Below are 71,571 nucleotides of genomic sequence, written 5' to 3' on the forward strand. Positions count from 1 at the left end.
ATTATTTCAAAGACATGAAAAAATATATTTTACGAAAACATATTTTTTTATACGAAAACGTATTTTTTAAAGACATAAAAAAATATATTTTACGTAAAATAAATACATATAAATTGTTTGTAATAAACTATTTTTTTATAATACGAACTAAAATAGATTTTGTTTTATTTAAAAAAAATTATTTTTTGTAATTTATTTTTTCTTTATGTATTAACGTTTTCATTATTATATAAAATAGTTTTAGAAAGATAAAACAAAATGAGCAGTTAGCTTAATTGGTAAAAGCTCTAGTAATATAAGGGGGTGGAGGTCTCGAGTTCGAGCCTTCCCCCATTCTTTTTCAGCCAATTATTTCATTTTTTCAAACAAACTTCAAAAATGGTCTCTGTGGTTTATCAAATGTAACGAATTCAAGCCCTTTATACTTGAAAAGATGAAAATGCCCTTACAGAAATGGTCCCTAACGGCTGAATACTAACGGTGTTAGTAAAAAGGGTCATCTTTGCAAGTTTTGCAAACCACAAGGACCATTTGCATCAAAAAAAAATTAACAGGGGCTGAATTTGTGACTTTTGACAAACCACAGGGACCATTTTTGTAATTTTGTCTAACTTATATTATGTTCAATTAGCATTTAATGAAAAGTTTACTATAAAAATGTCAATCTTTTGTGTCTTTTGTGTTATATAAAATCTTACATGTAATAAGGATTTGAAGATATTGTGATTCAAAACTTTTCATGTAGTTGAAGCATTCACGATCCAAATATGATGATTTGAAGAATGGGTTATGTCGATCCAAATATGATGATTTAAAGAAATGGGTTATGTCGCATCGATGGTAATTGTAATATGATTTTTTCTTTCCACAAAAACAAATAAAGCTTTTCTATTCTTTCTTTATATTCAGTTTCCCATTTAATCTTTATATGTGATTTTTGTGTATTACTCAATCTTGAATGTGACTCTCCAAACATCAATGTTTTGCTTGGAATATCTTTCTGATTCTTTTTTTTCAAGAAAAATATTTTTATTGCAGGTTAGTGAAGAATTGTCATCAAGTTTCTATGGTTGAATGATGTTAAATGAAGAAAGACGATTCATAAAATGGATATAGTTTTTTTTGTTTGAACAAAGTTGACGATTATTAGTTTTTTCTTTTGATTTAAATGTATGTTTATGTAACATCTTTATTTATATATTTAACCACTCAATGCTCTTATTTATTTGATTGTAGTTTTTCTATTTTGATTATGTTTATTTTCTATTATTTTTTTATTGGGTTATCCTACACAACATATTTAAAAGACAATATTTAAAAGATAACATAATTTTGAATATTTGATATGTAATTATGATAGACTTATCATGATATGTTCTTCATATGAAAGTAATTTATTCATATTAGTACGACAAGAATTACATTTGACATTTACGAAAATATATATATATTATATGTGATTTGCTTAACATGTATATACACCTATGTATGTTATAAATTTATAATTAAATATCTTTATGTTTAATAGTTGAAGGGATTAAAATGATGCATCAAAACCAATTATTTAGACGAATATAATAATAATAATAATAATAATAATAATAATAATAATAATAATAATAATAATAAATATACATTTCCAAGTACCGCATTCATTTGAAAACTCACATTACAACTCAATAGTTTTATAATTTATGTATATTTATTAGTTACAACTCAAGAGTTTTTAACTTATGATTATTAATTAGTAATTACTAATAACGTTTTATTTTCCTTTCTTTTATAAGGTTGTAAAGTTTTGCTCATTAAAAACATTAATATATTTGAAGAGATTTGTGATTTAAATATGAAGAGTTAATATAAATGTTATAATAGATGTTTTAGTGTTTTTATGTTATTAAAAGTTATAGTGTTTATTTTTCATATTTTTTATTATTCGTTGTATATATATCTTTTTTAATACAAATGTTATAATAGATGTTTTTCTATTTTTATGTTACTAAAAGTTGCAGTTCATATTTTTGTTCATACGTTTTGTTACCCGTTATATTATCATTCATTTGATATATAATTTACACAATTTTAAACGGTTTATAAAATTATCAAATAATTGTATATATCACAATGACTTAAAAATTAAACTATAATGTTTAATAAAACTAATATGTTAACTATATGTTTGCTTTACTACTAACATTTTGTTTCAAAGTAGAAATATTAAATAATAATTTGGTAAAAGTTATTATTTTAACTATATAATTCTATTCTCGCGCAACGCGCGGGGATTCGCCTAGTTATTATATATTTTTAGCACACAAAATAGTGTTTTTTTTTTCATGTCGTTTGGCTTTTCCTTACGAATAAACATCTTTATTGCCAAAACATGAAGAAAGTAATAAAAATTTAACAATTAGCATATTTGCCTCTTTGAACAAAATACAGACCATCATACTTGCCTTTTTTTTGGTTCGAAATGGATAGTTTAGCAAAGGCTAGCATTTTTCTATTTTATTTTTTACATTTTCATGAGTAGGATGATTTGGTTTCAACAAAAAGTTAAATACACTGGTTTGAAAAAGTCGTCAACTAAAAAATTTCTTGCAGCATCTATACGTAAAGGAAAAGTCGTCCACTAAAAAATTTCCACAACAACATGTCCACTCGATCTAATTTCCTTACTTTCTCACTTCGGGGTCATTGCTAAGGGGATGTTTGCGATTGGTTATGTAAAACTAACTTACTGTTTTTTTAAGTAAAAATAATAGTTTATTGGGTGTCAAATGTAGTTTAAAAAGCTGGTTTTATTTATCTAATATTAATACCAAAATGTAATAAATTGATAAGTTAATTTTAATATTTAGCAAATGATGTTTATATATGTAATTATAAAATAACTTATTAAAAATTCCATAAAGAAGTCAATAAGGCTACATATTTTCGGTGAACACCGTCCGAGTTGGAAGGGTTAACTCGACAATCAGGTGTAGAGGAGAGAGAGAAAATGTGATTGTTTTTTTTTTCTTTTCTTTTTTACCACTTCTAAAAAAATACCCAATTTTTCAAAAAAAAATATCTCATTTTTCAATATAATTATTTTTCAAAATTTCGAATTTTAAACCATTCATTAACTACTATAAATACCAACAACCTTCTTTATTTTCCCCTACCTTCAAACCTTGTTCATTAATCTCTTACAACATTCTTTATTTTCCACCATCTTCAAACCTTCTTCATCTCTTCAAATGGCTCAATTTTAGACCACGGATGAAGAAATCATTTTGACTCGTGCATGGGTCGATGTAAGTAAAGGTCAAAATAACAACTACCTCAAAAGCATGTTTACTTTCTGGAGAAGAATCACTCAACGATGCAATCGCAGAGTAGGTGAAGGGCACCATTGAAGTAAAGATTAACTCTTCGCTGGATAGAGAAAAACAAACGCAGTGGCATTACAGTTTCACACTGTGTTTCTTAGGATTAGACATGCTAAGTAAATGGTGAAAAAGATGGATTAGTGTTAGTCAATGCTCTTCAAACTTTTCGTGCATAAACTAACAATCATTTCCGGTTTGTAGAGTTTTGGCAAGTTGTGTGGAGGTCCGACAAATGGTGTCTATATATCCAATAAAGTTGCCTTGTGTGTCATTTTAATTTCAAGCTTGTTTTAATGTTTCTCATGTTTTAATTTCAAGTTTATTGTGTTTTATTCAATTTCAAGTGTACTTGTCTTTTTAGTTTTAATGGAAATTTTAGTTTTATATAAACTAATATATTAGTTTTTATATAAATTAATTTTAGTTTTAAATAAAAGAAAAAAAAATGTTGTGGCAAAAATGGCAAACCACCCCCACTAATTGACATCGCTCCCTCTAGCCTAAGTAAGGAGAAAGTAACTTATCAAAAGCTCATTATTTGAGTCAATAAGTACTTATGAAATTTTTTATTCAAACACTTAAAATTCTTTATTACCAGTTTTAAACAACAATATGTCAATAAACACTTCAAATAAGCAATCTTATACACCCCCGAACTCGGGATGTAAATTTGAGTAGTTGACCAGCGGATTCGGATATTTGTAGGAACCTGACCTTGATTCGGTCGGTTTAATTGGTTATCAGTTTATTCGGTTAGATTTAAACAGTTTTTGACTTCCAAAATATTAGCCACAACCACACCAAATAAGATTTACTTTAATCGGTTTTTGGTTTAATTGGTTCGGTTTATGATCAAATTCGAATAACAAACATATGAGCAACTAATCTGGTAAGAAATGTTTATACATTTTGCAACGAGAAGATTAGAGAAATCCATTAGCCCAAAACAACAAAAGAATGGCTAAAATAAGATACTATATTTACATGCTTCTTTGGCAACGATGTTTGGATTTATCGGGTTTCAACTTTTAAGAACCCTAACTTATTTGATTATAGGTCCTGTAACTTATTTTGGTTCTTATTATGATCTCATAACTGATTTTGACAACGATTTATAGATTCATACATGTCTTAAGAACTAATTTTAATTTTGTTGCATGTATCAGAACTTATTTTGATTTCATTTTTTTTTATTAGGTTTGATTGTGAATAGTTTGATCTTGATTTTGGTTTAGTTTCAATTTTGTTTTGACGATTTAGAACTAGACGTGACTGGTGGTGATTGTTGGAGGTAACAAGTAATGGTTGCCAAAGGTAACCGCACTTGGTGGTTAGATGTGAGAGGAAGGTCTAATAACATGGAGAGGAGGATGTGGTATGGTAAGAAAGTGGGTCTTAATAAAAGAAATAAACAATTAACAAATAAAAATAGTAAGAATATAAAATAATAATAATAATAAATATAATAATAGTATTTTTTACATCTGTTAAAGACAAAAATCGTAACAAAATCAAATTACTGAGATTATCCGAGTTAAAAAGAAAATTAAGGACTATACACACAAATTATCGCAAACCACAAAGGCCATTCATATAATTTATTTTTATTGTAACAATGTTTCAACTTGTTACTAGTTACTGTTATGATCTAATTTGTTTTAAATACAAATACCTTTATTATATATTTTATAATAATTAGCTAATAAAAATATAGAAAAAATAAATATTTTAGTACTTTGTTTTCTACCTATCTTCATGATCATATAAAATTAAAATATGTAGATACCACTAATTCTCTCTATTAATCGTCTTTCTTGATTTTGACAAAAAATTAATAGGATATTTGATTTCTCAAAAATATAATAAGAAGTTCTAAACTACAAAAATTTTAAAGTCAAGGTGAAACTTGAAGCATTCAAATTGAAGAATAGAATAACGTATAGGACTATAATACATTTTCGTCAATAGTAAGGTAACATCTCAATTTTTAGACCAAAATTTTCATTTTTAGATTACCAAAAACCACAGTTCACAACCAAGTTATCAATTACATGATTATCCCAAAACAACGAGTATCATAATTATCAGAGCTCATAAACATGTCCCAATAGTAAATTGTCAAGTGCGTGTATACAATCAGACATTCGCTTTCCCGCGGTCCTGCGAAGTACCTGCCACATATAAATCAACAACTGTATGTACAAAGCTTAATGAGTTCCCCAAGATATCACATATAACACAACATAAATAAACAACTATGGGTTATCCGTAACCTTGGGGACTATCAGCAGTCCCCGTGAGCTAACAGCACGCCCAGTAGGTGGTCAGCAACCATGGTTGGCTATCAGCAGCCTCAGTCACATATAACTACCATAACATAACATAACAACTAGACCCCGCTAATCATCATAAGTACAACTATCCTACCATACACGTAAGAGTAAGTGAGGAGACTCACCTGATACTGATGACACGAAAAACCTAGCACCCGAACTGCCGGATCTAGACTCCGCCTAGTCAACAAAATAATTAACCCTAATTAACAATTAAGGTTCAAAACTCACTCGCGAGTCCAAATCCCACAGCTAAACCTTCTAAGGGAAAAATGACCATTTTGCCCTTCCCATGGTCCAAAAACCCTAAAACTTGACCAAGGGTCAAAGTCAACAAAAGTCAACACTTAACGCGTACGTTGAGCGTACCACTCCATACGTTGGGCGTACAATGCATCAGGGAGGAATCAGGCTATGCTGCGCGTAACCAGGAGTACGCCCGACATACTCCATCAGTCTCTAAATCCACTAAGTTGGTGTCTTAATCCTTTAAGCCAACCAACCCAACTACAGATCTGACTAATTTAAGGCCTCTTAATCCATAAATTCGTGGGCTTTAAGCCATTGCATGGCTAGGAAAGGTCAAAGCGTCACTTCATCCATTCTAATATACTTTACTCATGCATGAGCCAAAGGGGAAGATCAAGCAAGCATTTTTGTCAATCTAGATGTCTTAATATGCATGAAAGGACAACTTAAGCACTCTGGAGAGTCCCAAACTCAAAAGGTCAAAACTTGGGGACTTTTAGCTCATAAATCTTAAACCAAAGAGATCTAGAAGAATACTAGCCAAAGTATAAGCTTTATACCTGAAAATGATGCACAAAGGTGGGAAGTTTCTGGATCTTCAAGCTTGCTAGCACCTTCTTCTTCTTCTTCTTCTTCTATAACCTCCTTCTTCAACTACAAGAGCCAAGCACACTCAAAACTTTCAATAACACACACAAGCCACACACACGAGATTAGGGTTCATGGGAGGGTTGGAGGCTGATAAGGGTGGCTAAAAATGAAGCCATAATGTTCCTTAAATAGGGGAAACCCTTAAAATTAGGGTTTTACATCTGAGCTAATATGCCCAGTGTACCACATATACTCCCAACATACTAGTTGGCTCTCCGCGACCATGCAGGCTGCATGAGTACGCTAAGTGTACTCATATGTACGCCCCGCGCACAACTTCTTTTGCAAACTTTTTCTATTAGGGACCAAATGAGACACTTTTGATAAAGATTCAAAGAATGCTAAAATGTACCTTATTTCGGGATGTTACAAACCTCCCCCACTAAAATCAGACTTCGCCCTCAAATTCATCCTCCGGAAACAGCTCAGGGTATTGCTCACGCATCTCGGACTCAGGTTCCCACGTCCACTTCGAACCTCTACGGTGTTGCCACTGAACTTTGACCAAGTTCACAACCTTGTTCCTCAAGGTTTTCACTCTCTGCTCTAAAATGGCTATAGGCTTATCCACATAATTCAGGAGATCACCGACCTGAATGTCCTCCAAGGGAACCACAGCCGCCTCATCGGCTATACACTTCCTTAGTTGGGAAACATGGAAGGTATCATGGATCTGACTCAGCTCCTCCGGTAGCTCCAACCGGTAGGCCACCTTGACCACACGAGCCAAAACTCGAAAAGGGCCAATGAACCTGGGGCCCATCTTGCCCCGCTTCCTGAATCGGATAACACCCTTCCAGGTTGATACCTTCACGAGCACTAGATCCCCTACCTGAAATTCTAACTTAGAGTGTCGCCGATCCGCATAACTCTTCTGACGACTTTGCGTTGTCAATAGTCTCTGTCGAACCTGCTGTATAAGCTTAATCGTCTTGAGCATGACCTTCGTGCTCCCCATGACCCTCTACCCCACCTCGCCCCAACAAATAGGAGTCCCACATCTTCGACCATAAAGGAGCTCGAACGGGGGCATACCGATACTGACATGATGGTTGTTGTTATACGAGAACTCAGCCAACGGAAGATAGGAGTCCCAGCTCCTACCAAAATTTATAACACAAGCATGCAATATATCCTCGAGCGTCTAAATCGTTTGCGCGCTCTGCTCGTCCGTCTACGTATGGTATGTGGTACTGAAGTGTAGTCGGGTACCCAACTCCTCATGAAATCTCTTATAGAACCTGGAAGTAAATCGCACATCCTGGTCAGACACAATAGACGTTGGCACCCCATGCTGAACTAACACCTCTCGAACGTAAATCCCAGCCAACTTCTCAGTAGAAGAGTTCTCACTAATGGCTAAGAAGTGTGCACTCTTCTTCAAACAATCCACTATCACCCAGATAGTGTCAACATTCCTCGCAGTCCTCGGTAGCTTTGTAATGAAATCCATAGTAATATGTTCCCACTTCCATAAGGGAACCTACAGAGGCTGCAACTTGCCATGAGGGCGTTGGTGCTCAACCTTGACCTTCTGGCAGGTCAAACATCGTTCCACAAACCATGCTACATCTCTCTTCATACATGGCCACCACTAATTATGCTTCAAGTCGAGATACATGTTGGTAGCCCCCGGGTGGATGGAAAATCTCCATTTATGGTCCTCCTCCATCAAAATCCGTCGGGCCCCACCCGCATATGGTACCCATACCCGCCCATGAAGAGTCAGAAGCCATCGAATGTCCATATCAAATGTCGAAATTTGACCGATCACCCGCTCACTTTTCCGATTGTCCTCTTTTATGGCCTTCGACTACGTTTCCTTGATGATCTCCAAGGCTGGAGTCATCACTATCATCCTCATGCACACATCCCTAATCGGGGCACCTGCCGCCCTCCGGCTCAAGGCATCGGCTACCACATTGGCCTTGCCCGAATGATACAAGATCTCGCAGTCATAGTCTTTCACTACGTCCAACCACCTCCTTTACCTCATATTCAAGTTAGACTGATCCATAATGTATCTCAGACTCTTATGGTCCGTGTAGATGGTACACTGAACACCATAGAGATAGTGGCGCCAAATCTTGAGGGCGAAAACCGCCGCCCCCAACTCCAAATCATGAGTGGGATATCTCGCCTCGTAAGGCTTCAGCTGCCTCGAAGCGTAGGCTATCACGTGCCCTTTCTCATAAACACAACACCCAATCCTTCAATGGATGCATCACAATAGACTATGAAATCCTCGACTCCCTCAGAGAGGGCAAGTGCTGGCGCCTCACACAATCTCTAGCGAAGAGTCTCAAACGATGTATGTTCCTTAGGCCCCCAACTGAAAGCAACATCCTTCCTTGTCAACTTGGTGAGAGGAACAACAATGTTGGAGAAGTCTTTGATGAATCTCCGATAATAACCTGCCAATCCGAGGAAGCATCAAATCTCATATGGAGATATTGGCACCTCCCACTACATCACTGCCTCTATCTTGGCTAGTTCGACCAAGATACCGTTCTGATACACAAGGTGTCCCAAAAACTAAATCCCGCGCAACCAGAAATCACACTTGGAGAACTTGGCATAAAGCCTCTCCATGCTCAAAACCCCAAGAATCTCTCGAAGATGCTCCTCATGTCGTTCCATAGTCTTCGAATACCAGAATATCATCGATAAAAACGATCACTGATCGATCAAACATGGGCCTACACACCCGGTTCATGAGGTCCATGAACATTGGCCTACCGCCTCAACCCAACCGCTCTTCCCGAGCCTCCGTGCCTATGGCTTACAGCCGACCCGCACCGGGTATCTTGGCCTACAGCACAAAGCAATACCGCCTCAACCCCACCACCATATGTCGACATATAAACAATCAAGGATCAAGCAATCACATAATACAAGCAAACATCAATCACACAACTCACTACCGCCTACTAGTCCTTTGACAACACACTATCTTGCTACCAGCTAACCTCCATGAAATGCGTAACCATAAGTAACAAGAGGTGAGATAGCCACCCGAATAGATGATCCTACTCTAAAGCCACAACCAAACAAGGAACATGCAAAAAATATTATCTTCTTTTTGACATGTTTAGCCATGTCTCATGTTCATACGAATATCTAGAACAAAGGAATAACTTATTACTTATCTAAGGGTTGAATCCTGATTAATTCAGAGTTCGACAGTTGCATTGGATGACTAACTTTGAATCCCAATTAATTTAGAGTTCAACATTTGCATTGGATGACTAACTGTTTGTTGATTATTTGAGAAGTATTGGACCTTGTATAATTGATGACTTGTCCAAGTGACAGATTGATTGAAATAGTGTCCAATGTCATTAACAATTGATAATATTTCAAAATAATAACATGGTCCTTTGGGTTGCCCACATGGCACAAATGAGACATTAAAATAGAATTAAGGTGAAAATAAGTTTATTAATTTATTATGTTTAATAAATTAATCATAAACTATTTTGGAATTTGCAACTATTTAATTTAAGGGGTTGAATATTAATTAGTTAAAAGATTGACTAATTGGAATATTCTAGAACCCTTAATAGGTAAGAAGATTTCGAAATATCCATCCCACATTGGATGGGAGGTGATTTTTGAATTATATCTCCATCCCACATGGGATGGGAGATGAAACTTGGCGAAGGCTTTAAGGTTATAAATAGGGTGCTAAGGGTTTCACTATTTTTTGCACATTAGCTTGAAAAATTGCCTACTTCTTCCCTCCCTTTCTATGAGACGAATTTCTTAACCCTTTTTTAGGGTTTCTAGAAATTTGATTCTCTCCTAATTTTCTTTTGGTTCTCTCTTTGGAGTCTTGAGTGTGATTCCATTAGAGGGATTCTCGATTGGCTCATCTCATCCAAGCAACATGGTTGGATCAAGAATGATTGAAGAGGGTTCAAAACGGTCAAGATTGAGCTACACAATAGGTTAGTAATTATATATTTCTTTATTTGATTTATAATTTTAAAGTATGTTGCTATAATTAGTAAAACCTAGATCCTAAGGTGCGGTGCATGTACACATAGAGATTAATTAGTTTATTTAGTTCCGCTAATCTAGTGTGTATTTATGTATTAAAAAATAATAAATCAACAGATGTTGTCGGATCTTGAGATCCAGTCAGGCCTTGACTAGTCATCAACTATGAAACAACCTCTAAGTCATTTTTCTCAGCTTAACATTGAATAGCCAATTATAAGGTGTGTACAAAAAAAAAAAAAAAAGTTAAACGATCAAACGTTGACAAAAAAATCAATTAGTAAATATGTATAAAATTGAAAATATATTACCTTGTTAAGTAATTTTTTTCGTAATTGTTTAATTCACCTATTTGCTTTTCTTTCTTTTGGCAATTATGACCTTTCGATTTACGATTTCATGTTTTTTTTTTTTTTGCAAATCTCAAACAATATTTTGATAAAAAAATTTTAACATTCCACCAGATAGATAATCGATTATAGTGAAATAAAAAGTCAAATTGTTTGAAGCACCTAGAATTGTTGATCTGATGAAACAATATTTTTTTTTAGAAGCAAGAGTTGATATATCTTTACCACATTTAGCAAGTTAAAAGTTGGCAAAGTCGTTGAAGTGTTCATCACCAATTTGTATTAAAAGATATTTATTGGTTTCTTTTTGCATTTTCTTTGTCTATCATCTAATGCTAGATATATAGCTACTATTGATACCAAATTGTTTTTTGTTTATGGCATTGGGTCTTTAGTCTACTAACTTCTTAAGCGTCTCGCCTAGTGATTAGTATTCAACCAAAATGATTCGTATATAACGGTTTTTTCTTCGTACATAATAATTTATGTTTTATAGAATTGTAAAATCCAACCATTTAAACACAAATTGATGTGTATTTAAAAAAAAAAAAAAAAAAAAAAAAAAAAAAAACCTTAGTTGCGTACGGATGATCTCCACAAAATAAAATACATAGAATAAAACTGTAAGTTGATATAACTCTAGGGACCAAATTTATAATTACTCTCTTGGCATTTTAATCAGCACACACACAACAGACAATCACCGTCGTCCACAATCGGAGGAAAATGGCGCGCGACAAAGACCAGCCACCAGCGGTACGCGTCTATACGGTTTGCGACGAATCCAAGTTCGTATTCAAATTCAATTAGTCGATTCTTCTAAATATAAGTTTAATTTGTTATATTTGATTATGTGAGCCCTAAAACAACTCAATTTGCGGATTTGTGATTTTGATATAGGTATTTAATCGTGAGGAATGTTCCTGCATTAGGTTGTGGTGATGAATTACGGAAATTGTTCGAAGGATATGGTGAAATTGACGAGTAAGATATCTTTTTCCCTCTTTCGGAAGTGTCTTCAACCATGATGTTAATTGTTGTTTTTTTATTTCTTTTAGGGATTCAATTCGACTTCTTATTTCTCTTTTCTAGATTCATACCATTGGACGACGAAGATTGCGAGCCATTTACTGATGTTTACTGGATTAAGTTTCATCAGGTCAACAATGCTAGGTGCTTCAAACAATTTGACTTCTTATTTCACTGTAATCGATTATCTATCTGGTGGAATGTTAGAATTGTTGATCAAAATATTGTTGTAGATTTGCAAAAAGGAAGCTGGATGAATCAGTTTTTATTGGAAATCGGATTCAAGTCTCATATGCACCTCAATATGAGAACCTTAGTGACACAAAAGAGAAGTTGGAAGGTAGAAGAAAAGAAGTTCTAGCTAGACTTAATCGTAAGTGTTGTATAATATCATTTTGTATTTACAAAGATTTTGTTTTCTAGATGATTTAATTACCTGTATAGTTTGTTATTGCTGTTTTTTCAGCTGGAAGATCCAAGGGTTCTAGTGTTATGAATATGAGTGCAGCTTCTTCTAGTCAACCTAAATTGAGTACAACTCAATCTCATATTAATTTCATATCACAGCCATTAAATATCCAACACAGGTTTGAATCTAGATCTTATTGTTTTTATCCTATCTCTATTGGCAAATCTGGATTATATGTTCTTGTTGCAGGGACCCACTGGAGCCACAGGCTCAACATACTGTTCACAGTCAAACTCTTCCCTCAACAGTTTCGTCTAATCAGGTTTAAAACATTTTATATTATCTCATTTTTAGTATCTCTAATTTTTCTGAATTTTAGAAAAATAAGAATGAAAATTTTCTGAATCACCTTAACATTAGTCAAAAATTGGGATTTTACAAATTATTTTTTTATATTTTTGACAAAATGGTAGGTTACTTTATTTTTATCAGTTTATAAAACAAAACAAATACTTACAAAAAAAGAAGGGTATTTTTTGTCGTTTATCATATATACATTCCATATCCCTGATAAAATGGTGACTCAAATATTATTTGTGAAATATGATATCAGGATTATTTTCCATTAGAATCGATGAATCAGACAGTTCGATTGGTCAGGGAAAAACTTAACAAGGTGAGTCGTGAATTACTAATTTTGTCTCCATTTATCAGATGAAGTTTTTTTTTTTTTATATTTTTATCTCTTTTAGATTGAATCGGATACGGAGACTTTAAAAGCCGGGTCTTCTAAGAAACCACGAATTGACAATAGAAGAAGAATCTGATAGCCATTAGCTCTTTTCATCAAATTCTTATGAGGAGGGCATTCACGTCTTTTTGCACATACATGAGATTGAGAGCGACCTTTTTGGATGGGACAAAAATCAAAAATTGCAAATTATGTCGGTTGACATCAATATGAGTTGTAGTCCAATACATGTCAAACACAGTACAACACTACGACCTGTTGTGTCATATCTTCTCATGCATAACAGATGAGGCTTAATTGTTGTGTCCTATTGTGAACATGGTTCAAGGGTGGGACTTAAGAAAAAAAAATTGAAATTTGTGTACTTATATGAAATTGGGGTTTGGTTACTAATGAATTGTGATTATAACCTAATGGCAAGGTCAAATAGTTGTAAGATTTTGGTTAAATGGGATGTCATGCATCAAGGAAAAGTTGTATTTGATTTGTTATAAAATCAATTCAGCCATTTCACAACACTATATTGAGCTATATGAATAGATTTGGTTGTATGCATATCATACATCTGTTTTTACAACCAACCAAGTGCAACTAAATTTGGTTGGAAAAATTCTTTTTAGTGCAATTCCTTTATCTGGTGCAGGGAGTTTGGATGCACGTTTCAAGCAATGGTTTTCTTGCTAATTACTATGCTTGCTAACTAGTTGTGTTACTTATCGTCTAATTATTCTTTTACACTTCTATTACGCAGCGTGCCTTGGCATCTCATGGAAGTGATAGGCATGACTCAACATTTGGTATTCAATCGTTGCCTGCTACACATACATTTTAACTTCATTTTCTTGAAATGGGTTTAAACTAAAAGGTTTTAATTTCCACATTATACACAAATTATATGTTAAACTACAGTAATGACAAATTATGTGTCAAAAAACATATAAAATACAATATAATACAAAATAGAATGGTTTAATTGAATATTTTTTTGTTTCCTCTGTTTACTTGGAAAAAAATGGCCAACACTTTTTCTTAATAAAATTCTATGAACAAAAATGCTGACACATTTAATGGAAAAATAAGTAAACAATTTTTTTTTTCATAAAAGAAAGCGAACAGTGGGATTTTATAAAAATAATCGCATTTGTCTTGACAAAATATCTCTCTCTCTCTCAATATTAAAATAAAGGATCTTTCTCTCACTTTTCAGTATTAAACTTAAGGGTAAAAAGGTCCAAACATTTATTTTTAAGTGGAAATCTCTCTCTCTCTCTCTCTCTCTCTCTCCAATATTAAAATAGAAAGGAATGAAGCCCCTCGCGAACGCTAGGCGAGCCCAGGAACGCTTAGCGTTCGAGGTCAACCAGCTCGTCTTTTGGTCAAGCTGTGCACACTGGGCATACACAGCACTGTTAACCAAGTTTGACTTTTTGACTTTTTGGATTTTGACCGGGATTTGCCAAGTTTGACCTAAGGGTATTTTGAGTTGTATTTGAGGTTGGTCGCTATTTGATGAATAGGTGACGGGTAGAGCTTAGATTCGGAGTAGAGACCTATTCAGTTATTTGTTCAGACTCAGAGATGAATTTTCCTCACTGTACTTGTGGGTCGAAATACAGGATGTCGATATGTTATAGCGATCTGTTAGATCAGTATACTGGTAAATAGGATGTAGTATGCGGTAGTTATTTGTAAATCTGTTTGTTTGTCTGATGACTGGTTATATTTTTATCTGTTCCCGGATATATGTTATATGTTATGTATAGGTCCACATAGTATGGTTGGGTTGAGGTAGTACTGCTTTGTGCGGTAGCCAACGAACCCGGGAGCAAGCTAGACATGAGTTGTGGGCCTGAAGGGCAAGCCAGACTAATGTTGTGGGCTCGGGAGCAAGCCTGATATGAGCTGTGGGCCTGAAAGGCAAGCCGGACTCATACTGTGGGCTCAGGAGTAATCCAATCAGTTAGTTGTGGACTCAGTGCATGTTGTTATATGTTTGTGTGTTGGTACTTTGGGGGAACTCACTAATCTTTGACTTACAGTTTCAGTTTATTGTTTCAGGTACTTCAGATGATCGTGGCAAGGCAAAGGCGTGATCATACACATCCTTTGGTTTTATTTTGTTTGGATTTTGAGATATACTCTGATTACTAAATTAAACTTTTGAAACAGTGGTTTTGTAAACATGTATGGTTATGGGTTGTTTTTGAAAAGTTAAATTTATTGTGATTTTTGGGATGTTACACCTTTTCACGATTTCAGAAAAATCGAAACTATGTTCTTTCCCTTCTTGTTTTGATTTCGTTTGTCTGATATAGAATTGGGAAGTTAATCAAGTTAATTGATTTAATTTTGGAATTTGACATGATTGTGATTCCTTGTATGTTCTAGTGTTTTTGAATTTTTTTTTATGAAGCTGTGAAATCGCTGCAATGAGAAACTAAACAAAGAAAGCATGTCTTGTTTCTCGCTAAATCGATAGAACAGAAAACATGTTGTGGTTTCAATGGTATTTTGCTGTGTTTGCTGTTTTGCTATCAATATATGCCATTTTGTTGGTTTGCTATCAATGGAATATGTATACCGGTTTTCTGTTTTACAGGAAAATGTCCCAACTTAGTTTAACAACACGCAATCGTAGACAAAGGCAAACTTCATTGATTTTAACATGATGGAACGTTGTTTTGCATGTTGTTGTAGTCCTTTTGTTAATGATATTCAAAAAGAAAGTAAAATTAAGCAAAATAGAAAAAAAAAAAAAAAAAAAAAAAAGGCAATTTTGTCATTATATATGGATTTCAATTCTAATTCCTGCGAACCAAATAGAATCTGAAATTAATTCCAATTCCATTTCCTGCCAAACAAACAGGATATGGAATTGGATTCAAATTCCTAACATATTCATTTCCCAATTCCAAATGCAATTCCTTCAGCAACATTCTGCGAACCAAACAGACCCTTAATATACAAAAAGCATAAAGTTTTGTTATACGATATACCACGGCCAAAATTAACTATTTATACATATTTTTGTTTATATGTTTTGGCTTCATCCCTAACTCTAATGTTTGTGTTATGCCATTACACTTAACCCTTAAACACTTGGATTGAAAGAGATCATGTCAATATCAAATATATGAGCTGCTAAAAAGTATGTTGCCGTTTGTTGCCTCTGGTGACATATAGGCGCCACATAGGATTTTACAACTCTTATCATTTTTTGTCTATGAGTAGGATGTGATGTCATCCATACCATCCAACTTTTTTTTTAATTTAAAAAAATGTAATTGAGAGAGAGAGAGAGAGACTATCGGCACATTCTTGCCGTTGGCACAATGCCGCCGACAACATATGGTATCAAGGGGTGTTGTTTGTTGCCGACAATCTTTGCCAAGGATGCCGATGGCATTTGGTACTCCTGTTGAGTCCAAAAAATGTTTGTGTTGACTTTAAAAGTATTGACTTTTTAAAAGGAGTAAAAAATTCGTTTTTAAAAACATTTTTCATCCTTATTCAATATCACATAATCGTTTTTCAAATCTCACGTCCAAATGGCCATGAACAAAGAACTTACATTATGTTCTTGGAAGTGCGACGAGATGAAGGCCTCCATCAATGTGCAATGTAAACATCGTTTTATAAGTCACCCTTTTTGTTTCATCAAACAATTTGAACTGAAAGAACCGAATAAGAGCAATCGACATTATTTTCATTTGACGATAAGAGAAATCCCTCCCTAAACAAATTCTAGGACCAGCCTGCAAACACGAGCAATTATTTAGATATTCCCAGTGACAACTTATTTTACTCATTTTCTAGTATAGAACCTACAAAAACATCTACACTTACATGAAATGCAACGAATTTGAAAGGAGATTGTGGTTGGAAAATGCCATTATCATTAAGCCATCTTTCGGGCTTGAAATCTTCAGCATCATCTCCCCAAATGTAAGGCATTCTTCCCATTGCATACGATATATAGTACACACCATCGCCTTTTTTCAACTCATAACCATCAGGAAGAATGTCATCTGATTCTGCAACTCTTCCATCCTTGCAAACAACCAAACATGATCAAGAAACTTTCCACTTTCATAATATCAAGTTAATTACTGAATTGCGGGTTTTTTTTTTCAGTTTATATGATGCCGATACATTGGCGGAGCTTGAACTTTTGATTTGAGGGGACGAAAGTATAATATGTATAAAAATTATAGAACAGGGGACCACAACACTAATTTTATATTTTTAAGTTTAATATGTATAAAATTTGTACTTATGTTCAAATTTAGAAAGACTCTTCATGTTTGCCCTAAATAAGCATGTGATAATTTTCTATCAGGAGTATGATTTATTTTTTATTAGCTTGATATCCCTTCACAAAAGATCATTCATGACTTCCATTTTTAAGATTAACAGGCAAAAAGTATTTCAAAATTTTAAGTAAGATGTAATTACCACGGGCACTCCAGGGTATAGCCTCAAGGTTTCGGACAAAGCCGCATGGAGATAATGCATTTTCTCAAGTATTTCATCGTTAATCCGCTCCACAAAATCTTCAACATTATCCCCATTTTCTAATTGATACCCGATATGTTCTTCTATTTCTGATACAACTTTATCCTGTATTGCTGGATTCTTGCAAAGCATGTAGAAAAACCAAGAAAGTGTATTCGCACTAGAATCTTTTCCAGCTAGGATGAAATTTAGGATTATATCCATGAGATATCGATCATCCATGTCTGAATCCTTCTCACTTTCGATCAAAAATCTTGAAAGTATGTCCTCCTTGTGATTCTTGGAAATCAACATGTTACATAAAAAAAAAATCAGCTTAATTATATATCTAGTTCAAATCCCATAAGGTGTTCAAAAAAGAACAATCCTTATTCCTTACTAACTCATCAAATACAAGAGCAACAACAATTTACATGGTGTTTCTGTGTTTGTAGTTGTTCTCGTCTTCTGCTGATCAACTTGAGAACGAAATCATTGATCAATTTGATGTTCTTCTTAAGAGAAGCTTCACACCCGATATTAAGAAAACGCTTAAGTTTCCATAAGGGATCTACGTAACGCCAGTAAGTCAAAGCATTTGAATCATCAAACGCATCGATAAATGAGTTCCCTTCTTCATTAGATCCTTCTAGGCAATCCAGATCCACTCCGAACCCAACTTTGAAAATGGAATCCAAGCCACTTCTCATCAGCAAATTCTAAAAAAAAAGTTCAATAATTCAAGAAACCAACTTCATTTTCTAAAGTTATATTCAAGAATCGGATTTTCTAGTTGACTTACGTGTATATCAAAGACTTCGTTGACCATGGCAAACTGAGAAACGATCCTGACTAGTTTTGATGCGTTGGTTCTGAAAACGGCACAACTGAAGTCTCTTAAAATCCTAGTCGAGAACTCGAAACTTGCAAGCTTCCTCTGCTGCTTCCACCTAACGCCATCAACAGCGAAGATCCCATGGCCAAACAAGTCTGTAATTATGTCCTTATTATACTGGCCTTTTGTGTAGTTGTCGAAATTGGTTTTAAGTATGTATTCGATGTTTCTAACGTCGGTTGTGTATAACTCGCTTTGATCAGGGGCAAGAAGCCGGAAAGTTTGGTGTTTCCGGGCAATATCAGCTAGGTAGTCATGGAGGGTATTGAAGTAGAAGAGTTGACCAAATACAGTTCCGACAACAGGAGAGTATTTTGGGTTTCTGATTGACTTTCCGATGAAGATTTTGAGGATGAGAAGTGAAAAGGCTATGGTGATTAGTATGAGACTAGTAGCTAAAAAGTTGAAGATGATATAGAAAAAATCCATAACTAAAGCATGGTTGCTATATGTTGAATACTCATGAAGCTTTCGGATGGAGGGAGGGGAGGGCTTCTAGAAATTAAAATGAGAGAGAGAGAGAGAGAGAGAGAGAGAGAGAGAGAGAGAGAGAGAGAGAGAGAGAGAGAGAGAGAGAGCTTATATTTTATGGAAAGACTATTAATTGAATACGTTACTAATACAATTTTAAATAAAGGATGATGATATTATCAAAGAGATAGGTGAATGCACTTTAAAATGTCATTTGTTTTTTCGATGCAAACTAATCATCTTTCTTATAAAAGTACTCGAAAGAAATTATAAAATTTACAAGAACAAATGATTAATGATTATGGACAAAGTGTGGAAGTCCAAATGCAAAAGAACAAAAATTGACCTCATATATTTTGCATATAAAATTGCTTCTTATTGAAAAAGTAGTGTTTTTGCATGTCGCTGAATAGACAAATATAAATGAAACAAATGACCATCATACTGGGCGTTTTTTGGTTCAAAAATTGACCATCATACTGGGCGTTTTTTGGTTCAAAAATGGATCGTTTTTGTAAAAGCTGGTTTTTTTACGGGTAGGATGATTTGTTTACAACAAACAAATAAATAAATACAATGGTTTGAAAAGTCGTCCACCAATTTTTTTTTAATAACAGTATTGTGAGGAAATTACATTACTAAAAAAATGGAGGAGATAATGATGTTCTTACGGCATCTATAAAGAAAAGAATTGTGTTTAAAGATATATATTATTATGTAAACTAGGGTGAACGTGGGTCCGGACCAATGACGGATCCGGAACAAATGTGAGGGGTAGCATACCTGTCTTAATACAAGTCTTGTTTATCAATATAGATGACAAAAACACCACTTCAACTGACATAGGAGGATTGGGTGTAGGGTCCCTCCGTTCGCTCAATGTTGCATTTATTGTTAAGTGGTGGTGGAGATTGAGAGTAGTTCACTCATCTCTTTGGGGTCGAGTCATCAGTGGTATTCACTGCTGCTGACCAAATTAAGAGGTCAACCATTAATGGTGTCTGGAAAAATATCGTTGGGACAGTATCCATTCTTCAGAAGTCAGGAATTAATTTCAACGACATTCTAAAAAAAACAGTGGGATCGGGTCAAAGCACTCTTTTATGGCAAGATGTTTAGTGGGGTAACGTTACGCTCAAATCAAAATACCCTGAGTTATATAACCTCGAATCAAATAAGCATTGTTCTGTTATGGATCGAGTTAAAACCAATGGCATTGAGTGGGATTGGAAAGCAGACCCAATGGCGCCACATTTGAATCGGAATCTGACACATCTGATCTCTGACATCAGTTCATTCAGTGGCGATGTAACCTTGGGGTAGATGGTATATATATTGTCGAGGCCCTCCGCAAGAAACTAGATGAATCCATCCCTCTTGTACCAGGTATTAAAACCGAATGGATGAAGGAGGTGCCTCTGAAAGTAAATTGTTTTATTTGGAGGGCAAAATGGGGAAAAATACATTCTGCTGCAGCTCTTTTGGCTAGAGGTGTCAATGTTACCAATCCAAATTGTGAGTATTGTTTGAACTCTGTTGACTGTGCAGATCATATATTCATCCAGTGTGATTTTGCAATGGGAGTTAGAGAATGGGTGATGAGGTGGTGTGGCATAACCCTCGGGGAAATGAGTACTATGACAGATTTACTAAAGTTTGCAGCAAGTTGGGGTCACTTTCATAAGAAAAGGAGGGTCTTCTTGATTATCTGTTATGGAATGTTATGGGGTTTATGGGAGGCTCAGAATGATCGTAAATTTAAACAGGTGAAACCAACTCCAACAAAAATAGCTGGTGACATACAATCATTGGTGTTCCTTTGGCTGAAACATAGGGGTTCTATGGGTGTCATTAGGTGGTGTGATTGGGGAACGTCCCTTTTTGCTTGTCTGTAACTTATACACTTCCATTTTTCCTTTTATCGGTTTGTACTTTTTCTGTTGTTGGTTCATCTAGCTTCTTGCTAGGTGTTGCCTATTTATAAAACAGTTTAGCCGTTTCCAAAAAAAAACACCACTTAGTGGGGTAGGTATATGTTGGAGTTAGATTAAACTAAGACGATGTGTAATGGGTTCCAAAAAGTCGTGGAGGGTCGATGTGGCGCCTCCACAATGGCATTATAATGCAGAGAACACTACACTGGGATCTCATTAAGGCAAGTCTCGTTACCATGACAACATAGCACAACGACAATTTCACCCAATCAAATCCTTTTGGCGGTTCAACGATCAAATTTTAAAAAAAAAAAGTAATTAATATTTTTTACCTATAAATACATACCATCTTACCCAATTTTATTCACACCATTATTTTCTTTCTCTATATTTTATACAACTTAAATACTCTTCAAAAAAAATTATGGATCCGTTCAACTCGTCCGACGATGATGATATGTTCATCACCATGATGTACGTGTATTACAAAAATGAGCTACTAGAAATAGATGTAGTCCTTATACTAACAAGACATGTGATGTTAAACATAAATTGCGATGAAGGACATGAACGCTTGATTACTTTGCGGATAATTGTGTCTACCTATCAAAGGATTTCAAAAAAAGGTTTCATTTGAGTAGGAATGTGTTTGTACAGATAGCCAACGCCTTGGAAAGCAGGTATCGTTTCTTTCATTTTTATACATATTAAATATATCTTTATATAAAATAAATACACATTTTTACCTATTAAATATATGTTTAGGTATCGTTTTTTTCCAATTGAAATATGATGCTAGATGTAGGCCGGGATTCACAGGGTTGGAAAAATGTGTTGCAACAATTCGATTGATGGCTTACAGGGAGTCACCTGATTCCATTGACGATTATATGAGAATGTCTAAAAGAACTACAAGAGAAAGTTTGTACAGATTGTCAAAAGGTGTTGTTGAAACATCCGGTGACGTTTATTTGCGGAAACCTTTGTTGAATGATATGCAACAACTATATGCGACACATGAAGAAAGACATGGTTTTTCGGTATACTTGGAAGCATTGATTGCACACACTAGAAATGAAGAAATTGTCCAACGGCTTGGAGAGGGTCATATGCAAGTGGTCAACATGGAGTGCCTTCGTTGGTATTAGAGGTTGTTTCTTCCCAATATTTATGGATTTGACATACGTATTTCGAGGTTGTGGGTTCGAACAACAACATCAACGTTTTTTATCAGGCACAAATATTCAACGATCTTTTGTCAAGAAAAGCACCGGGTGCTCCTTTCACAGTGAATGAAAACAAATATAAGTTTGGGTATTACCTTACGAACAGGGTGGCCCAATGGGTAGGGCAAATTGGGGGATGGCTCAGTGCCCAATAACTATTTGGGCCCCAACTGTTATTTTCGATTTATATATTTAATATATATAGAGTTGTTGCAAAAATCAACAATATTCATTATTCACCTTTAGTGAAATTGGCAAAGCGCTTGTAAGTCTTTGCATATAACCCGCGTTCAATTCCCCTTATCCACATGTTTTTCTCCTACGTTAGCTTTGTTTTCACAGACAAATAAACTTAGTTCAAAAAACCTAATAAATGTTTGTTTGGTGTGGCAGACTATCATCTTATGTAATTTGGTATAAAACATTTTACACCAGACCCCATATATGTTTGGGACGGCCCTACTTACGGATAGAATATATCTTGTGTATTCCACATTCGTGAAACATTATGACACCCAGTGGAACCAATAAAAAATTATTCGGGAGAAGACAAAAATCAGCATGTAAGGATGTGGAACATGCTTTTGAAGTTCTGAAGTCAAAGTGACACTTAGGGGTCGTTTGATAGTTGCTGATTAGGTTAGAGCTGACTGGGTTAGAAATGCTGACTGAGTCCACATCTGACTGAATTTATGTTGTTTGATTATTTATCTGACTGATTGTGCTGAATGATAAAATGACCATATTATCCTTATGTTGTCCTTTTGTGTTGGATAAAATAATTATAAAAATAAAAATTAGAACATAAAATCCAAAATAAACATACATAATTTAAAATCCAAATACAAAGTGTAATACAAAACCCAAATACACGTTGTCATACATAATAAAAAAGTATATCATTTAACGTGAACCATTTGAAAGTAACTGATTAGCAATCTGGTCAGGCAAAGTAGTCCTATACTCAACGGCTTCTGAACCCCATTCTATGCCTTGTATGTTTTGGCCCTCACTTCCCCCACCTCCCACATTAGGAGTAACCATAGTGTTTTGTTCAAAGTTCGTAAATAGGTCATCTTGAATATCGTATTTCTTTATAAAATTATGGACCGCGACACAGGCAATGACTATGTCTCTTTGCAATGGAAAAGGATAAGGAGCCATACGTTTTAAAATTGGAAATCTCGCCTTCAATACACCATAAGCACGTTCAATAATATTTCTAAGTTGTGCATGAGCATGATTGAACCTTTCTTCCTTAGTTAAATCTCTGTTTCTTCGAAAATCGGCTAACCAATACCTAGTATTGCGGTAAGGAGCCATAAATCCACGGGTGTTGGTGTATGCGGCATCACAAATGTAATATTTATCTGTAGATGGGTGACAAATTAATCATATAAATAATATAGATAATAAAACTTATAGAAAAATGACAAACCTCGTGGAGGGAATGGAAATCCAGAAGTCGGTATAAATGCAACTTCTTTCAAAACTTTAGAATCGTGTGCTACACCCTCCCATCCATCCCATACAAAGGTGAATATCATATCAAAATCACAAATTCCTATTACATTTTGATAACATTCACCTTTTCCTCTTCCCCTATAGCGAGTTTGTTCATCAACGAGCACAACTGCATGTACAAGTGTTCCATCTAGTGCACCTAATGCTCCAGGAAATATGTTTTTTAGCCGTCTATGTCGTTCCGAGGTATTTCTTGTTGTATTAGAAGATGTTGGTACAATAATTTCTCGTGCAAAACACATCATTGCTTTTAGCACTTCATGAAAACATTGATGAATCGTTTGTATGGAGTGGTGAAACCTTTCTTTAACAGCTCGAAAACGTTCATTATGTCCTATAACATGTAAAAATATAGTCATCTTCTCTTCAACGCTTATTGTCCTACTACGTTGCAACCAATTTCTTTGAGTAAAATGATTGCATAATAATACAAATGCATCTTGTGAAAGACGCATCATATCAAAACATTGTATAGGACATCCGTGTATTAAATCTTGTGTATATGCATGCCCGGTTTCTTCCGATTCATTAGCTTTTATTCTTCCAATTCTTTTTTTCTTTTTCGAACCAATATCAACCAATAGCATGAGAGTATAAGGAAACCGAAAAACTCACCTTCCTTATCCATATGTAACATGTTACATATTAAATACAAATCACATAAATTTTATAACATAAACCATAACATTAATCAATAACATTAAAATGGATGACATATAACTCCATAACATAAAAATCCATGACATAAAAATCCATAACATAAAAGTCAATACCAAATAACAATCCTAAACATAACACATAAACAACCTAAACTTAAAAATCCTAAACAAAACACATAACAACCCTACACATAAAAATTCATAACATGTACCATAATATAAATCCATAAAACATAAAGACAAAAACATCCTAAAGTCATACTAAAGTCAACCAAGTAACCCAAAATTCTTTCCCGCACTTTTCACCCACAACTCACAAGTCTAAGACTCGAGGCGTAACCAAATTTTCCTGTTACCAGCATTTTCAGCAAACAACATAAGAGCAGTGATGTATTTCGGATCAGAATCTCCCCACTCCAAGCCTTTCAATTTTTGAATACATTCATCCATCTCCTTGTCAAGATTATTAGTTTGCGCGAATGCCTGAGCCGCCTTCATAATTTCCTTGCCAACCTCTCTTATGTCATCATCCAGTGTGTTCGTGGGTGCATTTCGTTTTCCTCTTTTGTTTTTGGACCGACCAGACGAATCTCCACTTGCATGTGATGCACTTGTAGGTGGGGGTGCTGTTGAAGCTGAGGCTGGGATATCCATTTGAGGTGGTGTATCTACCATCTCGATATCCTCATAATCTTGTGTAGTAAAGACTTCTGCAGGATGAAGGAGTGTCGAAGATGGTCCCCAACTAGCAGCATCGGTCGAGGTCGCACCTGGGTGCATAGATTAGGGTAAAGGAGGGGTACATTTCTTAATTTCTCAACCATCTTGTTCAACTGTTTGAAAAATTGATTTTATTATTATACTTTAAAAAAAATAATGTGTTTTAAATTAAAAGATTACATTCGCCTCCGCTTTCCACTCTTCATCCGTCATTTGAAACGTGTTTGTGACAGGATTATAGAGATTCCCAGTTTTGTTTTTTAATTTCAACCAAACTGCATACTTGCTTTTCAAGTAGTCATAACGATATTTTATTTGTTTTTTCTCAACAACAAAGTCGTGTTCTTTTTTTAGTTTTTCAGCTATTGTATTCCATGAGGTACCTTTGAGACCACTACCCTCCTGACCGTTACTTGTCAGTTCTTGGATACATGCATCAAGAAAAGTTTTGTTCACAAAATCCGAAGACCAACTAGCTCTACTTCTCTTTTCTGCCATGTCTACGGAATAAATAAATGTTTAACATGTTATGCAAATATATACACATATTTGCACACATAAACACAAATATATATACATATACACACAAATTTGCCCACACAACTATATATATACATATACACATGTACACAAATAGGTCATATTTATAAATATAAAAAATTATTAACAGATAAAATAAAATTGTTATTAAGATGAAAAGATACAAAATGATAAAAAATAATAATAATAATAATTCATCAAAAATAATAAATTGTTAATTTATAGTAAAAAAAATACCACACTCTAGTGTCTTGAATGTTTCAAGAAATATTTAAAATAAAAATAAAAATCATATATTTATAAAAGTAACATCACCAACATAAACCTGTCGCCTTAGATTCACACTACTATTCTATAAATTGCATGTTTCCAACATTCACTTTCTGTATATTATTTTCAAAACTTTTACTTTTTCATTTACCTTTTTCATATATAACCTTCACAGCTCTAAAGAGATACAATACCACAAAGATATATGGTTACACAACCACTTGAGTTATATATAATTTTCAAAGTCACTCTACTAATTAATGTATGGGTGTTAATGTTTAGAATTCATGACAATTTATGTTTTTCAACATAATTTCATATGCACCAATTTTGTTTTTGGAAGATATATAGTAATTAATCAAAAAAAATTCACTTCTTGTTTTCAAGAATTAGGAAATAACATGCATGCTCCCATGGAAATTTTAAGAATCAACCACATGAAAAACAAGGACAAAAAATAGATTCTAGACATGAAAACCAAGAACATGAAAAACATGGAAATTTAAGAATCAATAAATTGTGGATAGTTTTGCCCCTGATTATGAATGCAGAAAAAATAAGTACAAAATAAGATATACAAACCCGTTGATCAAGAACATGAAAAACATTGAAATTTTAAGAATCAATAAATTCTGGACAGTTTTGCCCCTGCTTATGAATGCAAAAAAAAATAAGGATGAAAAAGAAAAAGAAACATGTTGTTGATTGATGTTGTTGCTGCTGATCGATGTTGTTGTTGTTGATCGATGTAGTTGCTGCTGTTGATCGCTGCTTTGCTACTGTTATTCGTTGCTTTGCTTGACAGCTATGGATCGCAGGGAGGTTAACGTGGGAGGGATATAGGGTATCGACGCAGCTTTGTTTTTTTACTCGGTCCATCAAGTTTAAAGCAAGGACCGAGTCCTCTATTTTCATTGGACCAAGTCCTAATGTTTGGATCGAGTCCCTTAATATATAATCAATATCAAACGTGCTAATTGGTATTTTATGGACCAGTCCCGCTTTGGACCTAGTTAGATAGCATATCAAACGACCCCTTAGTAGAACATGCGGCACAACCATTTGAGTTAAAAACTCTACAATGTATTATGTATGCATGTATCAAAATGCATAACATGGTAGTAGAAGATAAATGACGAAATATTGCACATTATATCCCAACAAAGCCCAAACACATTCAATTTGAATCAGGAACAACACAATATTTGCAGGGTCGTTGATATTTAAGAAGCACAAAAACACATACAACTTTGAGAAGACTTTACAGATTATATATACGATGGCACCGATGATGATGAATAGTGTATTTAGAAAAAAAAAATCGTCTTGTAATGTCTTTTTTTCAATTATATTTGTTTTTATAATTATAGAAACTTGAATAAAAAGGAAATAAAAATGATGACTTGGAAATTATTTGATGTTATAACATGATGATAATTTCCTACAATGATGTTATAACATCATAGATGATGTGGCATTTGAGGTGGTACTTTTTTGGTGTTATAACATCATGCACATACTCACTAGTCTAATGGACCGTTCAGATTAACCATAATATATGGTTGGACCAACCCCATTGCCTTCAGCAAGTATGAATATGTTTATCTAACTAAATATAAGTCTGAAAATTTCAAGGTGTTCAAAGTTTTGATAAAACAAAGTAATGAATCAAGACAAAGGGATAAGATTCACAAATCCAATAAGGATAGTGAGCATTTTAATCAAATGTCTAACGATCATCTAAGGAATTGTGAAATCATTTCACAACAATTTCCACTCAAAGATACAACCACAAATAGTTTAGTTGGAGGAGAAACCAATCATTATTTGATATGTTTCATGATGAGTCATACTATGCTTTTGTACAGCTCATTGATTATGACATAAAGACTGTTACAAGAGTCCTTAATCTTGTACCAATTAAGGTGGTTTCCAAGACAGCCTCTTAAATGTGGAGTGGGGTTCCACCCTCACTACACATAAAAAAGTTTGGGATTGTAAGGCTTTTGTTCGTTGTGAAGCGCTCGAAAAAATTAAACTTGGGTCATAGAAGTGTTACTTCGTTGAATATACTAACAAGCCTTTTATAAACCAACAATTTATCGTAATTAAGAATCCAAAAGTCAATTACAAAGGGTACATTTGCAGTTGGATGAGCTTCTACTCGCAGACGGGTAAATATAAAGTTAAACATCACCATTAAATTACGGTGGCACTTTTACCATCTCCCTCGATCCAAAGATGCGGTGAGGTGCACAAAAACAATGAAGATATGCTAGACATCCTTTATAATAAAACAATAAATAATTGTGGCTTGATATATAGCTAAAATTAAAGATCTATAATGAAAGATATAAGCTATAGAGCAATTTGTTTTTTGTTTTTTTTTCGTAAATATTGCATCATTTTGTCTTAAAATGACACGGTTGCATTTTTGTATGAATAGCAACTTTTTTTCATAAGCTGGAAAAATGTGAAATGATATTGCATACATCTATCATATGACAATTTAAGGGTAAGCATAAATGCACTGAAAACCAAATTAATTGAACCATTATAACCGGACCAATACTAAAACAAAACAGGTGATGTTTTTAATTTTTGTTAACCGATTATATATGGTTCGGTTTTGGTTATCATGTGAAATTGACCCACCAATAACCTAACCGAACAATTGACATAACTTGAAATATAAAAATTAAAATTATATCATTTATGGAAATCAAAGGGTCACGCACATGAATTACATAAAAAATAGAGGTATATATTTGTCTAAAGTTTACATTGTTTCACGATGCAAAATACGTCTATGGCTATTCGTTAACTCAAAACCTAAAGCATTATGCAGATTAGTTACATAAAACAACAGAGTTATAAACTATATTGTAACAAAACCAAAAACTTGTAAAACTATCAACTTATAATTCTTTGTTTCTCACAATTTTTTTCCTACATGTATCACTCTGTGCAACCACAATATAAGAATATATGTATCTTTTTATAAATCTAATCATCATGGTCCATTTCAACATCTTCTTCCAATGTAATTTCTGTTTTTAATTTTTAATAGCTGCTAAGTACTTAAAACAAAAAGTACATTGTTATTAAAAAAAACATAAACTTTATGGTTGCAAGAAGCTTTAAGTTCTGGTTCTGCTACGACTGATTGATTGCAAGAATCTTGATTTTTATAGCAATGTACTTTGTATTTTTAACTTTTTATAACAATGCACTTTCTACTTTTTTGATAGAATTTAGCCAAATTTTTGATAGAAAATACATTGCTATTAAAAAATATAAACTTTCTACTTTTTATAACAATGTACTTTGTATTTTTGATTTTTTATAGCAATGTACTTTTCCCATGCTTTACCCAAACAGACCACTTGCAAAAATAAAAACCAAGACAATTTCAATTAAAAAACAGAAGGTGGGCTGATTTCCAAGACTACTTCAATTAACCTAAAAAAATATAAAAATAAATGAAACAAATAAATGTAAGTAAGATGCTATAATGAAAATATATATGAAAGTATCTTGCTATTTATTGCAAATCGCCTATGGATTGTTAACTTTATGATGTAAGCTTATACCATCACTTTCTGCCACAGGGGAAAATTGTTAAACACACAGTCACATACACACAAATATATGGTCACATACACCAACAGTCACTTAGATGCACATAGTAACACACACATACACACAACACAAGAAATTAAGATGCTATGAAAAAGGAATCAGTGTACCTTAATGAACGCACATAAACATAAACAAACATGAACAAAGTAATTTCTTAAACGAACAAATGTAAACAAGGAAGATCGTGTGTCTATGTGTGTTTTCGTTTATTTGTTCGGTTAAATTTAAATGATCAGGCCTCGTTCGTGTTGGTTTACAGCCTTAGACTACATACTCTCATGACAAAGAGAGACAGCAACGTGAAATATGCTTTAGTTATTATCATTTTGCTTCGATATAAGATCAGGATACAAACAAATGAACTTCACCACAAAGTTAGTGTTGCTCATTTCTACAGCAACAAACAGTATTATGGAAGAGTACTTTGGCTTGTCATCTTTGTTAACCAGCAGGATTGCCATTCCATCTTTTATGATTGTTTCTTTGGGGCCTCTGAATAAGTTATCAACCTCAACGGTAGGCAGTTTCATAATATTGTTCCAAATCCGTTTTAGTAGGGCTGTAAACGAACTGAACGTTCAGCGAACTGTTCATGAACCGTTCGGCGGGAAGTTCCTTTATGTTCGTTTATTTAATAAACGAACGAACATGAACACAAATTATCGTTCGTTTAGTTAAACTAACGAACATGAACAATGATCTCGTTCGTTCAATTATGTCGTGAACGTTTGTTTACATTGTTCGTTTATGTTCGTTCATATAAGTTCATTTTATGTTCTCATATGTCTAACTGTGTTTGATTACATTAGTGTATTATATGTTCATTTATGTTAATATATCTTCAATTATGTTTTTTTATCTTTGTTCATTTATGTTCGTTTGTTTATGTTCGTTTACCATGTTCACGAACATAAACGAACGAACATGAACAATGTAATTTGTTAAACGAACGAACATGAACAAGAAAACTCATTTGTTTATCCGTTCGTGTTCGTTTATTTGTTCGGCTAACTTAAATGAACGAACATGAACAAGCCCCGTTCGTGTTCGTTCGGTTCGTTTACAGCCCTACGTTTTAGGAACTTCATGGCTTCACTTTCCTTGTTTTTAGGTCCCCTGTTCACACAAACTACTGCTAAAGCTGAAAAAAATAGTCACAAATGAAATGTACAATGAAATAATAGGTAATAAGTAGTGGAGATTGATGCTCACTTGAGTTGAAGATTTTTTCAAAAAAATGTAGTTTTTTATTTGGCTCGAAGCCTTATGCCTTCAAGGATAAAAAGCCGCATTTTTTTGAAAAAATCTTCAACTCAAGTGAGTATCAATCTCCACTACTTATTACCTGTTACACTTCGTTGTAAATTCCATCCCTGGTTATTTTTTTCGGTTATGACATTAGTTTGTGTGAAGATGGAACCTAAAAAAAGGAAAGCAACGTCATGAAGTTGCTAAAATTGATTTAGAACAATATTATGAAAGTGTCTACTGTTAATGTTAATAACTTGGTCAGAGTCCCCAAAGACACAGTCATAAAAGATGAAAAGGCAATCATGTAGGTTAACAAAGATTGCAAGCCAAAGTATTCTTCCAGAGAATATTGTTTGATGTTTCAGAAATGAGCAACACTAAATTTGTGGTGGAGTTCCTTCGTTTATATCTTGATTGATCATATATAGAAGCAAAATGATAATAACCAAAAGTATATTTCACGTTGTTTCTCGTCGTCATGAGAGTATCTACAATCTATTATATGAGATAGGCTCCATGAAAAATCAAACAAGTCATCTCAAAGATTCAGAAGGAAATAATATGCCGCATTGGTAATTAAGAAGCTTACCAAAAAGATCAGTCTCAATGCATTTTAAAATAACCCAACTCCGATCTTCAGGTGTCTAAAAATCACCATCCATTTTTAAGAATTATGATGCAGTTAATTCGCAATGTCATGGTACCCAAATAATGCAACCATGTAAAGCGGCATCAATCCGTGACTACTAGCGTTGGTCAATGTTATGATCCCACATCGGCTGAAAAAGTACTATAAGTTGGTGGCTTATAAGTCTAGGTGTCCACTCCTCCTACTAGTGAGTTCTACAGCTGGGCTTATGACATGTTACAGGCCTAGTATGGGATGGGTTCGTATGAGTCAACAATCAACAGGCCTTTGTTCTTATTTACCATAAATTTAGTCATTTGGAGGTTTCCAGTTGTATTGCCACTTCTATTTTGAAGCTCCAAGTCCTCTTCTTCCATCAATCCCACAATAGCTTCAACAAACTTGGTGTTTTGGGCTGATGTTGCAATATGAAGTGCAGTTTCACCATTAACAGTGATGTTAAATCATACGAGCTCTTTTCGGATTGCCTTGATGAGATTTGAAGCTTCGTAATCTCCATTAATTGAAGCTTCGTATAGAGGAACATAAGTATTGATGTAGTCTTCTCTTCCTCCAAAATAGTTCCAAAGTCAAGTCAATGCTCCATTCATGCAAGGACAAGTGGAAATATCCATTTATAAACACGATTAATTATAAAGAACTAAAGATGCTAAAATTTTAAACTGCCCCTTTACTAAGATTACCAAAAATGATTGCAAGGATACTGCAACAGAAATATTAGTCCTAGTTAGAACATACCAACAATTAGATCTTCACAAGGAAGATTGAGATTGAGTGGTGGTGTGCTCATATCTTCAATTGCTTGCTTTGTACCATGTGCTATGAAATCATTAATATATATATATATATATATATATATATATATATATATATATATATATATACTAGCAATGTTAACAGGCCGTGCTAAGCACGGCCCACGAATGGCGTAATATTTTAGTTAAAATACATTGCTATAACGGCTAAAGACCAAGGTACATTGCCTGCAAATATTTTTGTTGGAAGTACGATGAAATAACAATAAGAATTGAAATAAACCATCATCTTGTGTACTCGTGCTTCCAAGCTCATAACTACATAAATACTATATTCAGAGATGTTCACATATTTGAAATAAGCATGATGGTATAAAAAATATATAAAACAAATACATTGTCGCAATCAACAGTAAAGAAAACTTAGAAATTACCCAAAAAATTTATCCTATTTTAGAAAGAAAAGATCAAACTATATATTTTGAGAGTTTGAAGAGACAATACTTACAACGAACTCACATGCAGCCAGCAAATCAAATGTTATTTCCAGTTCTTCCTTCCCAGTTGATCCATACAACAATAGGATATGGTATCCAACCCAATAGTTATATTTAATTGAATTTTAGTTGCAGAAAAATAACTTTTTACATAAAATCATATAAACACTATGTCCCAAAGAAATTAGTACGAACATTATCAACTACAATAGTTAAACTTTTTTGCACATATGTTTTATTTCCTTATCATGTAAACATGACCACGAAACCAAGAAAAAACTGAAGTTAGATTTCGACTTTACAGTAATCAAAAGTGATAATAAAAAATGCATGAACACTAAAACTATACAAAAAAAACGCAAAATGAAATATTCCTAAATAGTATGTAAAATATTTGTTAATTGTTAAACACTTGAAATGAAAAGATGGAAGAAGAGGCATACCTTCACAACATCAACGAATCATGTTTCCTCCTGTAAAATACACATGCCGACTTTATGTAATTTGCATTTTATGGTCGATTGAAAGAAAAATAAATCATTAAAGAACTAAAAACATTTAGGGTACAATCATATTAACTACGTTAATAGCTAGAAAATTTGATTATTTCTAAATAACTAATTTCCATTACACTATATGAATAATCAAAGTACTGGAAGGCAGAAACCGCAAAGTTGTGTCGGAAGTAGTGCAACACTCTTCATTTTCTTTGACATCATCGATTGCAACCTCCCCTACTCCATGAAACTCACCTAGGAAATCAAATATTAAAAAATAAATAAGAAAGTAAAACCAAGAACCCAAAATTCAAATAAGAAGATGAAGATAGGAGATAATTTGCAACTAATAAGAGCATATCCACTAATTAATGTGTTCATAGATATGAAATTTCTTTTGAGGCATTTCAACAAACATGTTATTGGCATCCGACATGAGCTCATAAAAAATGCATAAGAATTCACACAAACCGAGTTGAAAACTTGCACGTTTGATCAGTTTAACAGAAAAAAGGGAATACTCAGAAAGCTTCGATTACAATTTCTAATGACACATATGCCATAATGAAGTCGCTTCTTGTATAATCGATAGACATGTAATGCTTCAAAAGGTAATTTTGATTATTACTAATTCCAAAAAATGAAAACAGCTAATCGGAAATAAAAAGCAGAAAGAATGGCCACTTTATCAGTGTTGAAAGTCATTTGGGTTCCAAAGAAAAGTCAAACGGAAAAACGGAGAAGAAGCGACCGAACCTTAAATCTTAAACAATCTAAAAGAGTATAGAAGAAAAGGAGGTGTAAACAACTTGAAGTTGTTATTTCAAAAAACTAACCATATATGAAGTAAAAATTAGATTTTTGAGACTGGTAGCTAACTCAACTAAAAATCCCAAGCAGAATTTCAAATTATAATAAGAAGATGAACCATTGGAGATTAGATTACCAATTTCTCATGACCTTGAACTCTTCGTTCATGAATTTTGGACTTGATCAATAAAAAAAAGCTGATGTTATATGAATCTATGATGGTGGTTGGCCTGCAATGAGATGGTCGACTGGTGGAGGGGAATTGAGGCAGCGACGCGAGGTCGTTGCGATGCCGATGGTCGATCATCAACAGGATGAGAGGAAGAGGAAAAGAAGGAGACCTTCAATCGTTCAGTTTCTTGTGTCTTTTCTTAATGGGACAATGGAATCGAGGCGATTGATTTAAAGGAAAAATGGATCATGTCCTTCTCGGTAGAAGTAAACTATTGGTGAATTAACGGTGAAGCCATCTCTTTAATTTGACAGAAGCGGTGTTAATTTGGAAGAAACGTGGCATGAAAGAAGGAAGTGGAAGGGGCGGTGGAGAAGTAAAGGAGGTCAGCTTGCAACTGATGTTTTTAAGAAGTGGAAAGCTGATATGGATTGATGATTCAATGTACAAAATCCAAATGGAGTCTATCCATGCTTATATGTAAAGATATTCGGCTGATGTGTACCGCCACTTAGCCAACATGTGACATCCACCTAGATCTTTTTGCTGATACGGAGGCTGCCCACATGTCAACCTCTAAACATCCTCTCATTTTAAATGGAGGGTTCTCAAGCAATGAGGTTTTTGTATATATATATAAGATATATATATATATATATATATATATATATATATATAGAATGGCATCATGTCATTATGATCAAAAGTTTGAAAATACCTGAAATAGTAAAAGTAGTTTTACAAAATTTCTACCCTATAGTCTAAGGAAGCTAATTTCATTTTCAAGTTGATAAACATTACATCATAAAAACTTAGAAGACAACAAAACTAAAAAGATGTTACTTTATTATTAATTTAAAATCCATATCTTTTAGCATTTGGGAAAATAATACCATGTGTTACATCTAGAGTAGAACATTCTAAAACAGAAGAAACAACTTTGCTGCTTAGAAAATCTTCATAAGTTGAAAAAAATATGAATCCAAAGGAATTTCTCTCTAAAAAAAATAATAATAATAAAAAATAAAAAATCAGTGATTGATGAATATCGGGCCATCTTCCACCAAAAGAAGTTGGTGTTAGTGTTATAACAAACCAATATTGCTTAAAAATCAAATCTGTAGCTTCCATCAATTGAAAAGGAACTGATGTTGACCGATGTGGCGTTGTCAACGCGATTTATACCAACTTATCAGTTTTGAGGAGCACTTGTGAGTTTTTGAGGGACACTGATTCATTGTATATAGGTTCTTTTAGGAACATTTGTTATGAGTTTTAGAAGATCGTTGATTAAATATTACATATGTATCTTCTGTGGAAAAAGTTAATTTGAGGTTTCATTGTTTAGGATGAAAACAGAAATACACAACAACAAAGCAGGAGCCCAAAATGGAACTATGCAAAAGTTACAGATTAAGGATGAGAGATTGTTACCATGACCCAGAAAAAAAAAATTCAACAGAAATCTTTTTACAGCGTAATATATAATAGGATTTTTCGGGTTCGGGTTATACAGGTCGGTTTGCTTGCCCCAAATAAGGATTTTTTGTTTTTTTATGCCAAATTTAAACCAATAATTTTCCTTGTAATAACATATCTTCAACTAGTTATTATTTATATTACAAATTACATTGAGGCATATTTATCTTCTTCCACTATCAAACCATTATTCAAATAGAAATCTGTAATAACTAAGTACTAACCCTAAAAAAGGACTTAATTTTACTTGTTTCATTAACAATAACTAGTTTCAAGTTCCAAAAACAAACTTAATTTCATGTTTCAAAAGTAATAACTAAATGCTAAGCCCAATGAAATACACCTAATTGCTAATTTCAAGTTTTTTCAAGTTTTCAATAAAATTACAAATAATTTAAAAACCCTAACAAGGACTTAATTAAAAGAATTCATCTAAAAACTTGATTTCAAGTTTCAACAACAAACAATAGCTAACTATTAACCCTAAGTCCCTAATTAAATAAACCTAATTTTTAGTTTTTAGTTTATCAACACAATGACAAATAATGAAAATTTGAAATAACCTGACAATAAGTAATAGCCTAAATAGGACTGAGTTGTTTACTTGTTTCATTGTGATAGTTCGAAATCGCCGGCCGGTGAGAAGGTAGTCGGACGCAGGAGTCGGCGGCAGCAAATCCACGGCAACAGTAAGCAGGGGGCAGGGGGCTTCATATGTCTTCTGTCTTCTGTTTCTCGCTTCAGATTTTCACCAACAAATTATCAAAAGGCTGTGGGCTGCCTCTTATTTCACTAAAAGTAACTGGGCATTAATTTGGGGTTTGTTGTTGTTATAAAGTGGGTGTTTGGATAGCTTTTCAGACAAGTCCTTTTTAGAAAATAACTTTTTGATTCATTTCTTTTTCCAAAAGATAGTTTTAAAATGTGTTTGTTTAAACTTTTAAAGAGGGAAAGGGAAAAAAGGCAAAAGTTGCCAAAAGTCACACATCCGTGACTTTTTAAAAGCCTCATTTTTCTTCTTCTCAAAAAGCTAATTTAAAAGATCTTTTTCAATTACCAAACAACTTTTTAAACTTTTGACTTTTTGAAAAAGCCAAATGTCCCAAAAGTCATTTTAAAAGCAAAGTCAAACACCCTCAAAATATGAAGTTAAATTAAAAAACGATGTATGAAATAAGATCGTAAAGAACTTTATTTCATTATTTGTGGTAAAAACAACTAAACTTTATAATATATAATACTCACTATTTATACTAAATAATTTAAAAGGTGAGGTATGTTAAGAATGTTCATTATAGTGATGCATAACTATACTCTAAAACTAGGGGTGACAATTGTTGACACGGCACGATAAAAATACACGACACGAAACGAAATTGAAACGAAACTGAAATTCGAATTCGTGTTGGTGTTAAGTGTAAAAAACACGATGTCGTGTTCGTGTTTAAAATTTTACACGAAATTGACACGATTTAATATTTATTTGTCGTGTTTTTCGTGTTTTTCGTGTTTTGCGTGTTATGTATGATTAAATACTAATTAAATAAACTAATTTTTTATTATGTTATCTTTGTCGTGTCGTGTCGTGTTTGTCGTTTTTTAATCGGTTCGTTTTCGTGTTGGTTAAAAAAAACACGATATCGTATCGTGTCGTGTTCGTGTTACATAAAACATTGTCGTGTCGTGTCGTGTCAGACAAAAACACGACACGATGGTCCGATTTGTCACCCTTATCTAAAACTCATAATAATGTTTGTTATAATATTCACTGATTATAGAGAGTAACGGGGGAATATGAATAGTCATTCACCAAATAACACTTCCCTTTAAATGATAATTTTATTATGTTTCGTTAAAACCTTAATAAGTAAAACCTTATGAAAAAACATTTTTTTAAGAAAAAAAAAATACTTGTAATAATTCATAACATGCTTAATATTTTTAGACTACCTAGACACTTGGGTTGGGATACTTTAATTATGAGTTAAATATGTCAAATATAAAAATTTAAGTTTAAAAATTATATAATTTAGAAAGTTTTATATACCAAAATATGTATTTTGATGTTAAAACGGCGAAAATAATTGATGGGTTTTTTATTTGATGTGTTTTATTTAATTATATCTAAAAGAATAGAAATATATTTTTAATGTGTGTTTTATTTAATTATATCTAAAAGAATATAAATATATTTTAAAGAGAAAATATCATAATAGTTTTTTTCCAAAGTTTTTTTTATAAAACAGCCATAAAAATGAAAAAAAATATCAAAATAGTCATAATTTTTACAGGCTATTATCTACAAAAATATAGGTAGCCTACGAAAATGTTTTTTTTTAGATTTTCGCAGCAAGCTAACACCTGTGAATTTTAAAAAAAAAATTAATTTTGAGATTTTTGTACGCCATCATGGGAAGCCAAATTGTACAATGATTGTTATAAAGTTCATATGAATTTTTTTTGTTTTAATATTTCTACTGAATAGTTACTTTTATCCTAAAAAAATGACTTTCTTAACATGGGAGTAGAATATGTATATGAAAAACTCATGTTACAAAGAACAAAATAAAAAAATTTCAGCTGAATTTAATTTTATATGCAAAATTTAAAACGAAGTTGAGTTTTTTTTCATATTTTTCACCTACTAATCTATTTTGGAGCTAAAAAGTATAATTACCCAACATCCAAATTGAAGTGTAACATTTTCATGAAAAATCATTGTTACGATTCAAATGGAATTCCTATGAAAATTATGAATATTCGAATTTTGAAAATAATTTTTTTTTCATTTTTCACTGTCGAAAAAGTTTATTTTAAGATTTAAATGAATTTAAAAATATAATTTTATTTTCATTTCTCTCTTACACTATTTTTTTTCTTTCATCTCTCTCCGGTCACCGGAACATAGCGTTAGGGTTTATAATTGGATCAGTGTTCTGAATTCGCCTACGCTTTTCAACTACATAAGCGAATACTGGTTATCAAATCTGCGTTCGTAAGCGGTTAGAAGTATGAATCCACTGACATTAGTGAAGCGTATTCAGAACATAAATTCAAAGGAAGCCTCATTAGGTATTTCCGAGGATGCTTCATGGCATGCCAAGTATAAAGATTCAGCTTATGTGTATGTTGGGGGTATTCCCTTTGATCTCACCGAAGGCGATCTTCTTGCCGTTTTTGCTCAGTAAGTTTCCTAATCTTAGTTTGAATAATGAAAAAAAGTTATCTATAGGAGAATCATGTGAAGATTGCTTGTTTGTTCGTTCATGGTTGTATGAAGTAGTAGTTTTCTTTGGAAGCATCGATGTCAGTGCTCAAATCCACCTATTATGATATGATCGACATCATGAATTAGGGCATGAATCTAGTACTTGTCTCCTGTACTAGTCTCCTAACAGGAGACGATTCTTTGAAGCTTATACACACCTTTAGACACACCTATACATAACCTGTGTTTATATACGCCATGGATTAGTAGTTTGATTATGTTCTGTAGAACACTGATGATAATCTTGTAAGCTTTTGAAGTCAAAATTGATTATGTTGCTGCCTGTTTTAACTGACATTCATGAAAGTGGAACATTTTGTTAACCTAGTTAGTAACATGATATAGGTATGGTGAGATTGTCGATGTGAATCTTGTTAGAGACAAAGGAACTGGAAAATCGAAAGGTTTTGCTTTTGTTGCATATGAGGATCAGAGAAGTACAATTCTTGCTGTAGGTTGGTCTCTCTATCTATCTATCTATCTATCTATCTATCTATCTGAATTCTGAATTTATATCTATCTATCTATCTATCTGAATTCTGAATTGATTGTTGAGTTGCAGATAATCTGAATGGTGCACAAGTTCTTGGGCGTACTATAAGAGTTGATCATGTTACTAAATACAAAAAGAAAGAAGAAGAAGATGAAGAGGAGGAACAGAAGAAACGAGAGGCACGAGGAGTGTGTCGTGCTTTTCAGAGAGGTGATTGTACGCGTGGCGCTGGATGCAAGTTCTCTCATAATGAGCAAGTAAGAAGTAACAAAGATAATCTATTAATATTGTATCCTGTTTGGACATTAGTTTACTTTGATTCTTTCTCTTTGTTTTGGGTTTGAATTCAGAGAGCTGCAAACACGGGTTGGGGTCCTCAAGATGCTAAGAATTCAAGGTGGGAGAATGACAAGTTTGAAGACCCAACAAGGAGTGAAAGAGGAGGCCCAGGCCCAGGCCCATCAAATCGAATGCATGACAAAGATGCAAAAAGTTTGAATGTTGAGAAAGAGAGGTACCAGAAACGAACAGATACAAATGCAAGAGATGAAGACACCAGAAGAAGCAGTGACAGAAGATTGAAACATGGGAATGGGAATGGGGAAAAAGTAAAACCAAGGAGGTATGATTCCGATGAAGATGGTGATAGGAGGAAGGAGAAAAGGACGAAGCAGGAATCGGAATCGGAATCGTATCGAAGAGAAGGTGACAGAAGTAGGAGGGAATCTGGGTCTCGTGACCACAGAAGGAAGGATGAAGAGCACCGTGTAAGTGTAAGATCACACAGATAGTTTTGAAATTGTTAAATGGCGAATCTGGCAGGAGAAGCCAATTATGTATGTTGATGTCAAGATGTTGCTCCCTTGATTCTGGTTATTGGCTGTCAATCTGTTGTTTTGAGGTTTTGTAACGTGTTTAGGTACATCTTTTAATTTTTTTTTTTTTACAAATTAATTTCGTATGATGTTCTACACCTTAAGTTTAGACAATGTTTTACCTATTTTTCCACCAGTTTAAGTAATGAAGTAGGTCTTGTGGGTATTTTTACACGAAACATGCAATGATGATTCGTTTTAGGACCAAATGGCTGAAAATTGATTGCATAGTTTCTACTTTCTAGAGTAAATTACATAAACCGTCTTTTTTATGTCTAAAAGAATTTTTCCGGCTGGGACAATTCTTTAAACTTCTCATTGTTGCATGTTTTGTCCCTACCAAACATAAAAAAGACAGTTTTACCTTATAGATTTCATTTTCAGATTTTTTTTATCATTTATTTGTTATTTATCATTTTATAAAACCAAATCCATTACCCCCACCTCCTTTTCTTTTTGTATCTAGATTAGCATGGAAAACATTAAGTCTGTAATGTTTTGGTTTCTTTTTTTGTAACAAGTTACAAGAACGTTAACGAACTTGAAGGTGTTTACATGTAAATAGCAATCATCAATCATCATCAGTTATAAATAATTCATCTTCAACCCATCTCAGCATAGCAAATAGCAATCATCAATTGCATAATCCTATGGATGAAAATGATTAAAAGAAAGAAACTAGAAGAAGATTTTGTGTTTACAAATCCATCACAACTACAAGAGAACCTAGGGTATACACATGGCTACGCGGGTGGAGATCACTGATGGTGGGTACGACTGGTTGAAGGTAATGGAGAGAAGGGATAAGGGCAGATGTGACCCAGATTTTTCTTATTTAAGTTAGTAATAATACATGTCGACAAATACGCAACAAAACAAAGTTTAACATTCTTTTAGGGACAAAAATCGCAAAGCAGATGAAACCGTAGGGACGATTTATGTAATTTAGTCTAGTTTCTATCAGTTGCATAGATTAAATTGGTAAAAAGATGAAAAATGAGGAGCATTTAGCTGTTATGCTATGTCATGACTCAATACTCATGAGCTAAAACCATGAATGCCAAAAAGCTTGAAAATGGCTTTTACTCCTGAAAGACTGGACTCTCAAACCGGTCTCATGTCATTTGTCAACAAATGATGACTCAGCAAGATCAATAGCACGTGCAAGACCCGCAGCCTTGTTCTCACATTCCCTCTGCTCATCACCAGGATCACTATCCGCCACTATACCCGCCCCCGCCTGAAGATGAGCCACCCAATCCCGCCTCTTATTCACATCCCTATACGAATACATTGTATCATAACGTGCTGCTGTAGGGAACACAATCGTTCTCAATGCCAGAGCAATGTCCATGTCTCCTGTGAATGAGATCCCTCCAAACCCACCACTATATGGCCCACGCCTATTCACCTCCAACCGATCAATCAGTTCCATCGCTTTCACCTATTTATATATTTGTTTGAGTAATTATAAATAATGATGAAAAGTAGAGAAAGAGAAGAATGAATGATTTAGAAACATCACCTTAGGGGCACCACTGACTGTTCCAACAGGTAATGCAGCACGAAGAGCATCCCAACTGCTCAACTCATCAAGAAGCTCTCCGCTCACTGTCGAGCTTATATGCATCACATGAGAATATCGTTCCACGTTCATCAGCTTCTCTACTTTAACAGAACCCGCTTTTGAAACCTAACCAATATGCAAATGGCATTACTCTTTAATTATAATAATAATAATATAGTTTTTTTTTTTTTTTTAAAAGAAAAAGGAAAAGAAGCAGACCTTGCCAACATCGTTTCTTCCTAGATCAACAAGCATGATGTGCTCTGCACATTGTTTTTCATCGTGAAGAAGTTGATTTTCCAACATGTAGTCTTCTTTGGGTGTCTTCCCTCTCCTGATCGTCCCAGCAAGGGGTCTATTTGTAACTTTTCTCTGTCAACAAAACACAAAATTTATAACAGTTTGGTTGCCTTGTAGGAATGGAAATGTTAATTATTATTATTATTATTATTACCTTCTTGACACGGGTAAGAATTTCAGGACTTGAAGCAACAAGGATACACCCTCTAGCCTGGGTGCATAAAACACAACACATCATCACATAAATAGCTTGTAATATGTGTCTTTTAAAAGATAAAATACCAATTACAGGTTTCAAAAGAGCAGACAACCTGTAAGTAAGTCATATATGGACTGGGGTTCACGATTCTGAGTGCCCTGTAAATTTCAAATGGATCTGCAAAAGTACGCCTTTCAAAACGTTGACTTAACACAATCTGAAATATATCCCCAGCCAAAATATGTTCTTTAGCCTGTAAAACTGCTTCCTTGTATGCTTCACTTGTCATGTTTGAGTTTTTCAAAGAAGGCCCAAATAGGTTGGTATACAGCTTAATTGACCCTGGAGAAAGTCTTGGTCTGTGTACACAAGTCAAAAGTCAAATCAGAAAAAAAATTAAGTTTGACTTTTTATTTAAAATTGTAGTACTCACGGAACAATATCATGAACTCTAGACACTAAAGCCTCCAATCGGTCTGTTCCATCTTTAAAAGCTTCATCTACAGAAGAATATTGATCCAATCGCACCCAATGTATAACATACGCTTTCTGTGTGTTTTACATATTAAAAAAATAATAACCAGTAGCATTATAGAAGAAGGCCTAAGTTGATAATGTTAATATATTATCATGGTCAAACCTTTTCAACATGGTCAAACACAATGACATCATCATAAAGGCCAAGATGAACATCCGGAAGGTTCCTGTCATCCTCTGGTGCATTTGAAAATGGGATTTTTTTCTTCTCTACATATCGCACTGTGTCATAAGAGAAATAACCAACCCACCCACCTGTATTTACAGAAATTGGAAACTACATAAATAATGTTATTGAACATTATTTTTTACATATTTTTATTATTGATAAAGAAATGTAAGTACGTTGCTTTTATGAGTAAAGAATTGGAAGTATGTTGCTATTTTCTGCAAGTTTCCCTATCTCAAAATCTTATTCTTACCACAAAAGGCATCAGGGAGCTCATCAATTCTTTGAGGTTTCCATTGTTCCATTATCCTCCTAGGAACAACCATGGGATCCTCAACAAACTCCTCTGTTTTCCTCCCTTCATGGTGGTCCATAACTGTAACCATATTCTCTTTTGCCACAATTTCCATTGTAGGCTGAGCTCCAATCACACTGTACCTCCCCTAACAAGATAAATCCGCTACTTTAACATGTATAAAACAAAATCAATAAAAAAATTGGAAGATCATTTTAGTAGGATTAAGAAAAGAAGTGGTGCTCACAACATTGGAAGCTTTTAAGCCTGGTTCAACAGATTCGAATAAGAAACTTGGTGCATCACGATCATCTTCTTTGACCAGACACCTGTAAGCCAGAACTGGAGTCAGATGATCGGAAAATATTGACCTGTATAATGGAATCAGATTCCCATCCTTTGCAGCTTCCTTGAATTTCACTGAATGGTCGACTGCCAAAACAATATCAATCCCAAATCAAATCAAGTAAATGAAAGAATTAAGAAAAGAAATTATGTTAAACATATAAGGGCAGTGATCTAATGTAGCAGCTTTGGTAGCATTCAGGTAGTTAGCAAGCTATTAAAGTCCCTATATAACCTAAAGCATGCATCAAGGCAATAGTTCCACAAATCAACCATATTTTTCAGAGCAAAAGGGTCATGTTGATCTGCATGCTATTCCTTGTTGTTAATCTCAGGAGTCAGGAAACAATGATGTAATGTAACAGTTTTGGTAGCAGTCACGTAGTTGGATTGGGTTGTTAATGATGACATGACATGATAATATATAAAATAGTCTCATCTGTAATTCTCCTATTCATACTTGTGAATAAGATATCAATTCAACTCGTCCATAGTTTTATCATCTACTCTCCAACTCCTTTGATGAATTCGAACCAAGACTGTCAAGATGTTTCCACGAGGAATTAACATAAGCAACTAAAGTAGCAAACCAGGATTTGTCGAAAATGAGAAGGCAATGAGGCTATCAAATTGAGGATGTGAATTAATGCAAAATTAGTGGAAGTAAGAGAAAGAGTACCTGATGCAGTTGGAGATCGAGCAGAGCATCTGAGAGTGAAGGAACGAGAGGTGGCGCTGGAAAGAGCGATGGAGGGAGGGAGGGAGGAAAGACGAGGGTTAATGGAGGAACGGTGGATAGAGGGCGGGAGAAGGCGGTGGGAGATAGCTAGGGTTTCCATTGATAGTCAGAACATTGGACGGAGATGGAGGCTTATGTGTTTGGTGTCTTTTTCTTACATAGAGGACGACTGCTGCAACTGTAGAGATTCTGCGGATTTTATATTTCGCAATTGAAGTGCAAAGTGGCTAGGGCTGTAGTGCTTGTGCATGAGTCGTTTATCTCGTGCTGTGTCTGTCCAGTTAAGTGAATGTGAATTAACTGCGCCTCAAGTCAATTGACCATACCATAACTCTATTTTGGAAAGTTCCTTGGCTTATCAGTTACGGAATATGATAATATTTTATGAATCTTGAAAAGAAAAATAGTATAATACTACTAATAAATTAATTGTTGAAATAAAATTTTGTTATAAAACAGAAAAGGAGGTATTCACGAATTCAATGACTCGGTAATTGATTGCCTGTACTATGTATAATAAATAGATTGTGATAATATTAAAATAGGAAATCGACTAAACTAGCCATTTTATAATATAATAAAGTTAAAGAAAACAATCTTTTTCATCTTAAATGATCAACTAGTCTGGAATGAGGATTACAGACCTAATTTCGTGGCCGGTATCCATCCCAGTCTGTGGCCCCTTATATATATATAACATTTCGGACCCTTGCTTTTTAGAAAAATGACCTTTCGAACTCTTGATTTTTTGAACAATATGACTTTTGATGATTCAGAGAGGAACTGTTGTGGGTAAGTTTTTTTACAATAAGTTTTTGGGAATTTGACTTATTAAGGTAATTAAGTATTTCAAATGTTCACATATGGGTAATATTGTTTTTTTTGTACTCATTTACCCAACTAACTTGTTTCACCCGTTCACAAATAACCAACTTTACCGGCTATTGTAGGTTTTGGGTGATGTGGCATCTACGTGGCTTGTACGCTGCAATACTCATCACCTACGTGGCATTGAGAAGTGTTTACATTATAAGAAGGGTGAGATACGACTGCTTATTAATTAAAACCCTAGATCGATCGATGACATCTTCTTCCTCATCCTTTTCTTCCAAACGACAAGACGAATTGCAACCAGATCATCCATGTGATTACGACTTGCCATCTCGTATGAAGACATCAAGAACCCCAGACAATCCTGGAAGGAAATTCAGAGTTTGTCAAAACTCACTGGTAATTCATATTTTTTTACTTCTTCTTCATCCTTCAATTTAACATGTTTTTATAAATTTCTTGAAGAATGGAAAAAGTCCAAGCTGTAAATTTTGGCAATGGTTGGATGAGGATGAAGGGAGGAAAGATGGAAGAGGGCATTACAGGATGAAAGCAGAAGAAAGCTGCAATCTTACCTTGAAAATTTGTACCTTGGAGAATGAAATCAGCATATGCAGGATGAAGATTGAAGAAGAGAAGAACAAGAATAAACAAGAACTTGACAAAGTCAATTGGAAATTGTTTACACATAGACTTGCATTAATTTTCTTGTTTCTCTTGTATGTCAAAATGTTGTTTTAAATTATGTATTATGATGTAGTATGACTAAATTATGTATGCTTTTGTGATGTTTTCAATGAAAAAGGTTATATTCAATCATTGGAATGGAATTGTACATTGTAATGGAATTGTTATTAAACTTGGTAGTATAAAAGATAGTAATAAACATTTTAATGGAATTGAATCATTGTAATTGAATCATTGGAATGGTAGTGTGCAAAACTTGTAATGTTATTGTGAATCATTGGAATTACATTGTTCAAACAATGTAATGGAATTGTGATTACACTATAATGGAATTGTGATTACAATTGATATTCTAAAAGATGGTAATAAATTATAAACAATACAAATGGTATTAGAAAGATGTGCAAAAGGTGGTAATACATTATAAACATTCCAGGGAACATTGACTTCAAAAGATGTGTCAAAAGTTTTACATAACATAGTTAGACATTCATTACACCCAAAAGATGTGCAAAAAGTTAAACACTACACACTTAAACATGCATTTAAGCTATTCCAACTAGTTTTCAAAAGATGTGCCAAAAGATTCCAAAGTTAAAAGATGCCAGTCAAAGATGCCAAAAACATTAACAACAGTACAATAAGCCAAAAGTTAATCCAATTCATACGGTTTGTCATCACTGCTTCCCTGTTTTCCCTCCCACAATTTGGTTAGCATCTTCAACTTGAACTTGCACTTCAGGTTCAACTTCAGCTTGAACTGCAGGGTGAACTTCAACTTGGTTAGCATCATGAACTTCAGGATGTATTTCAGGTTCAACTTCAGCTTGCACTTCATCTTGAACTTCATGTTGCACTCCATCTTGGACTTCAGGTTCTACTCCATCTTCAACTTCAGGCTGCACATCATCTTCAAATTCAAGATCAAAAGAGTCAACATCACTTTCAGGTTCTATTTCAACTTCACTGTCACTGTCAATATCAACTTCATGTGCCAATGCATTATCTTCAAATGCAACCTTCACTTTACCTGTTTTGCATTACTTGAAAAGTTAAGTTATGCCAAATATGTTAAGTTATACAAGTTATATATAAATAAATATATCAAACATACCATCTTTCTTGGATTTCTTTTTCTTTGAACTTGCATTTGATGATTCCCCAATTGGTTTCTGAGGACAGGTTGTTCTATTATGCCCACTTTCCCTACATATGCTGCATTTCATCACACTTCCTCTTTTTGTGATTGAATGCTTTTTTCCTTGGTTTTCCCTCTCAATCTGATCCCTTTTCCTTTTTGTTGATGGTCTTCCTGGTAGCCTTCTCCTTTTGGGGGGCAATGGGCTGATGTAGTCTACATGAGGCCACATGTCACTACCATTTAGTGGGTTAATGGTATACCTGTAACAGTTTAGGTACATTGATGTGGTAAACCATGGTGACACATACTCCTCTACACCCCTGTTGAGGCTTGCAATGCAAGCATACCCATGCACACAAGGGTAACCTGTTAACTGCCAGGTTCTGCAGGCACATGTCCTGCTACCAATATCCACAACATATGCATCATACCCAAGTCTGACTTCATACTGTTGATAACTAGATGGTATTACTTTCCAAAACCTGTCCATATACACATGTTAAAAAACAAACATATATAAGGACAAACATTTTTAAGCACTTACCTTTGAAGATCCTTAAGCTTGGACAACTTCAGCCTAATGGTAGGACATATGGTTAAATCCCAAGATTGCCCCTTAATCTTCTGTCTATAAAGCCTCTCCATCACATAAATTCGAATTTCTTCTAACATGGTGATTAGTGGTCTCTTCCTGGCAACTTCAATCACAGAGTTGAAACTCTCAGATATACCATTTTCATATGCATCACAAGCCCTATCAGTCTGAAAAAATGCTTTACTCCAAGTTTTAGGGTCCCTTTCCATCAAATGGTCATAAGCTAGTGGCTCTAATTTCTTGATTTCATTCATGTGTTGTTCAAATTTTGCAGGGGTAGTAGCTGCAGCAGCATACCAGAAAAGCTTTCTAAACAGTTGGCCCTTAAACCTTTTCATGAAGTTAGCACATATGTGCCTAGTACATTGCCTATGCTCTGCTGCTGGGACCCTTTCCTTCACAGCCTCAAGTAATCCCTGTTAGCAATAGACACAAAACTTAAACAACAAAAACATAACATAAGCTAAAATAAAGATGGAAATAATAGAAATTGATTACTTTGTGTTGGTCTGATATCAAGGTTAGTCCATGCCCAACTCCCATTCCAAGGTCCTCAATTAGAAGGTCAATAAACCACTTCCATGTTTCTTTACTTTCCACTGATACAACAGCCCAGGCAATGGGATATATATGGTTATTTGCATCTCTACCTATAGCAAAGAGCAACTGACCTCTACATATGCCCTTTAGGAAGCAACCATCTAGTCCAATTACCCTCCTACAACCTTCAATCCATCCATCCTTCAATCCTTTGAAACATACATAAAACTTTGAGAAATATATGGTTCCATCAGGCATGACATCTACATCCATCTTCACTGTTGATCCAGGGTTAGTCCTTCTTATCTCTTCTCCATAGCTCCATGTTTTTGCATAATGCTCTTTCAAAGTACCCTCTATCTCCTGAAATGCATACTTCCTTGCATTTCTGCATTGACCAACACTTGCAATCAAATTAAATTTCTTGCTGACTTTAGCTTTCAACTTCCTTATACTCATCTTTGGTTTCTGAAGTATATGATTCATGAAATGCTTTGCTATCCATTTATAGGTAACAATGGACCCAAATTTGAACACTCTTGCACAATTATGCATATCATTTATAGATTTAATCTGGAATGATTTTTCACTGCTCATCCAGGTTGCCCACAACCTAAAGGGACAACCTTTACCCTGTTTATTTGTCTTACCTTTACAACATTTTACCAATAACCTTTCATGATCACTTTTCTCATACCATAAATCATATCCATTTTTGACTGCATAGTTGGTGATACACAACTTCAATTCCAATGGATTAGAAAACTTCATACCCAAAACTGGCACCATTTGCTCCCATTCTTGATTCTCATTATGGACAGGGAACACAACATCCTTAAGCTTCCCATTGTTTGCTTCCTCTTCATCATCATCACTAATATGCCCTAAAAGTTTGTCCAAGAATGGGTCTCCAACAATTTTATCAAAAGTATGTTCCTCTTCATCATCCCATTCATGTTCATATTCCATTGTCATTGTCACTTCAGAATCCTTGTCATCCTCTTCATCCATATAATCCGACTCATACCCTTTACCATCTGCTAATAACTCGTTATCAGCCCAATCAAGAATTGGTTCATTTCGGTGGTCAATGTACACATCTAACTCACTCTGAAGACTATCACTCTCCAGACTATAAACAGTTTCCACAAACTCCCAATAATCAGCATCACAGGCGATTCTTCTAATACCCTCACACAAGCTTTCCTTTCTCATACAGTAGTAGACATTATCACAGGCTCCATTGGTTAATTTCGTAAGCCACAAAAGAAACTCTTTATACGTAAATCCCCCAAAATCCACATCACGTACATTTGTTTTTACGGGGTCTAAGTACACCAATGGGTTTGGCGAAAAGAATCCATTGTAATGAAAATCTACAGATACATACATACATGTAGATGAGGATGCCATGCCAGCAGTCGACTTCAATTCCAACTTCAATTTCAAGCCCTAATCGTCGATTTGATGTATCGATTGATTTCTCACAGAAGAAGGTAATCGAGGTGTGTTAGCTGACGATGACGAACCCTAATTAAATGAGAAAGGGGTGTAATGGTCACGTAAGATTCCACGAAATGTTTTCAACCCAGCTAAATCAATGTTGCCGGCTAAAACAGGTAATAGCCGGTAATGTTGGTTATTTTTGAACGGATGAAAAAAGTTAATTGGGTAAATGAGTACAAAAAAAACAATATTACCCATATGTGAACATTTGAAATACTTAATTACCTTAATAAGTCAAATTCCCTAAGTTTTTTTTAACATATTGGCAATTTAAACTAGTAGCAAGCGGGTTTTTTTTGTGGGAAATGACAATTGACCGGTATACCATATAATAATTATAAATAAAACAGAGGGACTAATATTTAAACCAAACTATTAAAAATACATTAAACAACATTCTGTTACATAAAATTTAATTTTGTTGCTTTTCACTAGAATATTAAGTTATCAAATCAAGCTGAACTCAGCTAATTACACTGAGTAATCGCATCTATTGAAGATTAATTGCTATGACTAATGGAGAAACATAAATGCATGCATCTATTGATTTTAATAACTGTCCTTTCGTGGTTTTTGAGTTGCATTTTATATTCTATAAAAATATAATTTTTTAGAAAATCCCTTTATCTATATGTTCGTTATGAAAACATAATAACATGCTGTATGTTAAACTTTTCAAAAATATTTACTGATAAATAATTTGTTATAATCAATGTCCTGTAAATCATGTTACACGTTAACATTTAATTACAATCAAACCACGAGTAAACACCCGTTTAGAATTGTAGAGATTTTATCATCAAACTATCAATTCAAGTTTGTGTAGAAACTTGAAAAAATAAGCTACTTGTTATGCAAATTTTTTTAGAACGTCGTTTCTTATGCAAATAATACCAACACATGAATTCCAACAGCTCTTAATGAAATACTTAAGTGCAGTTTTGTATCAAAATTATTACATAACCATCTTCAACCTCTTAATTGAAATCACAAAACTAATGAATTAAACAACATTATTTCATAAAAGTAAGAAAACAACAAATCGGTTTTCTAAAAACATCAAAACAGTATGCTAACGCTCTATGTCAATCCAACTGGTTTAGGCATAACATTACCTCAGAAAGAATTATAGACCAAATTAAAAAAAAAAAAAAATTGTTTTCTGTAATGCGTTGCCTTTTGTATAACACCATCTATATATATATAATATAACAAGGAATAAATGTTAACATTTGGAAGTTCAGCTCATGTTGTGTTGTTCCATGCATCCATCATTGGTGAACAGTTTACAAGATATAGAAGATTACAACCATTGATTGTTTTGAAGACAGTTGTGAAAGAAACGGATGCCCTGAGAGTGACAAAGTAATTAAATGATTGTTATACATGAAAGATATAAAAGTTTAGGAAGCTAAAACTTGTCTTTATTATTTGTACCTGTAATGCAAAAATGATGTCTGCTTCCTCTACTTGCAATGTGACTCTCTTTAATTTATCATCTCTAGATTGACCGAGTTTCAGGATTCCCTACAAAAAAATGATTTATATAAATTATAGGGATTATTAAAAAGAAAAAGACGAGTGCATTTAATAGTTAATAGATAAGAAGTGAAGTGATGTGTTTACCTGATCACCTAGGACTCTACACATGCATGAAAGTTCCATTATTCCAACAGGTGGTATCAATGTTGACTTGCACACTTCTATATAAAACTTGTTCAACTGTTGTATCAATCAAATATAACAGGAAATTTTATTAATAATTAGAAAAACATGTGTTGTCATTGAAGATAAAATATAATCAGCATACCTCTCCTATTGTTGTATCCTTCTTTCCCTTTCGGAAAAGCTTCACAGCAGAACATAGTACAATCTACACCAAAAAAGACTTTAGAAGTTAGACATCAATAAAACACTACTGATTGAATAATATTTTTAATGAAGGAATAATAATAATAATAATAATAATAATAATATGGTAAGAAAGCAAACCTGTTGATGTTGGGGAAGGGATTGTATTGTGTCAACTATTGGTGATTTGTAAGCCCTTGATAAAGCAATAGCCATGTGGTCAACCCTCACCTATAACAATATGAGAAATAAGTTATATCATTCACCAAAATCAATATCAAATCAAAGTTCAGTTCTCAAATTTATTTAAGGACTAAATAGAAGAAATGTTTACCATGGAGGACAGATTTGAAGTGGAAGTAGATTCTCTGAGCTCTATTTCCAGCCTCTCAATTGCACCCCTGGAAACCAAGGATAAAAGCGTCAGTTTAATCCAAATATATGAAACCTTAAGAGACTTTTTAGGCAATAAAACAATTTTTTTTTAAATGGAGAATATGCCAACCTGCAGATACCAAGAGCTTTCCTCATATCTCCAGATGAAGCTGCAACTTTCTGCCAATCAATATTTAAGTTGAGTCAAATCTTATAATTTTTTACATTAAAATTAAAAGGAAAATATATAATACTGTGGTGTACAATTTACTCACTCTTGCACAAAGTTCCAGTGCTTGTGGCTGGAAAACAGTGTAAGGAAGTGCCTGAAGAAACAAAACATTCATCAAAATATATACATTTTACAGAAAATTGAGTAACTCAAAACAAAAAAAAAATAAAGTAAAATCAAGAGTGCTAAAAAGATTAACAAAGAATATTTACCATTAGCCGTTGTTTGAGAATCATGATGATCTGATCCATGGTGTATGCTCGAAAAGACAAAACCATTGGTTTGCCTAGTAGAAACAATTACAGAAAACGTCCATTAAAAATTTCCAAAAATTTGGCTAAATTTAATAAATAGCAACCTAGTTTAGAGATTGTAACTCACAATTTAGAGATTGTAGTTTTGGAAGAAAACGATCTGCTAAGTCAATTGCATTAGCTATACCTGTAAAACAAGATCCAATATGAGAAACATAGATAAATCAAGAACGCATTGAACTGAAAACACAATCTAAAATCATACCTATCAATATAATTTTTGAAAAGGGCAATGTTGTTAGCATAAATAGATCATGGAGCACCACCCGGTCCTTTGTAATCAAGTAATCCAATTCATCAGCAATAACCAACCTGTTAACAAAGCATTTATCAATAACTATTCACATTGCTATAATTGGATAGATTTTTCAAATGTAGCTAATAATCTTACATCATTTTTGTTCCAGATGACTGTTGCTTTTGAGAATATAATTGTTGAATTTGTCTTAAGGGTGTAGAACGATTGTGGACCTTCTTATGTGGTTGACTCTTTCCAAGTATCTGCCAATAGCATTAGCTTTTAAGCACTAAGTTGGTTGCATATGAGCCAATTCATATTTATGTATTGATAGGTTTTTACCTTGTTGAAAATTTCTGAAGTAGTTGAGAGAGAGGTACAGTTTATGCCCAAAATTTCTGGGAATTGACCTCCTGTCTGGATACAATAACCATGATTCCACTAATTATAATATTCATCTTTTAGATGGTGTGAGTAATTATGTAAATGCATTAGTTCCACTGGGATTACAAAATGAACAATCAGGCATATGGAGATTACCTCTTTAGCCCAAACAGCCAGAGACTTCTTCACGTTTTCCATGGAAAGTGATTTTCCAGTCCCTGGGCACCCACATACATACAAGCTCCCAGCCTTCTCTTGCTCAATGGATTGTTTACAGAACTCCACTATCCGTTTCTGTTCATCCTCTCTGCATACTGGTACAGATGGAGCTGTGGATACATGTAAAGCCTCCTTCACCGCACTTAATTGCTCAGAATCTACATAATAGAAGAGCTTAATTCAGAATATACGCACCAATGAGCACGAATTTCATAGATCTGATCACACATTAGGTAATTCAACTATGAAAAGAAAATCGAGATAACCTGTTGGATTCCAGATCGGTTTATCCAGGAAACTATCCAACAACTTTTTCTTTGGGGATTTCCTCATTTTCGTGATATTATCAGTAGACGCCGTTTCATTCACCTGAAAATAATCCTTGTACACTTAATTTCATTCTAAGAATTTGGTATCAAGATATATCGAGTAACATATTAAGAAATTCCGAAAACTCACATTTGTTCGACTTTTATTGGGACTATCATCGACGCATCGACGAGGAGATTTAGTTTTCAACGGAGAGCATGGCTTGGGTGGAGTACTGAAAACAGGATCGTCCGATAAACCTGAATTAGATCTCAACCGCCGTTTCTGAGGCGAAGATACGTCGGCGCCGACAATTGACATGGGCGACGATCTACCACCGGCGATTGATGGCATTTTCTGTTGTTTTACCGGGAAAGCAGATCAAAGATGTCTAAGATTTGGTAGTGGTTGTTGGGCATGAAAATGGAGGTAGCGGCAGAAGCAGAAATATAGTGATTGGAGAGGAAATGGTTTTAGCGGGAAACGCCATATCAGGTGGCAAGTGAAAATTTCCCGCCATCTCGATCGCAAAAGAAAGAAAACCACGAATAAAGCCAAACAATCCCGCTTCTATATTCCACTTGGCATGACAATAATAAGTGTAAAAATTAACATGCGACTTGTCACACCCACCATATGTGCATACATATAAAATTAGCATTTTCCGGTGATTTTTGGGCTTGTCTCAACTCTCAATATTGATTGCTGGATTATTTGTTGTTTCTATCTGTATCAACTCTCACTTGGTCTTCCCTTGTGTTACTAACCGATAGCTAATTGTTAGTAAGTGTTGTTTTGTGGATTTTCATTCATGGGTATTTATATTAACAAAAACATACTGAAAATGTATTAAAATTATTAAATTGTCATGCCATAAATTTAATGGTGATGTCAAAAACAGAACCAAGGATGATAGACAATTATAATCATAAACTATTTTGTTAAATGGGTGACCACAAACATAATGGTAAATGTCATCTTTCGACATTTATTAATATTTGGTGCAATCACAATGAAAAGATAAATCACGGTGCTGTGATGATAAGGAAGGTATTGTTTAACACTTAATTTTAAAACATACTTATTTTATTCTCCAATAGCACATATTTACTACCAAAACAAAATATGCCAAACAAAATAAATAAATATAGACTTACTAAAAGATAAGTTCCTATATATATTATTTGATATCAAATTGAATTTTTTAAAATAAATGTATGTGTGTAGTAAATCTCTTTTTTTCCACACACACACTCTCTCTTCTTTGTATCTTCTCCTTCGCCATGATATTATTCATATTTTTTCCTTGCCATTTTGTAAATCAATAAACAACCAATGTGGGAGTTTAGGTGGTCATGACAAGCTTGACATCATTCCATCCCATCTCCATAAGACAACCATCATGCCACCTAATATCTACATCAACAATCAACATGTTTAATTTTTTCGCAAAAAAAAAAAAAAAAAATAGTTTAACATGTGACGATGGTATATATTATTTTTGTGAACGTATTATTTTTTTTGTTTTTTTGGTCCAGGTTAAAAAGCATTTGGAATCCTTATGATCTCAATTATTCTTGGGTGGTGATCATACAACCAAAAAATAATATGGTTTAGTTAGAATTTAATTTTGGTCTCTAAGGTTGGTAGGTGTGGGCAACGTCCACACCGGCATTTTTAGATAAAACAAAGAAACGGCGTTAGACGAAGGTAGAGACGGCAACGGGAAGCAACGGCAGTTGTATAACGCCCAAAAACGGATGAAGGGGGCGGTGTTTGTGCGTTATAACGCCTAAAACGCTCATAATGCGTTGCCCATACCCAACACTCTAATAATAAGGGTGATTTGGGTTTGGGTTGATGATTCGGTTGTTATAACAATTTAAAAAGTAGTAATAAAGTGTAATATCAAATATTATTAAGTAATATTCTAGGAATGAACTAACTTCGGGTTACCGATGCATTGAAAGAGTGTAGAGAGGGACGAGCTCATTTTGCTCACGGCAGTACAATTGATCAGGTGACTTGTTATTTGGTGGATCGTACTGGCTAATTCCTTTGCAGACTTGTGTGTGTGAATTTAACTGTTAGTTTCGGGTGAGTTTTTCATTATGCCACGTATCCTATTGTATATCCTTTGCATGGTATGATAGAAATACTATTAGAGTACTAGTATGTTGGTTGACTAGGATAACTCCTTGATATGCATGTGCAGTTTAGGACACTTGGTTGGTATGTTAGACTGGTAGGGTCTTGTTTGTTACTCGTATGATACTGTTAGGAGTTATGTTTGGTTAGGGTAACCAAGTAAGGCCAGTTGTCATGGTTATGCATGTTTGACCATCGAAGGATTTAATTAAGAAATGATCGATAACAAGGTAACTAGGGAGAGTTGGTTGCCAAAGGAATGTAATATGCTAGTTTATGTTATGTGTTCATGTTATATGATTATATGGAAATAAAAGCTTTGGTTCTATAGTTTAAGTTGGATAGCTTGAGAACTCTTGGTCTAATGCCTGATGGTGATGTTCTTGTTTGATTATTCGTTCTCGGGCGGATAATCTGTTCAACTGTCTATCTAATCCATGACTACATGTGACTTTATGTATTGCATGGAAGATCAACCCCCCCCCCCACCCCGACATTTGCATGGAAGACCAGGATCTAGCCCCTGCCATTTCCATGGAAGACCATGATCTGTCCTCTATTAATGGTATGGAAGACCAAGATTTGGACCATGGTAATGGTATGGAAGACGAGGATCTAGCCCTTAACACTTATATAAGTAAATACCATGATTTGGACCATGGCAAGATGTGACTGTAAGACTATGATTTGGCCCATAGCATTTGCTTGTGGTTTGAGTGGACCCGTTATTTCATATATGATTGTTATATATGTTATATGCATGTTGATAGGGGAGTTGATATGTCGGTGTTAGAGCCAAAGGTTTGTGTGGATGCATTGTATGCATGATGGTATATGTGGTATACTAGGGGGCTCACTAGGTTTATGCTTATAGTTATGGATTAAAATTTCCAGCTAAGTCATGAGAAGAGCTTGACGAGACTATACACACGCATCAAATATTTCGCGATTTTGTAATTTAGCTTCGATAATGTTATGGTTTTTAATAAATGGAATTCACTTATTATTTAAGTAATGAGATTTTAATCAGTTATTCTATTTTGAGAATGAAAAATCTATTTCTAATCCTCGGGACGTTACATATTGTCCTATTACAACAAATCATTTTCAAGTTATACCTTCATTTTGTTTATTGTAGAGGATGATGGGAAATACGTTACATGAGAAAACGGATAAGTGAGATGTTTAACAAAAGAAAAAGAGTAAACACAAAAAGATTCTACCGGCGACATGTTTAGAAAAGGCAAAAGAGTAAACATATAGAGATTCCAACGGTCGCAAGGTTGTAGGCGAGAAGAAAGTGGTGGGTTGTAGTGAATGTGAGAAACATGTTGTCATATAAAAAAGAAAAATGATTTGGGGATAAGGAAAAAATTAATTATGTAATTCTAATAATAAAGGACAGGTAAAAATCTTTTTTACATTACACTTAACAAAAAACCACGTTGTTAGCCAAAAAAGACCAAATATGATGGATTTTAAAACCATGAGGATTGACCATGCTAAATCTCTGGAAGTTAGATTTTAACTTTGACAATATGGATCGTTTATGTAATTTACATGTATAATTATAATTAGATAACATATACTTTGAGTTTCATTTTTACTTGTAACGACGTAATTTTTCAAACCAATTTTTCATTTTTAAAACACATAAAACTCATATATTATATTTCATAAAATCATAAGTGTCTCAAAGTCAACATAAATCCACAACAAAAGTCAAATCCCAGAATCCTCAACATAATCTCGAACAGGTGTGTACAATCATGTCGGTGCCTTCCCGCGATCCTCGGAAGCACCTGAAACACATAATACATAACACAGTAAACATAAAGCTTAGTGAGTTCCCCAAAATACCACATACAACACATTAGCCACTCGAGGCTATAACTCTGTAAGACCCTTCGGTCAATGTGTCTCAGTGGAACCCTCTAGTCTCATGGCTCGTTGGACCCTCCGGTTCAGTCTGGTTGGGACCCTCCAATCCCATGGCTCGTTGGACCCTCCGGTCCGGTCTGGTTGGGACCCTCCAGTCTCATGGTTCGTTGGACCCTCCGGTCCGGTCATAATATAGCATATATCACACAGACAATTGCACAACTCAAGTAAGCACATAAAGACCTTCCAGTCAGACATAAATACCACTCTAGGTAAAGTATAGTGAGAAGACTCACCTCATAAGCTAGCTAGTAAGAATCTCGTGCTCGGAAATCCTCGATCTAACCTCCGCATATCATATTAGATAAACATCTATAATCAATATCCCACTCTTACTCAAATACACCAAAAGTGCTCTTACTCTCTTTCTAACCCTTGGAATGGGTAAAAGACCATTTTACCCCTCCCTGGTCTCAAATGCTCATATTTGACCCAACCATAAAGTCAACAGAAGTCAACACGAGTCAACAGTCAAAGTTGACCTGACTCGCCGAGTGCATTCTTGTGACTCGCCGAGTCCACTAGTATCCTCAGAGCTCTCCCTAGGGTTTCACTCAGCTCGTCGATTTGACTTCCAACTCGACGAGTTATCACTGGGTCAAGAACGCTGGGGTAACCCGATCCAACTCGTTGAGTCATCTCATAGACTCGGCGAGTTGACTCATTCGAATTTCTCATTTGGGCACCTGAGGTCAGATATGCAACTCCAACCTCTAGATATAGCCTCCTGATACCCAAAAGTCACGTAAAGGTTTGATCTTGATGACCATGCATGGCATATATTGCTCTATATGCCATCACTACTCCATTAATGCTTCCAAAACACAAAACTCCTTGGTTAATTCACTAAGGCTCTAAACTTTTGGACTCTCTGGACCTCACAAGGTCCAGATCTGAAGTCTAAACTCGAAAAGGGGATTGATGCATCCATAGCCCCATCAAGAAGGTGTTACAAGCCCTAAATATCAAGAACATGAGATCTAATCATCCTAAAAGAAAGGTAAAAGCTTTTTACCTTGATCTGAAGCTTGAGATGAAGAAGAAACAAATCTACTGGCCCTCCCTTCTTGATATTTGATGAACCTTCCTTCCTTTTCAAGGAAATGAGCCAAAATGAACACAAGATTAGCTATCCTCACCACTCTAGCTCACTATGGACGTTAGGGTTTATCTCAAGGATGTAAGGGTTCTGTTGAGACGAAATGGAGGCTATAAGTGCCCTTAAATAGGCCGCATGCCCGAGAATTTAGGGTTTCCTTCAGCAGCGCTGACTCGGCGAGTCGCCTCACAGACTCGTCGAGTCCATTCATCAATCCATGTCACCAGACGCGATTCTACTCGACGAGTTGAGGCACCAACTCATCGAGTCACTCCACAAATCTCAAATTAAATGATAAAATAATATACCTGGGAATCCGGATGTTACAATTCTCCCCCACTAGAATCAGAATTAGCCCTCGAAGTCATGCTCAGCAAATAACTCTGGATGTTGCTCCCGCATCTCTGACTCCGGCTCCCAAGTCAACTCGGATCCCCTCCGATGTTGCCACTGGACCTGAACTAGGGGCACTTCCTTGTTCCTTAGAACCTTCACCTTTCGATTGGCCTCTCAATGTAATTCAGGCTCGCACCTACCTGAATGTCCTCTAGTGGTACCACTGTCGTCTCATCGGCTACACACTTCCTCAACTGGGACACGTGGAAGGTGTTATGGATCTGACTCAACTCCACAGGTAGCTCCAATTGGTATGCTACTCTACCCACTCTGGCGGTCACTCTGAAAGGACCGATGTATCGGGGTCCCAGCTTACCCCGCTTCCGGAATCGGATCACCCCTTTCCATTGGGATACCTTCAGAAGCACAAAATCCCCGACCTGGAATTCTAGCTCGGACCGTCGCCTATCCGCATAACTCTTTTGGCGACTCTGTGCCGTCAGAAGCCTCTGTCTGACCTGCTGAATATCCTCGGTCGTTTTCAGCACTATCTCCGTGCCACCCATCACTCTCTGTCCCACTTCTCCCCAGCAAATGGGAGTCTGACACCTTCTCCCATACAGAAGCTCAAAGGGAGGCATACCAATACTCGAATGATAATTGTTGTTGTAGGAAAACTCAGCCAGTGGTATATATGTGTCCCAACTTCCACCGAAGTCCATGACACATGTCCACAACATGTCTTCAAGCGTCTGAATCGTCCGCTCGCTCTGCCCGTCCGTTTTTGGGTGATACGCCGTACTGAAATGCAAGCGCGTGCCCAGCTCCTCATGAAACTTCTTCCAAAACCTGGAAGTGAAACGTACATCTCGATCCGACACTATCGAGACCGGCACGCCATGACGCGCTACCACTTGTCTCACATAGATCTCAGCCAATCTCTCCGCAGAAGAGCTCTCTCTAATAGCAAGGAAGTGAGCACTCTTCGTCAGCCGGTCCACGATCACCCAAATCGCGTCAACTCCACACGCAGTCCTCGACAACTTGGTGATAAAGTCCATCGAGATCTGCTCCCACTTCCACTGGGGAATCTCAAGAGGCTGCAATGGACCATGTGGACGCTGGTGCTCTGTCTTGACCCGACGGCAGGTCAAGCACCTCTCAACCACCCAAGCAACATCCCGCTTCATACAGGGCCACCAATACTCCCTCTTCAGGTCCAAGTACATCTTAGTAGCCCCGGGATGGATCGAGAATCTCGATCTATGCGCCTCCTCCATCAGTATATGTCGAGCCCCGCCCGTATAGGGCACCCAAATCCGCCCTCGGAAAGTCATAAGTCCTCGGTTATCCGTCACAAACTCGGACACCTGCCCAACCACCTGCTCTCTCTTGCGGTTCTCCGGTTTCACGGCCTCCGACTGGGCCTCTCGAATGGTATCCAAAACTGGAGTCATCACTGTCATCCTCATACACACATCTTGAATCGGGGCACTCACCGCTTTACGGCTCAGGGCGTCGGCTACCACGTTAGCCTTGCCCGAATGATACAAGATCTCACAGTCATAGTCTTTCACCACATCCAACCATCTCCTCTGTCGCATATTCAGGTTGGGTTGATCCATGAGATACTTCAGGCTCTTGTGGTCCGTGTATATGGTACACCGAACCCTATACAAGTAGTGGCGCCAGATCTTGAGGGCGAACACCACCGCCCCTAACTCTAGATCATGGGTGGGATATCTCGTCTCGTGAGGCTTCAACTGCCTCGATGCATATGCTATCACGTGGCCCCTCTGCATCAACATTGCACCCATCCCTGATATAGACACATCACAATAAACCACAAAGTCCTCCACTCCCTCCGGAAGAGCTAGTACCGGAGCTTCGCACAATCTCTGGCGAAGAGTCTCGAATGATGCCTGCTGCTCAGGCCCCCAAACAAAAGTAACGCCCTTTCGGGTCAATTTGGTGAGAGGAACCGCAATTTTGGAGAAATCCCTGATAAACCTCCGATAATAGTCGGCCAATCCCAGAAAACTCCTGATCTCGGATGGGGATCTCGGCACCTCCCATCGCATGATTGTCTCAATCTTGGCCGGGTCGACCAATATCTCATTCTGATTAACGAGATGCCCTAGGAACTGGACTTCTCGTAACCAGAAATCACACTTGGAGAATTTGGCATATAGCCTCTCCGATATCAAAACCCCCAAAACCTCTCTAAGATGCTCCTCATGCTGTTCCCTGGACCTTGAGTACACCAGGATATCGTCGATGAACACGATCACCGATTGATCCAACATGGGCCTTCGCACCCGGTTCATGAGATCCATGAACTTTGTCGATGCATTAGTGAGCCCGAAAGGCATCATCACAAACTCGTAATGCCCATAACGAGTCCTAAAAGCTATCTTCTGAAGATCCTCATTGTGACACCAGTCAAAGTTTGTTCAAAAATAAATTGATCAATAATCGTAATTGGGATAAACCAAGTGGTAGAGTTTGTAACAAGGTTTCCAAAAACATAAAGAACACTGAAATCCGAGTTATAACGAAGAAGTTATGACCAATCGAAAATCCGCGGTAAAACCGGCAAAACACTGTTCAGTGTAAAAAGCGAATTTTCGATAAAAGGCTTTTTAGCCTTAACAATCTAAATAAAACTTGTAGAATATGTTAAATCGAGAACGTTCATAAAAAGAACGTAAAAATCTGACTTCGTATGAGAAAGTTATGATTTTTCGAAGTTTCGGTTTAGCAGTAGACAGCTAAAAATTCGAAATATAAATCGATCGATATTTAGCCGATGCAACTTAAACGAGAATCGAAGGTCTCGTCAAAAGTAGCACAACGGTAAAAAGACAGACGAAAACGGACGTCGGATGAAGAAGTTATGAATTTTTAACGGATTCCCGTCCCGGTCTGTTTAAAATAATAATATTAAAAATAAAGTCAAAATCAGCCGACGAAGTCTAAACAAAAGTCGTAGAGTATGATTTTACCTACGCGTGCATATAAAGAACGCTAAAAACGGAGCTCGTATGCGAAAGTTATGAATTTCGCAAGTTTTTGGCACAAAAATCAAGAAATTGTGGATAACCGAGAAATTTCGCATGTCACTCTTTGGACACGTCATCATCACGTGCGAACCTCCATGTGTGACCTTCTGATTGGACCGCAGCCTCGCGTGTCCTCTCCTGATTGGTCCGAAGTCGTCACCTTCCTTCCCCATTGGACCGAACTTCGGTCCACTTAGAAGCCTACACCTGTCCGAAACACGTGCCTCGCACATGGTCCGAATCCGAGCCGCCTTCGCCGGAGCTGCCGCGTGTCCTGCTGACTCACCCCTCGCCTCGCCACCTGTCTGCTGAGTCACACTTCGGACCGCACCCTCGCACCCCTATATAAAGGGTGCGAGACTTCTCGGCTAGAGAGGATTTTTCACCCCTAAATTCCCCATTTTGCACCATTTCGCCCCCTCGACTTTCTCACGACCCCCCAAGGCCCCGGTATCGTGTCTAAAGCCCGAAGCAAGCCCCAGAACCCTGGAATTATCGAGAAGTCATCCTCTCTCCTGTCGAAACTCTGACCGGTTTGAGCCGGTTTCTCGTTAAATAAACTCTTTACGGGAAACGAAACGCTGCCCGAATCACCGCTTATCAAAGTGAGTTCATACCCCTATAATTTACCTTTTCAATGGTTTTTAAATGCTTTTTAGGGGGGGGAATACAAGTTTAAGACAATATTAAATTGTGTTAATAACTGTATGTGATAATAATCACACAAATGTTTTCGTATGCTTTTAAGAATTATCAAATACTTTCAAAATAACGTGAAGCCATGTTAAATCTTTAAAGTCATGTAAAAACTCCGTTAAAATTATTTGAAAAATGTTTTATAAGCTATTTCAAAGTATAAATGCCAAAATCATGTTTATATATGTATAAATATATAAATAAGATTTGAAGGGCTTAGGACTAATGAATTATCCTACATCCTTTTCCTTGTTTGGATGTGGAATTAGGGTTGTATTGTTTGTCCGAAGGTCGTTTCCTTCTTAATTATATATATATTATACATATATGAGTACAAAAGGTTACTCCTTTTGGTATCATCACCTTTGTATCAGGCTGAGCAAAGGTGTTCATCCATGAGAAACCATGCTAATCAGATAGAACATATAAATTATAATAGGTATAATTTATGATTCAAAACTAAAGATACAAGTATGATTCACAACTGTATACTTTCCAAGGAAATTACCAAAATTCATTCAACTATACCAAAATATGTATAATACCTTTAATATACGAACAACATATTAAAGAAGTAGAGATACATCATACCTAGTTTGCATTAACAAAGGTACTATACAGAGTACCAGGGTTTGCAAACACGTGGTAATGTCGGGTTTGCATTAGCAAAGGTACTATACAGAGTGCCCGAGTTAGCAAACACGAGATAATAATACATCCTGACGAGTTTGCATTAGCAAAGGTACTATACAGAGTACCCGAGTTAGCAAACACGAGGTAATAATACATTCTGTCGGGTTTGCATTAGCAAAGGTACTATACAGAGTACCCGAGTTAGCAAACTCGAGGGAATAATACATCTTACCGGGTTTGCATTAACCAAGGGTACGATACAAAGTACCGGAGTTAGCATTAATTGGGTAATAATAATAATACATCGGATATCTCGTTGAAACAATAAATTTGTGAGACCCTTCACGGTGTACTTATCTAAGTACGACCCTTTTTAAGTCCTGAACTATTAGCCAGAATCTCTTGTAGGGAGAGCGTGAATTTGTGTATAGATCTATATGGGACTGACAATCCCGCACCTCTACTGTTCGCTACAGTTTGGCCGGCAGGCCTAGGGTGTCAAATATCATTCCAGTTCCGACGCCTGAAGAACGTTGCTGCAGGCATTTCCGTCATATTAGTATGGTTAATAGGACTCACATGGATAAAACAACGAGTGAATTACAAAGTAATATACTTCTCTTATAACAGTAAGAAAAGTTAATTACATCCCGACCAAGTATACCTTCAGTAGCTTTTACTTACAGTAAGAGCTACGTATCATGAAATCAAGTATTGTACTTCTGGTTTTGAACATTTAAAACCACAAGGCAGTATTATGGATAACAGAATACTCTCCATAAGTAATACTAAGGTTTTTACTGTAGAACATATATAACTAAGAACACTTTTACAAATGAACGATTTATGGGATTAAACCACTTATACGAAGGAAACGGTTTATGGAATTAAACCACTTATCAAATGAAACTTAGTCATTCAATCTTTGTAAACTAGTATAATATAAAAGACCTTTAGTGGTTAATTATATAATTCCTTAGTTATTACATCAGAGTTGTACATAAGTAATATCCGATTGACAGTGAAATGTGTGACTTCCGCCTTACTTCCTGTTCCTTGTTTGGTTGTGGGCTTAGGGCAGATACACCCATTTGACTGTCCATTCGATATTGGGTTATATATAATCAGTATAAACTAAGTAATTATAGAGGGAAACTATTGAGGTTATCAGTTAATCACCTCAGGAAATATAGGATTTCCTGGAGAAACCAGTGAACTTATTCAAAGAACTTAGGGTATACTTAACAGAACTAAAATACTTATGAACTCACCAGCTTAAATGCTGATCTACTATTTTCAAATAACTTGTATTCTCAGGAATCCAGTAGACAGGTACACTCCCGAAGCTTTTGAGAAGACTACCTAGTACCGTACCGCGACTCTTGTCTTCTGTTGTACCTACTTTAGTGTTTGAATATGTAATGTTTAAACACTTGTATAAAACTTATACTTATTAATACAATGGTTGTTTGTACTTTGATTATTATATTGCATGTGTTGTGATACTTACCTTAAGTCCTCCGCCCCCGAACGTTTCCGCCGTTCTGGTTGTTTGGACAGATTGGTATCAGAGCAGTGTTTATAGTGAACTCAGTATATCAGTCATAAAAGATATACAACTATAAACCCATTGGGATAAAAACACTCTGAACAAGAGTTATACTTTAAAAATATAATAATATTTTATAAAAGTATAAGTACATGCAGAGTATATATACCAGAATGAGTATCACAAGAAGAACAAAACTAAAGTATTTGGATGTTGGACATTGCAGTTAAACCTAGACAGTGACGTAGTCATATCTGGGATCAATATAGCCTCATCAACTATATTCATCCGAGATATGACCAACATGTGTTTAGGGGAGTGATTGTAGTGTTGCAACTGGTCTAAAACTTACCTAAGCACCAGAAGAATTCTAGAACCAAAGACTAAAATACTATGGGGGTATTTTAGGATGCTACAACAAGAAAACTGAAAACTTGTTAAGTTCTTGTATCTAGAAGTCCAAGAATCAAACTCATAACTAAAATAACATGGAGGTATGTTTCATACCTCTGGGGAAATGTTAAAAAGATCTTTTCTGATAGGTCTATAATTACTAAGTGGATACGTTAAGGTTATATATAGCCGAGATTTTATAGACTTAGAATATGTGATTTTCACTCTACTTCCTTTTCCTTGTTTGGATGTGGTTTTAGAGTAGGATTACTTATTCAAAGGTCTATTTGATCTGGATTATATATAATCGGTACACACCATGTGATTATAGAAGGACCAGAAAGAATCACCTTCGTAAAGATTTTCTCATAGATTCTTTAGACATTCCCGTTCTCGTATAAACCCGTTAGATAAACATAGTTACTCCAGCAATCAATAGAAGAGTCAAGAAGGATCCAACAAAATTTCATTAGGAGAATTCCAAGAAAGAAACATATGAGAAGTACATAAACTATAGAAATCATTTAGTGCCTTTTACCCTATTAAGGACACCAATGAGATATTCGCATGAACTTCTGAGATTCAAAATCTTCATTACGAAGTAATGGGGATCAGTGTCAGAATCGAAATTAAGATAGCCCGGGAATTCAATATACCTACAGAGGAGAGGGACACCCTATAGATACCAGGAGAGAACAAATCATTACCACCCATAATAGAACAAAGGGAAACCACGCATGATTCATGTGAAGTGTTCGAGCACCTTTTCATCTAAGTAATAACTAGTAAATCCGTTCAACCTAGTGAGTTAGTGATTTCATTACTCACATTGGGTTTGGAGCTTATCCTCTTTTCCTGTCACGGCTAATAACAATAAATCAGATCACGGAATCTTAATTGATAGTGATTACTTCTCAAATTCATAAGTCTATTTTATGTAGACACTATTATGAATTATTTTCGAATATTTTCGAAAATTGGGAAACGATATCCACCAAACAAAGGTAACTTAGTTTGGATAATACTCGGTTCATAACCATTCTAGAAACATATTCCTGTTCCTCACCAGGACTGCATCATAAGGGTGCAGGTCGAATCATTGAGAACAATATAACAAAACGAAAGATTAATACATAGATACAAATGGTTAGAATACATCTAGAGACACGATATGTAACAACCGTCAATTTTTGGCCAAGTCAAAGTCAACTAAAGTCAACAAGTCAAATCGGTCAACTTATCTAACCCTTGTACATTAGGGTTTCCATTATGTTTCTTATTGTACAACTCGCAGTCCTCATACAAATCATCACTTAGAGTTTTCACGTGTTCGGAAATTTTAAACCCTAATCAGAGTAAGTGATGACTCTACTCGATAAAACATTATTCCATATCCCTCGAGAGCGTATAACATTCATAAAAAGGCTTAACAGAGTGTAAGAACCTTGCATTGCGAAGCCAAACACTCAAAAAGAAGTCTCTCTCAATCGTTTTCACTCTATCTCTCTCTATTTAGAATCTCTCTCAAATCTCTCCCAAATCTCTCTAAGTATGTGAAATCTCTCCCAAATCTCTCTCAAAAGTTCCTTTAACTTTTTATAGTATTTCGGGCCATCCCGACCCTTAACCGGGTCAAAAACCGCTTAAAACGGGGTTAGAACAGGTAAAATACCCCAAAAGACCCGAAACCCCCTTTATAGGGCCGAAGCCTCTTAGGGCCGAACCCTCTTAGACCTAAAGCACCTAGGAAGCGAAACCCCTACTGAGAACCGAACACTGCTGAGGACCGAACCGAGAACATGACCCGAACCCGAAGGTCCTTTCGGGCCCGAACCTCGCATGATGAACCGAAGCCACCTTCGGGCCGAAATCTCCTACCTTCGCTCCATGTCCAGAAGGGACCGAACCTCGGCCAGGACCGAGAGGTCTCGCAGAAAGCCAAGTTTTTCCCGGTTTTCGACTACGATTTCATTTTAAACCCGTTTTTCATCATTTTAACGTGGGGTTTTCACCCAAAATCATATTTTAACATATAAAACCCCATATTTATTAATTAATCACGTTTTTGGGGATAAATCTTAACCAAGATTTAGTGGGTGAAGTACAAAAAAGGTGGAGTGTTGACTTATCTTTGATTTATGAGACAAGCAACCACCACACCCACTCCATGACTAACCCACACACCTCCCCACCATACCTTGTCACTTCCTTGTACTTTTTCCCTCTCTCACAAGTTATTCCCACGTTCTTAGAGCTGGACACTCATCCTCTCTCCTCATTCTCACTCACTTGCTCTCATTTCACCAAAGATCAAACTCAACTTTTCTCTCTAACTTTCTCCCTCAATTTCGGAATTCCAAGGCTGATCATCAAGCTTTCTTACACTTTTGGTAAGTATATTCATCATCCTTATGATTATTACACTTCCTTCTACTCCAATCATAGATTGCTTACACAAATATCGTCATATTTGTGTTAGATCTTTGAATCTTCAAGCACCTCCCAAGTGTTCTTGAGTTGAGCACTTCTTTTCTCCATCATCCATCTACTGAAATCACTCAAGGTGAGTTCATACCCCTATCTTTTCATGTTTTCTTAAGTTTTAAGGGGGGGAATACAAGTTAAAACACCAAGAACACAACTAAACTCATTTAACAGCCTTCATCAGAAAAGTTCAACTACATTCACGGACTGTTTTGGTCAACTTAAACATTTTAGTTTTCAAAACTGTATTAGGTGAAAATAGTTCAGATTCATACCTTTAAAATGACTACTTGCACATCACCATAAGATTTTTCTACGATTTATGGTGATTTTTACAAAACTGTCTATCATTTCAGAAACAAATCCGGACCAGTCTGTGAATATGAACATTTTAACACAAGTTAAAGACTTCTAAAAATCATAATAAAAAATTATGAATAAACTAGACACATTTTATGAGCTCTCAGAATTTACGGATCTAGTTTTCGACCTCGTATGATTTTTCTATGATTTTTCTAAAACAGTGCAGAAAGCTTAAAAACTAGTTAACAGCTTATAACTTTCATAACACTTTGTATTATGTTGAGCAAAGTGTATAAACTGACATCAACTCATCTCTTCTTAGTTATTAAACTTTTCAAAGGTTTTACAAAACTTTTTTTATACTTTTATATTGTTAAATACATGCCTACATATGTATAGTTATATAAGTAATGTTTAAAGGACTTAGAACGGCTAGCTCGCCTTGTTTCCTTTTCCTCGTTGGGATGTGGTTTGATGGTTATCGGTTATCCGTCCGAAGGTCGTCTAAATATCAGTTACATATCACGTATACATATATAGTCATAAAAGTTCCATCAGTCAATTCAGTACCTTTGGGTAGCAAAGGTATACTTCCGATTATACTCGTACATTACTAGTAACTATAATAGGTATAGGTTATGATTCCATTAACATAACAAACATAGTTCGGAAGGTTTTATTCCCACAGAAAAAGGTTTTACACTCACGCACACCACACGTAAACTTGTTAACGTAAATTGTGAGACATTCCTCTTAGTACTCCTAGAGTACATGTTAAAATTCCTGGTAGTTATAATCAGAGTCTCTTGTAGGGAGAACGTGATAGTTGTGTATAGATCTATACTGGTTTGACAAACCACATCTGAGCTGCTAGCTACAGCTAGAGCGCCAGGTCTGAGGTGACAAGTGTCATTATCTTTTTCGACGCCTGAGAAACGTCGTGGCAGGTTCATGGTCAGAGTATGGTTATAGCGACTCACATAGGGTGTTAACAACACATGAAGTTTACGGGATTTTCCTCAAATTAAAAAGGATTTTATGCCGTTTTAAAATCGCTTTTATATCTTTAAGTATGGAAAATACTTGCTTACTTTCGGTCCTGGGAGTTAGGACCACATAACTTTTATAAGAAAATATTGGATTTTCTGGAAATTAAACTCTATCTCTTTTACAAGGAAAAATGGTTTCTTCCTCAAACAAAACTCTTATGAACTCACCAACTTAATTGTTGACACTTTTTCAAAACTACTTGTATTCTCAGGAAATCAGTGAAACAGGAAAACCAACAGCATTTTGAGGATGGGACGATAAATCGTCAAATAGTTCATTTTGTCATCATAATGTAATTGATTCGAATCATGTAAACATATACTTTGGTGTAACCCTTTCAATTATATTTATGATGATTGTTTTTACTTTGAGCACTATTATACTCGTTGTTGTGATACTATACATGAAGTCCTCCATCCCCGGACGTTTCCGCCATCCTTGGTTTGGGGGTGTGACAGATTGGTATCAGAGCATTGTTTATAGTGAATTAAGTATATCAACCCATAAAAGATATACTAACTATAAATACAATGGGATTAAAACACTTTGACCAAGAGTTAATACTTTTGAATAATAAAATATTTAATGAAGTATACGTGCGTGCATTCATACTAAAATCAGTGTCACAACGACAAGAACAAAAGTATTACGATTGTTGAACATCACAAGTAAGCCTGGGGATGTATGGTCAGTCCTGGGAATGGCATAGCCTGATCAACTATGCTGGTCCGAGGAGTGATTAGCATATGCCCAAGAATGGTTGTGATGTGGCAACTGTTGGATTAATGTCTAAGTACATAACTATAATTGGTAAGACTTGACCCGACCCGGCATGGTCCATTTGGGTTGCATGGCATCATGCATTTGGATAGACTATAATGAGAGAAATAACACTTAAGGTTGGTTAATATATTATAAGTTCTAATATATTAATAAGGTTATTTAATTAGTATTGATCAATAATTAATTTGGAATTAATTAAGTGATCAAAAGGAGACTAATTAAATATATGGGTTGATTGTGTAAATCATTCATTCTTATATATGTGGGCTTGTGATCCAAGATTCCTTATGTTGGACTAAGTCCATGGGGTGACCCATGGATACTCCATGGAGGTTAAAATCCATGGAGCATAAGGAATGGGTAAAGTTATGAGTTACATGGTGTAACCCTAATAGCCACCATATAAAAGAATCCCATGGCTCAAGAAATCGTGCACTAATGTGTGAGTGTGAGGGCTAGACGATTTCAAGGAGTGTTCAAGTTTCTCTCAAGTTATTCCAAGTGTATTTGGTGTTGTGTGAACCATTTGAGGTGTCATACTTGGGGCACTAGGCACTCAAGCTTCATGAAGACATTCTACATCAAAGAGGTATGTATTCTATCTTGTTATATTTATTATTTTGTATGCTAGATTAGGATAATACCTTGGATGTTCATAATTGTATGTATAATAGAGAAAACATAGATCCAAGGTATTTAGGGTTGCATGTACACTTAGGAGTGTTAGAATGCTCATAACCGAACAGTGGTATCAGAGCCTAGGCTTGTTTTCTTGTTATACTTGCAAAAGTAGCTGAAAAATCGAGTTGGATGCATATATTCGATTGTTTTGGCTGGAATTGGACTAGGAACATTACCCTAAGATGTTTTTGGACTTATAAACTTGTTTTTGATGTGGTAATGTTCATGTTAATCCAATTTCTAAGATAATTGTCATAATTTCAAGATTTGTATTAGTTTGTATGTTCATGCTAATTTCTTGAAGATTGATGATTTGAATTATCTTGTTCTTATGAGGTTCTTAGATTAATAGAAAAGTTGTGTGAAATAGTTGTTTTCAATCCATTTTAATCTAAGAGTTGATTCCAAAGTGTGTTTTTGTAACTTGTCCTCAAGTTATATGAAAAGTCACATTTAAGAATCATAAAACTCATAAAAGTTGGCAAAGGTTACAAAATGAAGAGTCTAGTTCTAATTAAATGGTTTTATGACTCCATAACTTGTCCTCAAGTTATGGAGGTTCAAGAGTCTCTTCATTAAATTAAAAAAAAAAGTGTAACCTTAATTAGTTCCATAAGTTACAATAAAAAAAAGTTATTTTTTTTTATTAATTAGTTTAAAGTCTTCCATAACTTGTCCTCAAGTTATGGAACTTGAAGAGTTTTTTTTTTTTTTTTAATTAAAACTACTTTAAACTCATAAGTTATGGAATTAATTAGTTTTGAATAATTT

At 35.1% G+C, this 71,571-nt stretch overlaps 6 protein-coding genes and 1 long non-coding RNA gene across 13 annotated transcripts; 2 read left to right on the plus strand and 5 right to left on the minus strand.

Moving 5' to 3' along the window:
- Positions 1 to 5,527: 5,527 nt before the first annotated feature.
- LOC145138963 (cytochrome P450 704C1-like) lies at positions 5,528 to 19,085 on the minus strand. Of its 4 annotated transcripts, none has more exons than XM_079072949.1 (6): positions 18,445 to 19,085; positions 18,077 to 18,361; positions 17,604 to 17,942; positions 16,995 to 17,198; positions 16,720 to 16,903; positions 5,528 to 5,545 (listed from the first exon to the last, which is right to left on the minus strand). In XM_079072949.1, exons 1-5 carry the CDS (start codon positions 18,964 to 18,966, stop codon positions 16,721 to 16,723), a joined length of 1,533 nt encoding a protein of 510 aa, XP_078929075.1. In that variant the 5' UTR covers positions 18,967 to 19,085; the 3' UTR covers positions 5,528 to 5,545; position 16,720. The 4 variants fall into 4 exon arrangements, with proteins under 4 accessions (XP_078929075.1, XP_078929073.1, XP_078929074.1 ...); XM_079072947.1 differs by lacking the exon at positions 5,528 to 5,545 and adding an exon at positions 15,907 to 16,085; XM_079072948.1 differs by lacking the exon at positions 5,528 to 5,545 and adding an exon at positions 15,907 to 16,103.
- On the plus strand, positions 11,638 to 14,030 carry LOC145138056 (uncharacterized). Of its 4 annotated transcripts, none has more exons than XM_079072203.1 (8): positions 11,638 to 11,747; positions 11,860 to 11,943; positions 12,052 to 12,132; positions 12,222 to 12,361; positions 12,455 to 12,575; positions 12,647 to 12,719; positions 13,011 to 13,073; positions 13,900 to 14,030. In XM_079072203.1, the coding sequence occupies exons 1-8, from the start codon at positions 11,686 to 11,688 to the stop codon at positions 13,978 to 13,980; spliced, it is 705 nt and encodes a 234-aa protein (XP_078928329.1). In that variant the 5' UTR covers positions 11,638 to 11,685; the 3' UTR covers positions 13,981 to 14,030. The 4 variants fall into 4 exon arrangements, with proteins under 4 accessions (XP_078928329.1, XP_078928330.1, XP_078928331.1 ...); XM_079072204.1 differs by lacking the exon at positions 13,900 to 14,030 and adding an exon at positions 13,150 to 13,664; XM_079072205.1 differs by having other exon boundaries at positions 11,697 to 11,715; positions 12,018 to 12,132.
- Positions 19,086 to 25,239: 6,154 nt separating the features above from the next.
- On the minus strand, positions 25,240 to 25,569 carry LOC145139101 (L10-interacting MYB domain-containing protein-like). The gene has a single exon (XM_079073044.1). It carries the CDS (start codon positions 25,567 to 25,569, stop codon positions 25,240 to 25,242), a length of 330 nt encoding a protein of 109 aa, XP_078929170.1.
- Positions 25,570 to 33,196: 7,627 nt separating this feature from the next.
- LOC145140700 (uncharacterized) lies at positions 33,197 to 36,416 on the minus strand. Its single transcript, XR_013722243.1, has 2 exons — positions 36,238 to 36,416; positions 33,197 to 33,427 (listed from the first exon to the last, which is right to left on the minus strand). It is a non-coding gene; the product is annotated as an uncharacterized LOC145140700 (long non-coding RNA).
- Positions 36,417 to 38,497: 2,081 nt separating this feature from the next.
- On the plus strand, positions 38,498 to 40,435 carry LOC145135627 (RNA recognition motif (RRM)-containing protein). The gene is made up of 4 exons (XM_079069879.1): positions 38,498 to 38,817; positions 39,247 to 39,356; positions 39,464 to 39,651; positions 39,745 to 40,435. The coding sequence occupies exons 1-4, from the start codon at positions 38,645 to 38,647 to the stop codon at positions 40,183 to 40,185; spliced, it is 912 nt and encodes a 303-aa protein (XP_078926005.1). The 5' UTR covers positions 38,498 to 38,644; the 3' UTR covers positions 40,186 to 40,435.
- A 638-nt stretch (positions 40,436 to 41,073) lies between these two features.
- LOC145137256 (anthranilate synthase alpha subunit 2, chloroplastic-like) lies at positions 41,074 to 44,680 on the minus strand. Its single transcript, XM_079071399.1, has 10 exons — positions 44,361 to 44,680; positions 43,584 to 43,768; positions 43,295 to 43,484; positions 42,976 to 43,127; positions 42,769 to 42,884; positions 42,448 to 42,694; positions 42,291 to 42,347; positions 42,056 to 42,208; positions 41,795 to 41,962; positions 41,074 to 41,713 (listed from the first exon to the last, which is right to left on the minus strand). Exons 1-10 carry the CDS (start codon positions 44,518 to 44,520, stop codon positions 41,390 to 41,392), a joined length of 1,752 nt encoding a protein of 583 aa, XP_078927525.1. The 5' UTR covers positions 44,521 to 44,680; the 3' UTR covers positions 41,074 to 41,389.
- Positions 44,681 to 50,621: 5,941 nt separating this feature from the next.
- On the minus strand, positions 50,622 to 54,133 carry LOC145137665 (cell division control protein 6 homolog B-like). Its single transcript, XM_079071792.1, has 16 exons — positions 53,793 to 54,133; positions 53,600 to 53,702; positions 53,271 to 53,491; positions 53,073 to 53,147; positions 52,884 to 52,993; positions 52,698 to 52,804; positions 52,560 to 52,619; positions 52,391 to 52,464; positions 52,222 to 52,272; positions 52,077 to 52,126; positions 51,906 to 51,972; positions 51,713 to 51,802; positions 51,531 to 51,593; positions 51,347 to 51,442; positions 51,158 to 51,247; positions 50,622 to 51,071 (listed from the first exon to the last, which is right to left on the minus strand). The coding sequence occupies exons 1-16, from the start codon at positions 53,994 to 53,996 to the stop codon at positions 51,024 to 51,026; spliced, it is 1,509 nt and encodes a 502-aa protein (XP_078927918.1). The 5' UTR covers positions 53,997 to 54,133; the 3' UTR covers positions 50,622 to 51,023.
- Positions 54,134 to 71,571: the final 17,438 nt, after the last annotated feature.

The sequence above is a fragment of the Lactuca virosa genome, chromosome 9, assembly GCF_052849685.1.
Source record: "Lactuca virosa cultivar CGN04683 chromosome 9, Lactuca_virosa_CGN04683_v6, whole genome shotgun sequence".
NCBI lineage: Eukaryota > Viridiplantae > Streptophyta > Magnoliopsida > Asterales > Asteraceae > Lactuca > Lactuca virosa.

What these genes read in the sequence shown, in the direction of transcription:
- LOC145138963 (XM_079072949.1), bottom strand. Translation starts at nt 18,966, where the DNA reads ATGGATTTTTTCTATATCATCTTCAACTTTTTAGCTACTAGTCTCATA. An exon ending in ACGAAGTCTTTGATATACAC is followed by an intron (nt 18,362 to 18,444) that starts GTAAGTCAACTA and finishes CTTTTTTTTTAG; the next exon opens with AATTTGCTGATGAGAAGTGG. An exon ending in TACAAACACAGAAACACCAT is followed by an intron (nt 17,943 to 18,076) that starts GTAAATTGTTGT and finishes TTGATTTCCAAG; the next exon opens with AATCACAAGGAGGACATACT.
- LOC145138056 (XM_079072203.1), top strand. Translation starts at nt 11,686, where the DNA reads ATGGCGCGCGACAAAGACCAGCCACCAGCGGTACGCGTCTATACGGTT. An exon ending in ACGGTTTGCGACGAATCCAA is followed by an intron (nt 11,748 to 11,859) that starts GTTCGTATTCAA and finishes ATTTTGATATAG; the next exon opens with GTATTTAATCGTGAGGAATG. An exon ending in GGATATGGTGAAATTGACGA is followed by an intron (nt 11,944 to 12,051) that starts GTAAGATATCTT and finishes TCTCTTTTCTAG; the next exon opens with ATTCATACCATTGGACGACG.
- LOC145137665 (XM_079071792.1), bottom strand. Translation starts at nt 53,996, where the DNA reads ATGCCATCAATCGCCGGTGGTAGATCGTCGCCCATGTCAATTGTCGGC. An exon ending in ACCGATCTGGAATCCAACAG is followed by an intron (nt 53,492 to 53,599) that starts GTTATCTCGATT and finishes TCTATTATGTAG; the next exon opens with ATTCTGAGCAATTAAGTGCG. An exon ending in TTCAAAAATTATATTGATAG is followed by an intron (nt 52,620 to 52,697) that starts GTATGATTTTAG and finishes CTTGTTTTACAG; the next exon opens with GTATAGCTAATGCAATTGAC.
- LOC145139101 (XM_079073044.1), bottom strand. Translation starts at nt 25,569, where the DNA reads ATGGCAGAAAAGAGAAGTAGAGCTAGTTGGTCTTCGGATTTTGTGAAC.
- LOC145135627 (XM_079069879.1), top strand. Translation starts at nt 38,645, where the DNA reads ATGAATCCACTGACATTAGTGAAGCGTATTCAGAACATAAATTCAAAG. An exon ending in AAGTACAATTCTTGCTGTAG is followed by an intron (nt 39,357 to 39,463) that starts GTTGGTCTCTCT and finishes GTTGAGTTGCAG; the next exon opens with ATAATCTGAATGGTGCACAA. An exon ending in AGTTCTCTCATAATGAGCAA is followed by an intron (nt 39,652 to 39,744) that starts GTAAGAAGTAAC and finishes GTTTGAATTCAG; the next exon opens with AGAGCTGCAAACACGGGTTG.
- LOC145137256 (XM_079071399.1), bottom strand. Translation starts at nt 44,520, where the DNA reads ATGGAAACCCTAGCTATCTCCCACCGCCTTCTCCCGCCCTCTATCCAC. An exon ending in TTCTTACCCGTGTCAAGAAG is followed by an intron (nt 42,209 to 42,290) that starts GTAATAATAATA and finishes TTTTGTTGACAG; the next exon opens with AGAAAAGTTACAAATAGACC. An exon ending in GAAGAAACGATGTTGGCAAG is followed by an intron (nt 41,963 to 42,055) that starts GTCTGCTTCTTT and finishes CATATTGGTTAG; the next exon opens with GTTTCAAAAGCGGGTTCTGT.